At 42.9% G+C, this 72089-nt stretch overlaps 1 protein-coding gene across 3 annotated transcripts; it reads right to left on the reverse strand.

The window, feature by feature from the left end:
* Positions 1-1597: 1597 nt before the first annotated feature.
* On the reverse strand, positions 1598-58333 carry Tacc1 (transforming acidic coiled-coil containing protein 1). Of its 3 annotated transcripts, XM_045131879.1 has the most exons (14): positions 58158-58333; positions 57149-57264; positions 36183-37281; positions 32392-32452; positions 28952-29159; positions 24314-24366; positions 18683-18808; positions 16797-16873; positions 15018-15061; positions 12939-13099; positions 11258-11364; positions 8069-8189; positions 6470-6560; positions 1598-6056 (listed from the first exon to the last, which is right to left on the reverse strand). In XM_045131879.1, exons 1-13 carry the CDS (start codon positions 58316-58318, stop codon positions 6492-6494), a joined length of 2403 nt encoding a protein of 800 aa, XP_044987814.1. In that variant the 5' UTR covers positions 58319-58333; the 3' UTR covers positions 1598-6056; positions 6470-6491. The 3 variants fall into 3 exon arrangements, with proteins under 3 accessions (XP_044987814.1, XP_004669056.2, XP_004669055.2); XM_004668999.2 differs by having other exon boundaries at positions 1598-6560; positions 29039-29159; XM_004668998.2 differs by having other exon boundaries at positions 1598-6560.
* Positions 58334-72089: the final 13756 nt, after the last annotated feature.

Raw genomic sequence — 72089 nt, forward strand, 5'->3', positions numbered from 1 at the left:
CACCAATGTCTGGAGTGGAGCAGACCACCCAGCCTACGCCTGGATGTGGGTTTGGTATCTTTCTCCCTTATTGTGATGTGGGCTCACATGGACATTCTGTGGACTGGCCAAACTTACTTCACATTTACTTTTGTCAACACATCTCAAGCAGGGAGTTTAGCAGTTTTAAGAGGGAAATTGGAGTTAGCACGGCAGCACAGGCCTGTAAACACAGCAGTTGGGAGGTAAGAGTCAGGGGCATCACACCTTCCTGGGCAGCCTGGGTAAGACACTATCTGTCTTACAGTCAGTACTTTTGCAAGGGAAACTTGGAAAATCATAGGTTTCAAGTGTTTTCTGTCCAAACAAGGGCATTAGAGGGCTGCTAAGTAAAGCTGACCAAAAACAAGGGCCAGAACCAAGGCTCGGCCTTCCATGCCCAAGCTTTCCACAAGACAAAGGAATCTGTTTTTTTGTGTAGAAAACACGGGAAATTTTTTTGTTTGTTTTTTCGGGGGGGGGGAGGAGGGAGGGAAGGGTGGGGGGAGAATAAGTGTCAAGGGCCTCTAGCCGCTGCAAACAAATTCTACATGCATGGGCCACTTTGTGCATCTGGCCTTATGTGGGTACTGGGGAATCAAACCTTGGGTTATTAGGCCCTGAAAGCAAGTGCCTCAACTGCTGAGCCAGCTTTCCAGTCCAAACGTGGGGAGTTTTAACTAAGAATAAAGTGCACTAAGAAAATAAACTTCCACCTTATTTTTCCCCATCTCAGATGAGATCTGCCATTAGCTGTGCCACTTCCTTCAAGGGCTTTTTATAAGATTTCCTCCACAATTCAAGAACACTCTGGGGAGATGTTATTGGCTTCAGGCTCACAACAAGGAAGTGTCCTGATTCTCTGATATGCATAAAAGTTATAAAAATAAGTTTTGACTATCCTTTTGTCTTCTCCAGCAATTTCTTGTTTGATATCCTACCCCTTTAAGTGGAAGAGTCCACTTGGACAGCACTGAAAGGTTTTTTCCTGGTATTACCCTAGAAGAAATATAAAACAACAGCTGGGCATGGTGGTGCACACCTTTAATCCCAGCACTTGGGAGGCAGAGGTAGGAGGACTGCCTGAGTTGGAGGCCACCCAAGACTCCATAGTGAATTCCCGAGGTCAGCCTGGGCTAGAGTGAGACCCTACCTCGAAAAACCAAAAAAAAAAAAAAAAAAAAAAAAAAAAGTAAAACGCCAACTATTTTCTACGGGCTGTAATGTAACCCCGAGTCCTTCAACAATTCAGAAAGCTTAGAGTGACTTGGCATCTTAAAACTTGAGGGACGCCAGGGTGGACCAGTCCCTAAGCAAAGCCAAAAGAAGCACCCGGTTAAACACTGTTTACACAGATGCAGTCATGGTCATTTATGCGGCAAGGTCTAAATTCCAGAGTTTGTTTTGTTTTTAATTACATGCTCAAGCAAATGCATAAACCCTCACAAAATGAGTGTAGCGAAAATGTCATCTTTGCTATTTTCAGAATGAAATGTGGAACTCATGACTGCCATAAATTTTCACTCAGGAATAAAACAACTTGCCACCAAGGAAAACTATTAACGCACACACCCAGAGGTAACAGTGGTAAACAGTTTTATTCAGGCAATGAAACATGGAAAAAATATATTAGTAATCATAATAATTTCATTTGTGTGAGTATAACTTTACAAATATTTACCTGACATATAAAAAGGGAAATTACTATGTATATAAAATCTATGCATATGATTATTCCACACAACACAGACCTGCAGCAGGAGTCAATGTGGCACTGCCCCTCCAATGAGGGTTCTCGCACATTCTAGGGCACTCATGGGGATACAGTAGAAGCAGATGTGCAATACATAATTTTTGTTGGCACATTAGTACAATAGGTATCTACTAGAAAACACAGACTTGCTAACAGCAATACTGAAAAGCTGACTGTTACCTTAGAGGTTTAAAAAAATGCCTAGATCCTGTCTCAAGGGCTGTGACAGGCTGAGGTTGAGGGTACAGGTGTAGCCTACACACTTCGCTGTGTCTGGACTGGGTGTGGCTTCAGAATTCAAATTTTTATGCACTTGAAAATTATTTGTGAATCTAGAATGTCAGTTAATGATGTGATGAGGAAGAACTACTGGTTAGTATATTCAGATACCACTAGAAGGCAAGGGACACTGGCGTCTCGATAGCTGGCACTGAAACCTCAATGCAGGAAGGTTCAGGCCATACCTAACTCCATGCCTGGCCTCCTCTGAACAGTAAAAGCATTATACAGATTGCCACAGGCCAACATCGCACGCAGCATCTCCATAATAGAACTATAACCAGGATATATATGTATATATTTATATAATGGCTGTAACCATATTACAGTTAATAAAGTCATTCCTTAGGAATCTTGTTTGTCCAAGTCTGACTGCATGCAGAGGCACAGAAATGGAGTTATATTTGGATGGGAAACTATGAAAAGTGCAATCTTTAGTTTAGGCAACACAAGCTTGGGCACAAGGGAGCAGGTCTTCCTGGGAGAGTGAGGTGTATGGAGAAGTTGTATCAGTTTGTTTACTTTTACTCTCCATGTGAGAGACTCAAGGAATTAGTGGTAAAGTGCCTTCCCCAGCCTGTTTTTTCCTTCTTCAGTACTGGGTATAGAATCCAAGGACTTGGCATGCTAGGTGAGTTTGTCACCAGCTGAGTTACATCCTTAGCCCATGTAAATTGCTTTTCAAAAATAACTACAATCTGGAGGCCAGTCAAACCTTTTTGGACAGAAGTCTCCTCAAAGTAATTTATTTATTATTAAAATGTTTGAAAGATGACTTCTTAGACCTTTGGCCTGACATTCTGGGATTTCCAGAGTTTATCTGTTCTTTAATAAACAAACTATTCTGTTCTTTAAAACTCTTCACAATATATACATCTTTAAAATCCCTTGCCTGGATCATTTGATCTTTCAATACCTAGTTTCTTTTTTTCCAACAAGAAGATAAAGAAACCTGTCTGAGAGCAAGCTCACAGGGTCACGGACTACAAAAGACAACAGTAATGAACAATTTAGGAGAAGACAATCAACTGAAATGGAAGCCCAAAGGAAATCTCAGGGGGCGGGGATAGAATGCTTACTTTGCTTAAAAGGATATGCTGTCATTTCTGACTCAGTGGGCCCAAGGCCTAATTAGCTATGCTGCTCTAAACCCCTCTGTGAGCTGCAGACCCTCCCGCATAAACTCCTGCTTCTAGCCCTGTGCTACCTGTGCATGGGACTTCAATCTGCTGCATGTCAGTGCAGGGCAGCCTTTCTTTGTTTAAAGTACACAGAACCAGTGCAGAGCTGCTGGGAAATAAGCATCTGTGAACAGGTGGTGCCAAATGGGGATAGACAGAAAGAGGCACTGGCTTGGAAGGAAAGCCCAACCTGAGCTGTGGCCTCAAATGACAGGGTACCTCCCCTGAGATCCCACACCACTGGGGAAGGCTCCCAGGATGCAGAGCTTCACCATCATGTGCTTCTCTCTGTACTGCCACGTGTGGGCTGGCCCTGAGGATGCTCAAAGCCACACAAGAGACCAAGGTTCTCAGAATTTCCAGAACAGAGGGTTTGGCTAAGTCACCAGTGTTAATGAACTCCCCCAAGTAGATAAATGTTAGGAGGTCGGACTGGAACCAACTATCTAACCAATGATATGGTAAACTCGTCAGTCTGTCATGCTAAGAGGTAAACACTACCTATGTTGTGGCTGACTGGGAATACCAATGAGATCTAGTATTTCCAAACATCTCTCTGCCAGCAGTTCCCTTGTCCACCTTTGTATAAGTTACTTTTTATTTTTATTATTTACTTTGATAGCACTGGGAATTGAAACCAATGTGTGTGGGAGGCAAGTGGTCTACCACTGAGTTACATACTGGTGCTTGATTTTACATATGTCAGTCTGGCCTGGAATTCTCCATCCTCCCGCCTCTGCCTCCTGGTGCCAGGATTGTGTGTAACAACATGCCTATTCTGTAATTGCCTAACAAACACATAATTTGGCTCCTACATATGTTGAAAAAAAAACATTAAACTATATCCTTACTCTTAAGAGTTCTAAAAACTTTTTGGCTTATTTTACTTAATTCCATCCAGTATGTTCTCTTGCCATGTGAGCTGAGCAGGCCATATTTTGTCCTGCTAGAGAGTATCCATTTACCAAGCGAGAATGGTGGACATTTCCTGGGAATGATGACTGAGAAACATGACGATCAAGCATTACTCAGAAAGGGCCCTTTCGTTTCCCTGCACAGCAACCTCATTTATAGTGTAGTTTTCAAGGGCTCTTTCTCCCAGCATGTTAGGAAAGGATTGTCACAATTCTCTTTGATGCTTTCTATAGTCTTAAAATATACAGTAAGCTTCAAAAAATGACTAGGAGGCTGGAAATGGAGCTCCATGGTAAAGCATGCACCTAGCATATGTAAGAGTCTGGGGAGAACTCCCAACAATACAAAAGAAAAACAAAGATGACTATAGGTTGACAATGGAAATCACCATAAGCTTTTCATATTTAAAATGGACCAATATAAGGCAAGTAAACATGAATATAGACCAAATAAAGCAGTAAAAATAATTTCTCCAGAATGAAAAATTAATTTCTCTTGTAAAAGAAGACTTCGAGAAAACCGATTATAAATGGAGGAGACCCTTGAACTTAACATTATGTCTGTTCACATTAAGCCATGGTGACTACTTCCAAAGCACAAACGATTGTCAAGCCATTTCTCCAACCACAGATACTTTCTGTTGTTTTGGTTTTTTGTATAAAATATTAAGACAATAGGCCTCAAAATACAGCTTAGCCTAAGCACCAATTATGAGAAATGCATACTGATAAAATGTGACTTCTGGCTTGAAAAGACATTACTGACTTCCCTAGGGCTAAAGATTGTATCACATACTAAACACACTGCTAAAGAAACATTCATTTTTTAAGCTCTACAGAGGTTTTCCATGAGGCACAATTCATTGCTAGAGTTGTCTCATGCAACACTTGCACAAGTAGAGAAACAGACATCTACTCAGTGCAGTGCATCTCACCACAGAGACTTTCGGGGGGTAAGACTGAGACCAAAGAGTGCTTTAAACAATCAACGGATTTGGTTTTGCCTATAAAATGGAAGGAACTCAATGGCATTATGTGGAATATTTTCATTTGGGGGTTAAGAGGGAGTTGGGTTTTGTGTATGTCGACTGTCTCCCTGAACCACCGGCCCCAGGATTCAAGCTGTTTCTGCTGACTTGGGTGTTGTGTCTCATGAACTCCTACTACCTCTTTTGCTAAAACTTTGCTTTTAAGTATGAAAGCATCTGTCGCTCCTTTTTTTTTTTCATCTTTAGAATTATATTTCATGTTTGCATAAAAAAAGTTTCACCTTCCAACTGGATATTAGGCTGCAGTTACCTTTTAACCAAATAAAATCAATGAAACTTTTTACAAATAGTGTTTTTGCATATTTCAAATAGATAGCAAAGGCTGATTTTGTATGAACAAAGGAAGCAGAGAACACTAACTGACCCAGGGCAGATTTGCTAAACCCTAGCTCTGAGGGAGATCCACACGCAGAAAGCAAACATGTTTTCAGCAATAAGGACTATGAGTCACACCCATCCAAGCTCAGGAGTGCCCAGATACTTGAGCAATAAAAGAGCATGGCAAGAAGTCTTCCATGGACATAGTCTTTGTATTTTCAATTTCCCCTAAAGTGTTGGCTTTTAGTTGTTTTCTGTTTTAGATTTGTCTAAGCTGGCCTTAAGCACCCAGGATCAAGTGATCGTCCAGTCTAAGCCTCCCAGTAGTTGGGGCTATAAGCACATGCCACCGTAGTCACCTCCCAAGTGTTTAAACTGGCATTTGGAGCCAAGGCTCTGTTTCAAAATAGGGTTCTCCAGAGAAGTCAGTCCTGACTGCACTGCAGGGAAGTGGCGTGTGCACATACGTAAGCATGAGCAAGCCCTGCCCTGTTGTTCACAGGATGGAGTAACAGTAGCCAAATGATCTCCTTCCACAAAGTTGCTGAAAAGAAAATTAAGATTAAATGGGTTGAAAAATATCAAACAGGTGGTGGAGATGATCACAACAATAGCCACAGAATTGGAAATTTAACAAATTTGGGAAAAGTAAAGATGGTGTTGGGATGAACTGGAGACAGAAATCAAATGCAGACTCAGCAGCCTGTCCACTGTGCCGAGGCCTGGAGCCTCGGGAGCTGGCTCGTTCTTGGACCACACCCCTCTCTCTGACTCCCTAACCCTCAACCCTTCCTAACTGGCTCTGAAGCTCCTTCCAGGGTGCTGCATCAGAGGCAAAGCAGGACAGGCAGCAGTGGGCATGTGCTTTTAAAAAAGTTACTTTTCTCTGCAAAGGAGGAATTCTCTCTGGATAAGGCAAGATAATTGTGGTTATGACAGAAGCAGCCAGATTCAGACCTTCTGAGCTTATGGGAGGGGCTCAGTCAGTCTTTCCCAGCTTCGCAATCAGCTCGTCACATATTTTTGTCAGTTCTTCAATTTCCTGATTCTGAAAGACAAAGGATATGATTATGCAGGCCACGCTGTTCCAAGATAAAGACAGCTTATAGCTAGACAGACCCCATGACTGGCCAGGGCCCACCTCAGACATCCAAACTTAGTGATGCTCCACTTTTCTACATCAGGTTCCTTTAAACAAAAGGAAGCCCTATGCCTTCTCCCCAGAACAATGTGCTTGTACTTGGTTCTGTGCTGAACTTGAGCTGACGGTGAGGAAAGTCACTAGTCCTCTTGATGCTTATCCATAAGTCTCTTAGTTTCCAGATTTTCTCATCATGGGGGTACTTGCTAAAACTCAAGTATGTGGGTACCACTCAGTCTATCATAGCTTCGGGGCTGGGGACTCCAGAGTCTAAGAACCCAACGGCCAAAGCCTGAGCTAGGGCAATCCATCCCATGCTCTAACCCAGTAGACATCATAAGCATGACTGTGTAACTGGAGATCCAGTACGTAAAACATTGAAGACATAAAAAAGAGAAGCTCAAATTGGATGAGCAGTGAGAAATACAACTGCTCCTATAGAAGCAGGGTATTAAGAGGACTTCTTTCATTCCAGTGAGTATGGAGAGCAGCAAGAGGGCCTCAGGGCAGCTTCCCCTCTAATACATCCAAGATAAGATGTGATTCCAGGGGGCAAGTAGTGACAAGAATCTCCCGAGGAAATAATCATATCCAGAACTGCAAAGAATCCCAAGACTGGGGGACTCTCCATAAGATGTGCTTGTCAGTGTGAACACCCTCCAGGGGCCTCTATATGCCCCTCCATCAGCTTCCTAGCCACATGGGCTTTGAACAGGAGGCCTCTACCTTCTCACTGCTGCCCTTCAGAACAAAATCACCTTTCTGGCCTCAACACCTTGTCTTCACTTTGCTGATCTGTCACATCTGGTAAGTAACCAGTCCTGAGTTCTGTGACCACCACTATCACTCATCTGTAGCTGAGTTTCTTGGGACTGGAAGGCCTGTGACATGGGCACTCTGCATTGCAGGATGCTTGGCAGCATGTTTGCCTTCTACTCATTTGAGGTTACTTGTGTCTCCTGGTCATGACAGCCAATTAATTTCCAGAAATTGCCTAATGGCCCTAGATGTACAAACTGCCCTGAGAACTGATGATTCAAAGCAATGAAAGGGATAATGGTTTTATGTATTACATAAAAATAAATAGACGGAATGAGAGGTTGCCTCTTAACCCAAGAAATGGTTCCTTCCTCTGAACTTCCGTTAAAGCACAACTTCCCCTCTGCACCCTGCTATGGGAAATTCCCATGAAACATGTCTGGAAGGTTAATGGTGTGATGTTTGTCCCCTGAATCAGTTCACAGAGGAGATGGAGAATCTGAGTAAAAAAACAAGGTCATTTTCTACAGATCCACAATAAACTAAGTTCACCAAGCTCAATATGAGCCACTGAGGAAGGGAGCTAAATGTGTCTGTGATCAGCTAGAAGAATGCCTCTGTGACCATCTAGGGCTCTAGACAAACCCTTGCTGTACCTTCTGCTGAAGGGCCCTTTCCAGGGACTCCACCTTCATCTGCTCTTTCCGAAGTCCAGCATGGAGTGCTGCGCTCTCAGCCTTTGCCTTGGAGCGAACCTGAGCAATCTCTTCGTTGGCTCTGTTGTGGTGGGTTGTGTTTGTAGAACAGATAAAAAGTACATGGTTACCCATCAGCACAACCAGAGAGACACTAATTTCTAACTTCTAAAAGACATAGAACATCAGAACTGGCTACATGATTAGAGGAGAGGCAAGAATCAGTGACTTAGAAAATTCCATTTATATAAAACTGCTACAGAAATTTCCATGACACACACCAATGGCAGAACAATCTCAAGGGCCACAGTATTCTTCAAAACTTGCACTTCACATGAGGAAATGGAAATATATTAGTTTTTATGACAGTTTTATTTTTTGAACATCTAGTACAACAGTGGACTGGATCACTGGGCAAATCACTACATAATATTATAGCCATGGTCTACAAATTTCCTTTCTCATATAATAACCTATCAAGGCTGTTTTTCATATGAGAACATAACAGTTCAATCTAATTATTTTATTAGATGTATGACTGCAATTGTTCACTGATGACATTCAGATAGTTTTAAATGTTTGTCCATTGTGAACAGAGCTGCACTGAGCACAGGTAGTCAGGATACTGACATTCACAAGTCACAGATCTCACAAAGTGCCTTTACTAGTGAGGAACAATAGGAAATAGCATGATAGTTGATAAACAGCTTGTGAATGATGAAAAGATGCTAAAACTCACATGAAAGAGACGTGCAAGTTAAAACAGCAAATGTATTTATATGGTGTGTGTCGGGGACTGAACCCAGTGTCTTGTACCCACGAGCTAGCACTCTATCACTAAGCATCTCTTGCAGGCTAAAAACAATAAAGTTTTAAAATTGATTGACTTGGCAAAAATTAACAAGCCTAGCCTTGTCCTATGTTGGCCAACAATGCAAGCGAACAGACATGATCAAATGCTAACAGGAATGAAGACTGGCATTGTCCCTGTAGGGTTAGCATGGTTACGAGGATGATTTCAGCTGTATATGTCCCAAGATCCAGAAGGTCCACTTAGTTAAACATTCATGGAAATATTCTGTGCTCAGGGCAGCACTGTTTCCTATGGGGAAAATGGCCTTGACATGCTGTTAGTGATAAAGAAAATTTGCAAAATACAGCTCCAATACCATACACACATATACACACTCAAAGTTAAAAAAAGATGTCAGGCTGGAGAGATGACTCAGTGGTTAAGGCACTTGCCTGCAAAGCCTAAGGACCCAGGTTCAATTCCTCAGTATCCATGTAAGCCAGATGTACAAGGTGGCACATACATCTGCAGTTCATTTGCAGTGGATAAAGACCCTGGCATGCCTATTCTCTCTACTTGCCTCTGCCTCTTGCTCTCAAATAAATAAAGAACATATTTTTTATTTATTTATTTATTTATTAGAGAGCGACAGACACAGAGAGAAAGACAGATAGAGGGAGAGAGAGAGAATGGGCGCACCAGGGCTTCCAGCCTCTGCAAACGAACTCCAGACGCGTGCGCCCCCTTGTGCATCTGGCTAACGTGGGACCTGGGGAACCGAGCCTCGAACCGGGGTCCTTAGGCTTCTCAGGCAAGCACTTAACCGCTAAGCCATCTCTCCAGCCCAAAGAACATATTTTTTTAAAGGAGATGGAAAGATGGCTTAGCAGTTAAGGTGGTTGCCTGTGAAGCCTAAGGACCCAGGTTTGAGGCCCCAGGACCCACTTAAGACAGATGCACAATGTGGTGCATGTGTCTGGAGTTCAACTGCAGTGGCTGAAGGCCCTGGCACACCTATTCTCTCTATCTACTTCTTCCTCTCTCTCTCTCTACCCCCCTTTCTCACATAGGTAAATAAAAATATTTTTAAAAATCTATTTGGGCTGGAGAGATGACTTAGTGGTTAAGGCACTTTCCTGAAAAGCCAAAGGACCCAGGTTCGATTACCCCAGGACCCACGTAAGCAAGATCCACAAGGTGGGGCATGCAACTGGAGTTTGTTTGCAGTGGCTGGATATATATTTTAATAAGGTCTCAAACTATTTGGGGCACTGTTTGTAAAGAGACAAAGACCAACTAGGATATGCATGCATAATAAGAAGACACACAGGAGTTTAAATGAGGGAAACTTAAATGTTTTTACAGACACAAAATAGGTAAGTACATGTCACTTTTTAGGTAAAAAATAAGGTGAGACACCACTCCCTAGGACAAATTCCAAATTGTGCTGGATGTATGTGAAAAATTTATGCCATAAAGTGCTAGAATGAAATACTGGGATCATATTTCCCACCTTAAACAGGGAAGATTTCATATTATTGCAACAGGGGATTTAGAAGCTGTAAACTAAATAAGCAATAAATTTCACTACATTAAAAAACAAACAACAACAACAAAATCCTTGAGCTGGCATGGCAATGTGTGCCCTTAATTTCAGCACGTAGAGCAGCACTTTGGAGGCTATGGCAAAAGGACTGCAAATTCAAGGTCAACTTGGGTTATAGCAAGACCCTGACTCAAAAAAACTAAAACAAAACAAAAAAAACATTTGCAGATCAAAAACCAGCATAATTTTGGGGATATTAGCTTTGTGATAGAGCATTTCCTAGCATCTGCAAGGCACTGGATTCAATCGTATGTGGTGTGTGTGTGTGTGTGTACACAAAATAGCAACACTGATTACCTAGGGAGTAAAAAGATGTGGAGAAATAGTAGAAAGAGGACAGGAGGAAGAAGGAGATATTGTATATATACCCTTTTATAAAACCTTTTTAATGTTTTAACCATGTAGAGAATATTGTACAAAATGAAGTCTAACACAAACTTGAAGTTGCAACCATGAGTTTTTGTCTTACACACAGGAATAAAACAGAAAATGGTGGAAGTACGTTTTACTTTTTTTTTTTTTTTTTTTTTGTTTTCAAGGTAGGGTCTCACTCTAGCCCAGGCTGACCCTGGAATTTACTATGCAATCTCAGGGTGGCCTCAATCTCACAGAGATCCACTTACCCCTGCCTCCCAAGTGCTGGGATTACAGGCATGCGCCACCATGCCTGGCATGTTTTACTTTTTAGTAAGCTTTCATGTCTCTCAGCCCCCTCCTTCTGGAAAGCAGAACTTCATGTGCAAGCACTTACTTGTCTAGCTTTTCTTCAGCGTGGACCTTCAGGGCCTGGTACCGCTGCTCCTCCTGCTTAACCCTGGTCAAGTAGTCCTGAGCACATTTTTTCAAGGCTTCTTCATTCTATTCCAAAGTAAACATTAAAAACAAACAGGTCCCATTTTGTTTTTCATCTACTAGTAGTATACTGTGTATCAGAATTGCTTAGAGTGGATGTGGATGTGTGTGTGCGTGTGTGTGTGCACATGGGTGTGGAGACTAGAGGGCAGCCTCATGTGTCATTCCTCAGGCACCATCTGTCTAACTTCTTGAGACAGCCTCTCACCGGCCTGGAACTTTCCAAGTAGACTAGACTTGCTGTCCAGGAGGCCCAGGGACCTGGCTGGTTCCACCACACAGTGCTGGAATTACTAGTATGTGCCACCATGTCAGCTTCTTTTAAAATGTGGGTTCTAGAAACTGAACTCAGGTCCTCATGCTTGAAAGGCAAGCACTTTATTGACTGAGTGATCTTCTCAGCCTCTATTTTTAAAAATATTTTATTTATTTGTTTATGAGAAAGGGGGCAAATAGAGTGGGAGAGAGAGGAGAGTGGGGAGAGACAGAGGGAAAGAATGGGCACACGAGGACCTCTAGCCACTGCAAATGAACTTCAGACACATAAACCAGCTTGTGCATCTGTCTTTACATGGATACTGGGGAATTAACCCAGGACCTCAGGCTTTGCAGGCAAGTGCCTTAACTGCTAAGCCAAATCTCCAGCACTTATTTTTATTTTTTAATGGGAAAATTTAATTAATTGAGATGTCTTTAATTTATATTCTATGGTAATTTGAAGCAGGCACATGCAGTTCTCACTGAAGAAATTCTATACAATTTCTTCCAGTTTTAATTTATAAAATCATTCAGAAGATTCAGTTTCCCAATACTGTCTCTTCATGGGATGCATAATTGATAAATTGGCCAATGTCACATTCATTTGTTTGTATATAAACACATACATATAAGTATTATCTGATTATATATATATATATGTGTGTGTATATACACACACACACACACACACACACACACACATACATACATATGTATATGTATAATTTCCTGAGACATGGGCTCATTACATAGACAAGACTGGCCTTGAATTTGTAATCCTCTTCTTGCCTTGGCCTCCTGAGTACTAGAATTACAGGTCTGTACCATCACTTTAATCTTGACTTAAAAATCAAGAATTTCAAAGTCAGGCATATTGCTCAGTAGTAGGGCACATGCCTGTCATTAACACAGCCTGTGTTAAACCCGTAAACATATTTTATCAAGAGTGTGCAACTAAATGACTATTCCATTTCTTTCAGATTATGCAGCTTAGTTCTCAGTTACCTGAGATCTCTCCTACTTTCTATAATATCAAAAGAATAAATGATCAAAAAGAGTATTTCTAGAATCCTCCTGAAGTCTAAGGGCTATGGTTCTTGTGCTCTGAACCATACCCTGGCAGTGCCTGGGGCTCACTGGCTTGACAGACATGCCACCCTACAGATCAGCTGCCTGAAGAAAAATTAACTTCACTGTAATGGAAGCGCAATGGACCTCGGCCCTGAGCCCTGTGTGAGAGGAACCCAGCCCTAACAGACACATGACAATCTGTTACCAAGGAACCACACACCAGCCAGGAGATAGATGGAAGAGCACAGTACCTTCTTAAATCCTTCAAGTACACCTTTCAGGTTTTCATATCTCCTAAAGAGATCTGAGAGAGACCTTTCCACAGAGTTGAGGTCAGCTAGGGCCTGCTCCTTCTCCATGGTCAGCTGCTGGAAGCTCTTCTGAGAGGTCATACTTGTCCTCTGCTCATCTTCTGTGGATCACAAACCAAAGGGAATTGCTTATTGAGTCAACAATGCTAACAGCTACCCTCAGTAAACCAAGAGGTATGCTTACTGTGGGGACACAGTGTAGGCATAACAGAATTCCTTATCATGCACTTATATTACAGTAGAGGGAAATAACCGTTGACAAGTGATAAGGAGGAAAAATGGCAAGAGGTATGGGGACAGGATTGGTGTTCATGGTGGCTTCCCTCAGAGAAGAAAGGACCTACATGGCTCCCTAGAGAACACACAGAGGACACAGCCATGGCCAAGGCTGAGCCAGGAGGGTCTGTGTGACATGGACAGTAGTAAGCATCACTGCCAGGAGGGCCTGTGTGACATGGACAATAGCAAATATCACTTCAGTACTGATTATCTCTAAGAAGTCAATCCTTACAATAGTGACTAAAAGAGGCTTGAACTCAGCACAGGATGATCAACCACTGTCAGTTCATGAATGCACCATGGGGCCTGATGGGGATGGATGGGACATGAGAACTTGAATCAAAACAAAGGATTCTCCAAGAATGCTAGCACATGCCTATAATGCCAGCACTTGGGAGACTGACAATGCACAGAATTTAAAGCCAGTCTGGGATACCTAGCTAATTCAAGGCCAACCTGCGTTATTTCTGTGAAGTGTATATCTTGCTCTAGCCTCTCCTGTTTCTGTTTCTTATTAACTATGAGGTGAAGAACCTCATTGGCAATAGGCTTCTTCTAATATGATGCTCTTTATTAAAACTTTTTAATATTTTGTTTTCATTTATTTAAGAGATAGAGGCAGATAGAGAGAAAATGGTCACACTAGGACCTCTAGCTGCTGAAAATGAACTCCAGATGCATATGCTACCATGTGCATCTGGCTTTATGTGGGTACTGGGGAATCGAACCAGGGTCCTTTGGCTTTGCAGGCAAGAGCCTTAACTACTAAGCCATATCTGATAACTGATAAGCCATATCTCCAGTCCCCTAATATAATATTCTGCCCATATGATGGTAAGCAACTATGGACTGAGCTCTCTGAAACCATGAGCCAAATAAATCCTTCCTTCTTATATCAGGTTTTAGTCACAGTGATGAGAAAGTAATATAGAAGATGATTAAGTTATAAGGTCAGACAGGGGGTTAGCATCTTTGTAAGAGACCCCGAACCAAAGGTTACTGTGTTGAATGAAATAAGTCAGACACAGAAAGACAAACCCTAGATATTCTCAAGCAAATGTGCAAGCTAAATGGACTAGATGTATGAGGTAGCAACAGTGGTCACTGGTGGTTCAGAAAGGTAGTGGAAGGCAGACAAAGAAGGACTAAATAGTATTAGAAAATAGAAGGTTTAAATTCTAGTGTTCTACAGAAAAATAGGGTGAACTATGATTAACAAGAATTTAACATATAAGCAGCTAGGAATAACATAGAAATTTGAAAATTCCTAACACCAAAAGAAAAAAAGTTAAGGAAATGGAAGCACTCATGAAACTGATCATTGCACACTGAGTTCACGTACCAGGTCACACTTGCCCCCAAGAACACATAGAATAATCATGCCCACATGCTAATGTCCTTCAAAAAATGTAGTCACACTATTTTCCAAAACCACATACAGTCATCATCTAGATCACACTGTCCTCCATAAACATACACAATAATTATGTATAGATCACACTGTCCTCCATAACACACGTAGTCACTGTGTCCCGATCACACTATTCTCCGTAAACACACAATCATATTATGTCCAGAACACACTGTCCTCCATAAACACATAGAGCCATTATGTGCACATCATAGAAACAATATCAACTTGTTTCTCGGCCACTCCAGGTGTATGGGTTGTTGTGGCAGTCTCAACAAATGAAGACAGATTTTATGGTCCATGCTCCAAAAAGAAATGTTTATCCTTACCAATCATTTGGGCAATGGTCTTTTCATATTCAGCCACAATTTTCCTAAACAAAAAAATGGAATTTATTACCAGAAGAGAATTTTCAAACAGTGGAAGTCAGACAAGTGTGGCCCCAAACAAACTCGTTAAGACACAAAGCAAATGCACATAACCCATCTATTTGCCCTTATCTTCTTGTATTTTTCTTATATTACATAAAGTTTATTAATGCTCAAACAAGTTTATGTTCCTAGTACAAAGAAAGTTTGTGCCCTGTGGGGGGGGTTTGTTTGTGCCTAGGGCCTCGATCAAGCTAAATATGTGTACCACCCCTGGACAGTATCCCTATTCCCAAAGTTTTTTCAGATTTTATGTTTAATAAGCCTTTACTCTAGTAGCAAAAATAACATCCTTTACTTTTCCAATATACCTGTTTAATACCTCAAGACAAAAGACTAAATCTTAGAAAACTCGATTTTTTTTTTCTTTGAGGTGGGGTCTTGCTAGCCCAAACAGACTTGGAATTCACTATGCAGTCTCCGGCTGGCCTCAAACTCACAGCAATTATCCTACTTCTAGCTCCCAAGGACTAGGATTAAAGGTGTGTATCACCACACCTGGCTTGGATAAATCAACTTATACAAATTAGAGGGAATGTCTTGTAGAGCTCTTCTTAGGAGCCAATATGACTTTAGCCTTTCCTGGCCCCAATCTACCTTTTAAAGCATTCTGTCTTCTTTGATTCAGTTACACATTTTATTTTGTGGCCTAGTTCAGTAAATACTCCACTTATTTAAAGACTTCAAAGATCAGGCCTTTCAACTAACTTTGCACTTCAGGAACTGAGTCACTTTCTTTATGACCTGACTGTTCAGGTGCCTGTCCAGTAGCTGTCCCACACTGATGGTGTCCACCAAGTTGGACTCTACCCAAGTTTCTTATGGTAGCCACTGTAAACTCAGAAAAAGTGAAGCTGTCCCTTTTCCTCTAAGCCAAGAACAGGGCTTACGACCAGGAAATGCACCAAAGTCAAGTAATACTGGAGCCACAAATTGCAGTGGTCCTAGTTAGAATATTTCTTCATACTCAACCTCTGGCTGGTGTGAGATTTTTGCTTTTCTCCTTCTTGAAGCTATCTATAGTAATGTAATATCTCAAAGCTCTCTAGACTGAACAGACAAATAAAAAGATTCTATTTCATTTTATTTTAGACAGGGTCCCATTGTGTTTCCCAGGTTGGCCTGCAACTTGCTATGTAGCTCAGGCTGGCTTCGAACTTATGGTAATTCTCCTGCCTCAGCCTCCTGAATGTTGGGATTACAGGTATACATCACCACCTTTGGCTAAAAGATTTCAATTTGAAGTCAATCAACTGTGTTTCCTGTTACCATGTTTGTTATTTACTTTTTGTTTTATTTTTGACACTTCCATACAGGTATATCCTGTGATTATGTAAGTACTGTGAATTTTAATACCTCCATCATTGAATATATAATACAGCTTACTGCTCTGTCTCCAAATGGATACTTTTATACAATTTTTTGCTGATTCTTTTAAAAAGACAAGAAATATATGAGCTCTGTGTACATGTAATGTTCTGAACAACCCAAATAAAGTACAGTGTTTGAAGAAATGACTAGTCAGTACTGACTCATGCAATGACATTTCCAATCTCAAAGTACAGAGCAAAGCACAAAGCACTCAAGTTCTCAACAGGTGGGTCTGTGGTGAGCAAGTATTCCACATTAAAGCTCACAGTGCACCAAGGCATCTGACCCCCACCCCAGCACCAGTCTAACCTCATCTCCAAGACTTCTTGTCGGGTCTCTTCATATTTTTTCTTCCATTCATTTGCTTCAATCTCTTTAGTGATTATCTAGATCATAATAAAGCTTGATTTTATCTAGTTGATCCATTAAAGTTTGAATATATGACTTGAAACTGAAAACAATACATAACCAAGTCTGACAAAGATGTCCAATCAACATTAGGTACTAAAACCTCAGCATTTGTAAAGTGCAGGGCCATGAAGGACACTGGGATATGCTATTGCCAGGGTAAGGTATGAATGAGACAGATCCTCAAATTTAAGCAACACTCAAAACTTCTACAGATTTTTCTTTTTCTTTCTTTCTTTCTTTTTTTTTTGGTTTTTCTCACTGAAGCCTAGGTTGACCTGGAACTCACTATGTTGTCTCAGGGTGGCCTTGAACTCATGGCAATCCTCCTACCTAAAGGCATGAGCCACCCTGCCCAGCTAATACTTTATTTATTTATTTATTTTAGATAGATAGATAGATATGCAGAAAGTGAGTGAGAGCGCAAGAGCATGATGGGTACACCAGGCTCTCTAGCCGCTGCAAAGCCCAGACACCTGTGCCACCATGTGCATCTGGCTCACGTAGGATTTGGGGATTCAAACCTGGGTCCTTAGGCTTTATAGGCAAACACCATACCCGCTAAGCCAGCCCAGATTTTTATTTTTGAGACAGGATCTCACTATGCATCCTAGCCAGCCTAAAATTGTGATCTTCCTGCCTCAGTCTACCAATTGCTGGGATTACTGGCATGCACAATGATGCCAAGCAGAACACATTCCCTTTCTGCAGAGATTTCTGACTACTTGATAAGAATGAAGTTGGGGTACTGGTGAGATCTTCAGTGAATAAAGCATTGGCCATTCAAGCTTAAGAACCTGAGTTTGGAGCCCCAAACTTCACATTAAAGCCAGAAGCCATAGCAGGTTTCTGTAATCCCAGCACACTCACAGCAAGATGGGAGGTAGAGATAGAAGAACTTCCCAGAAGTTTGCCCACCAGCTAGCCTGGTGAATGGAGCAGTGAAAAACAAGAATGAGACTCTGCCTCAAATGAGATGGAAAGCAAGAAACAACACCTGGAAGTTGTCCTCTGACCTCCATACATGCACATGTACCTACACTCACACATGTGAACACACACATACATGCACACCAAAATTAAAATAAACAAACATTATTTTTAAAAAGAATGGAGTCAGAAAGTGGGGTGGGGACCTTGGTGAACCCTACTACGGGATCCACAGGACCCGTTCGTCAATGGAAGCAGATCCTGCTACTCACACAGAACCCACTTCCACATTTGATATGTTCTCACTACCTGGGAAGAAAACTCTAAACCCCATTCTCGACTGTTTGTCCTAGACAGGGTTTGAAATGGCATCCACTATTCTCCTGTCACCAACTCCTTATGGCACTTTCTTCTTCCTGACTGGGAGGCACCGCTTCTATCTTTGTGCTTTCAATAAGGACCTTGAGAAGTTGAACTGTTTAAAGAATAAATGGAATTAGGGAATGATTTTACATTGCTACAACCTAGAAATCAAGCCATTTCTAGGCATGAGCACGTATCTCTCCAAAATGGGTAGAGTTAGAAACAGACATTTAAAGCTTGGAGGTAAAAGGTAAAGAGGTATACAGAAGTCTCACAAATGTCACAGAGCATCAGATTTTCCCTGGATACCAGCGTGTAAGGACACCAACAGCAAGGCTGTTTTACAGAAAGCCCTTTATGTGAGTGCCATCCTCACTGCAAGGACAGGAACTTGCAGGCTGAGATAAATTGAGCCAACAGATACAATCTTCTGGTTGGCACACAGACTCACACAGAAACAGAGTGATAAGCAAACAGAATGAGAACGCCCTTACCTCTTCTCTTATCAAAGTGAGCACAGCTGTCTTGTCAGATTCATTGAGGCAGATCCCATCCAGGGGGCTCTCACCTCCGCAGGCCACAGACATGGGAGCCTTCTCCAGAGAAGATTCCAACAGGCCCTGTAGAGAGGAGTTCATTTAATATGGCTAATCTTCAGCTTCTTAGCCCACTCATCCCTGAATAACTTCCCCATTATAAAGAAAATCCCACCGGGCGTGGTGGCGCATGCCTTTAATCCCAGCACTCAGGAGGCAGAGGTAAGAGTATCTCTGTGAATTCAAGGCCGCCCTGAAATTAGTGAATTCCAGGTCAGCCTGGGCTAGAGAAAAACCCTACCTTGAAAAACCAAAAAAAAAAAAAAAAGAAAAAAAAAAAAAAGAAAGAAAATGTGCTTAAAGCAGCAGCAGCATGAGAGAAGTTTTAAGTAAACAATTAGTCATAGCACTAACTAAAGAGAAATGGCTCTAATGAGCTTAAGGGCATCAGGGTACTCTTTGGTTTGGGGAGCATAGAGCCTAGCAAATTTATTTACTTCTTGTGAAAAGGAAAAAAGCATAATTACCAACTCACCAATTAGCAAAGAGTCACAGACATAAAAGACACATGTTTCAATGGTTCATTTTTCTGGTATTTTCTGAGAATGTGTCCTATGCAAATAATTTTTCAAAGATAGGGACAGCCTTTCTTTTCACATACAGAGATGATGTGAACATGTCTTTATTTAACTACTTTGTATAGAAGTGTTTCTAAAATGTGTTATAACTTCCAGGCCTAAGGAGGCAGACATGGCAAAGGTATCTGAACTCTGCCTCTACTTTTGTACTTGGATGACTTGGGATCAGCACGAACTTTGTCTGCTGTATATGCCACCTTGCTGTAGGACAGCAGCTCTTTCAGGAACCTGCCATCATGTTCACAAAGTGGCCATATGTACATCGAAACCTGGGTCTGACCACAGGCTGTAGACACGGGCATTGGAATATCATGCTTAAACAAAACCAAACCAAAACAAAACAAACAAAAAAAGAAGTAGCAAAAAGAAAGAAAATAATTAGCTTTCTCCTGGACAGCCCTCATAATTCTGGAAAGCCCTGTAGGAGCTGCTGGAGGACAACAGTCACTAACTGCATGAGTCAGCAGCAGACTCTTGTAGACTATAAAATCAACCAGCAGCAGGTCAAGTAGTGCACACTTATGTGATAGCACATTCAGTCTCTGTGGGTAGCCAACAAACTGTTCTCTGATTGGACATGAAGCCAGCTCAGTGGGAGAGAACTCGTATCTGGTACTGGAAACCAAGTCAGAATCCCATGGTCAGGAAACTCAGACTTCAGAGAGCAGCCTCCACTGCTCTCTGGAGAAGAGTGGGAATACAAACACATACCCTCATGCTCTCAACTTTGCCTGCCCCTGAGGTGGTTTGATTTAGGTGTCCCCCATAAACTTAGGAGTTCTGAATGTTAGGTTCCCAGCAGATGGAGATTTGGGAATTAATGCCAGGGCAGGCTTATGGGTGTTATAACCCATTTCCCCTTGCCAGTGTTTGGCATACTCTCCTGTTGCTGTTGTCTACCTGATGTTGGCCAGGAGGTGATGTCCACCCTCTGCTCATGCCATTGTTTCCCCCTGCCATCATGGAGCTTCCTCTCAAGTCTATAAGTCAAAATAACCCTTTTGTTTTCCTGTAAAAGCTGCTCTTGGTGTGCTGATTTCTGCCAGCAATGTGAACTTGACTACAACATCCCCTTTAAACCAAGCTGCTCTCAGTCTTGGTTGGAGAATTTGCTTTACTTTACAAATGGCAGTGAAAATGGAGGAGAGTCACAATCCACCAATAAGACAAGAGCCAACTGCCAACATGAGATATGCCACATCTGCCAGGGCCTAGGAGACATTTCAGGGCAAGTAGTGACATGAACGGTACTCTTATGGTTAGCCTGACAATTAATTCCAGGGTGATGGTGACAGACACAGTGATCAATCAAAACCTATCAAAGCAAAAAACTGGAGGCTACAGAAAACACATTAAATAGGACAGCCAGCAGGCCAGCCATGGCCCAGGGAACACTGTGGAAGAGGGGGCAGAAAAAGTATAAGAGCCAAATAAGTGGGTAGGGATACACTGAGGCACAGTCCCACAGCTAACTCACAGGGACTGACTGAGGCCTTCATAACCCTACAGTGATTACTATAAACCCACTGAGGAGGGCCTCTAGGTAATAGGATCAGGGGAAGGGAATATGAGTAGTACATACATACATACATGCATGCATGAATTAAACTAAAAAAAACCTGAGCCTGCTCTTATTTGGTAGAGGGGGAGCAGCTCTTCTTTTGTGCTATGAAGTTTGCGGCTTCCTTCTGGCAACTCTTGACCATCTGATGTCCCAGCTTACTTCTACAGTGACCTCAAGTCCTGAGAGACATATCAGGTCAGCATTTGGTTGTTCTCTAGAACATGGACTTTACTATTTTCCTACCCCAGAAGCATTTTTCTTTTTTTTTTTTTTTGGAGGCTATTTCCTCACACCTAGAAAGTGAATTTTTGTTTTGTTTTGTTTTTGTTTTTGTTTTTCGAGGTAGAGTTTCACTTTAGCTCAGGCTGACCTGGAATTCATTATGTAATCTCAGGGTGGCCTTGAACTCATGGCGATCCTCCTACCTCTGCCTCCCGAGTGCTGGGATTAAAGGAGTGAGCCAATACACCAAGCTGAAAGTGAACGTTTTGTGTACATGTCTGATCTAATTATTGGGGAACATCTTAAATGCCAAAGTGACATGACCTGGAAATAATCTTAGCCCTACATGTGAGTATGACTAATGAGTTCGTCCATTCTGTGGTATTTACTTCAGCTAAGACTAAACAGAAATCCCAATGCCAACATAGATCAGTGGCCACATACTTAGATGCTCAAAACACATATAGTTTTAGCATATAGTTTGATGGACCTCAGCCATAGGCCAATATAGAAACTCATCTTGAGACACAGAAAGGGGAAATACCAAAGGCCCCAGCTACCACACCCATTCTCTTATCACTTGGAGAATAGCAGCTGCCCACCCCGGGTTTCCCCGGAACCTGTCTATCACTAGAGACAGAAGGCATTTGTGGAGGCAGCCTCTGGCATAGCTCCAAGTCCCCTAGTACTAATTCTCATGTGTGATCTCATTTTGGGTGCAGGCTGAACGGAGTGACTCCCTAGGATAGACAATGTCTTTGGCCTCTATGCACTGAAAATCTCTATGGAAAGGCCCATGTGCCAAAATACTGACATTGATAACTTTACCCAAATCCAGATAAGACTTGATTGACTGGGAGTAGCCCAAGTCAGATGACCCAGCAAAGCCACCAGGAATCCCAACCCACAGAAACAATGAAGCAAGAAATGTTTGTTGTTTTAAGTCACTGAATTTTGGAGCAATGTGTTACTCAGAGGTAGAGAGCTAACATATCCCTGAACACATGAACCATCTTATTAACTTCCAGTGTCTGGTTTCACATCAAGACTCTTTCTTGGGGTGCTGGAGAAATGGCTTAGTGGTTAAGGAACTTGCCTGTGAAGCCTGAGGGCCCACGTTCGACTCCCCAGATCCCACGTAAGCCACATGTACAAGGTGACACTAGTGCACAAGGTGGCACATGCATCTCCCTGGAGCTCGACTGCAGTGGTTAGAAGTCCTGGTGTGCCAATTATCAATCTCTCTCTCTCACAAAAAAGGTTATACAAAAAAATAATAATCTTTCTTGGGGGCTAGAGAGGTGGCTTAGCAGTTAAGGCACTTGCCTGCAAAGCCAAATGTCCCAGGTTTGATTCCCCAGGGCCCCTGTGAGCCAGATACACCAGGTGGTGCACATGTCTGGAGTTTGTATGCAGTGGCTGGAAGCTCTGGCACACCCATTCTCTCTCTGTTTGACTGTTTTTTTCTCTCTCTCAAATAAATAAATAACACTAGTAATATTTTTTAAAAAAGAACCTTTCTTGGACCAATGTTGTAGCTCAATGACAGAACACTTGTTCCACACCCCGCCATCTCCCTAACCACAGAACCATGGGAGAGGATGGGGAAGGGGAAAGAGAAGAGGGTAGAGAGAAACAGGGAGGGAAGAGAAAGGGGGAAAGAAAGAAGAAAAACAAAACAGAAGAGGAGAAGGGAGGTGAGAGGGTGGGGGAAAGGAGAGAAGACTTTTCTTTATCTCACATTGGGTTGACACATTTTATTTTTCTGATACTTAAGTTACATTTCACAATAAGTCTCTGGCTAAGTTATTATTATATTCTTGTCAGAGCCCCTAAGTCTAGTCAATTCTAGGAAACAGCCTGTCTCCTATGGCCATCAACATTAGCAAGAATTTTGGAAAAAGCAAGATACTAGCATGCATTCAGAAGTTCAATATTTCACTCATTTGTGAAGGGGATAATGAACAAGCCTGCTTGGTCCTCTCACTTCAGCTCTCGGGTACTGGGGTCAAAGACTGCATCATCACCACTCAGCTGACAGTCTTTGTCTTGTGGGTCGAGGTATAAGGAGTTCTATCACAACTTTAGCTACTCCATCAACCACACTGTGTCCTAAGGATCTTCAAAACTACCAAAACAGCCCAGAGTTTTCTCAAGCTCAAGTTCTGTCCTTAACATGCCACAGGATGTAGGGACTGGGGAACTAGCCCTGCAGGCTCCTCAAAGCCCCAATATAAAAATGTTCTCTACAGTTCTGTCCTGCTTTTGCATTCCAAATGCATAATTCCTTCACTCAGCAATGCCCACAGTGGCAGGTTTTGGTGGCAGCCAACAAGACAATCATGGTCACTACCTTCTCATCACACTTAAGAGTCTTATAGCGAAGGCAAGGAAAAAGAGAAATGATTCACAGAGGTAAGTTCACAGAATTGAAAGAAATTCCACAGTGGTAAGTAAATGCCAAATGTGGAGGGAAAGAGGGAACTCTTAACCACCATGCCTGGCTTTAATTTACTTTAATTATTACTTTTTTTTTTTTTAATCTTTTTGGTTTTTTGAGGTAAGGTCTCACTGTAGTTCAGGCTGACCTGGAATTCACTATGTAGTCTCAGGGTGGCCTCGAACTCAGAGTAATCCTCCTACCTCTGCCTCCCGAGTGCTTAAAGGCATGTGCCACCATGGCCACCCTTTAATTTTAATAATAGAGTTTTGTTAATCCAACCTATCCAAAATAGGACCTTACCATGTAATCAATAAAAAAGTCAGAGAGATGTACAATCCCCTTTTGCATACTAAATCTTCAAACACTAGCTGTATTTCACACATACAGGATGTTCAGATTCAGAATAGCTTCAGTTCAAGTGTTCAATAGTCACATGTGACAAGTGGCAGTTGTATAGAATGTTATGCATAAACTATGAATTCCTCAAGTGAAGAAACTACAAATATATGTATATAATATAATATGCATGTATATCTGTATATGTATATGTATGTATGTGTATGTATATACACACATACATATATATGTATGTATGTGCATGTATATGTGTGTGTGTGTGTGTGTGTGTGTATCATCACCTAATATTGGAATTTGTTTAGCAAATACTTCAGAACAAGTAAGGGAAGATATCTGAAATCCACCCTCCAAATTTAGAAACTTACAAGTCCAGCAGATCCGTCTTTCTCCATCTTCTGGCATGTCTCTTTCTCTATGCCTAAAATATAAAAAGACATTTTTGTAGTTATCCCAAGAAATTAGTGACTTCCTTTCCAGTGAGACTTGGGAGCTCAAGTCAGGCCCAGAATGCCTAAACACACCAATAGCATTTCAAGATTTTAAGAGGAGCACTGGCACTCTCTTGGTATTAGTCTGCCCATCACTCAGAAGAGCAAGCACATAGAGTCAGCCATAAGCAGTCAATCCTAGGCAGAAAGCATGGCAAGTCTGCCCTCTTGTGTCAACTGAAAGTTAGCTTGTGAATTATACCAACCATGGAATTACTTCAGAAATAGAAATTAACGCTTAATGCTATTTTAATAGTTTGAGTACATTTAAATTCCAGCCCAGAAGGATACTCTCAGTCTGATTAATGTAGCAGATAAAATAAGTCTTAAGTCTGAAGCCTGAAAAACTATGTTCATCATCCTCTCCATACCTTAACTGGGTTCCTTGTTGCCAAGTCTATTTTTCCCATTATCACTAGGTAGCATTGTTTTTAAAAACCAAGAGATGTTCTCATTAAAGAAAATTTAAAGCTACAGAAAAGCATGCAAAAATTTAAAGCTATAATATCCATATAGAAATAACTAAATACTATCTTAGTCAATAATTACTTAAAGCACAGTATGTCCAGCACACCCCTGACTTCATATCCTTTAAAATCTCTCCCAGACCTGTAAGGTGAAACTCCAAGCCCTCACTACAATGCCATTTTCCCCTATCACTAGATGCTCATAGATGGCACTGTACTGATATGAAAGGTCCCCACCAGCGCTGTGTGAGTCTGATCCTCTGAAGAATGTCTGTTGGTGCCCATCAGGACCCTCCTACACTATCTCCTGAGCACAGCCTGACTCTTATACTGGAACCACTGGTGACATTCTGGTGGTCACAGCCTCTGTTGACTACATTGGAAGAGCTCATCAGAAACAGTATGACAGCTTGTTCCAATCTGCTTCACTTTCCCAAAGCCAACTAGCCAGTTGATGGACTTTGAAAACAGCACTGTATCTAGTAGTGACCCGGTTTTCTACAAGCCCCTGTTAAGGAATTTCCTCCAGTGAGGAAGAATATGATGAAACAAACATTTACCATGGGCTTGCATCAGAGGAAATTCAAAGCCACATCTCTCATAATTCCTAACAAGTTGTTTACAACAGCCACCCTGCTACAAGGAAGGGTGTGCACAGCTCGGAGACGGGAGGGACAGGAAGAACATGCTGAAGTACTCGGCACCGTGGGAACCAAGAAAAATTCAAGACAGAGTAAAAACTGGGCAAAATTTTTATAGAAAACAGCAAAGAGGGGTTGGAGAGATGGCTTAGCGGTTAAGCGCTTGCCTGTGAAGCCTAAGGACCCTGGTTCGAGGCTCAATTCCCCAGGACCCACGTAAGCCAGATGCACAAGGGGGTGCATGCATCTGGAGTTCGTTTCCAGTGGCTGGAGGCCCTGGTGTGTCCATTCTCTCCTCTCTGCCTGTCGCTGTCAAATAAACAAGTAAAAACAACAATAACAAAAGAAAATAGGAAAGAAAAGCTTTTAAAACATACAGAAGAATACTTGGGCTGCAAGGCCACTGAGAAATCCGGCTGGAGCTGAGCTGATAACCTCCTCCATGTAGACCAGCTAACAGAAAGCTGGAAGAAGCCATGTTGCATGCAGTTCAATGGGAGAGAGATAAATCACCAGTGAAGATACTCAACAGTGGACACTGCAAGCCTTATAGTTAGCTAGCCAGGCCAAATGAGCCAACAGGGTGCAATATTGGCATGTCTGTCATGGTGGAAACCAACTGCCCTCTAACTGGACTGGAGGCCTGCTTCATGGGAGGGAATACATTCCTGACACTGAAAACCTAAAACAGGGGTAGTCACGAGCCCTAGGGGTGTAACATCTGCTGCTGTCTGGCTAAATGTATATACTATGCTCATCAAACTGCCCACTAAGCACTTCTCTTAATGTTCATACCTATATATTAATGCTACTTTCACTTTTGGTTGAGAACTTTCTCTTTTCAGAGGGCAGTGACCTTGGGATGACTCAGAAGGCATCATGGTGCTGGGATGAAGTGACAGGAGTGCTCAGCACTGCAATATCTCTATCACACCTCCCAAAGCTCAGGGTCTATTGCGGATGAGGGGGCAAAAGAATTTAAGAGCCAAAGGAAGGGTAGGACTCCTTAAAATGTGATCCTCCAGACACAAAATTGCCTGGATATCCATGACCTTACAGTGCCTGACACTACCTACACAAGACCATCATAATAGGAGGAAAAGATGACATCAAAATAAGAGTGACTGATTGAGAGGAAGAGGGGATGATGGAGAATGGAGTTTCAAAGGAGAAAGTGGGGGGGAGGGAGGGCATTACCATGGGATATTGTTTATAATCATGGAAGTTGATAATAAAAAAATAAAAAACATGCAGAAGAAAAAAATGAAGGCATTAAGCATAAAGCCTTTGGAAAAAAATCAACAATGTGTGGCACATTTATCTTATAGGTGGTGTCACACTTTCAATCTGGAATGTTCACCACAGGCCTATGTGTTCAAGGCTTGGTCCCAGAGTGGCTCTATTGGAAGGCTGTGGAAGCATTAAAAGGTACAGTGAGCAGGAGGGTCTCAGGTCACAGGAGGTGCATCAAAGAAGGCAGTGAGACTCCAGACCCTTCCTTTCCTCTCTCTGTTTCCTGGCCATGAGTGGGCAGTTTTCCTCTCCATATGTCTTGTGCCATTGGCCCATGCACACTCTCAAATGGCAATTTGTCCACTTGATCATGATTTGAGATCTCTAAACTCTGAGCCAAAATAAATTTTTCCACTTCACAGGTTTATTATCTTGGGCTATAGTAATGGAAAGGTGATTAACGCTGATGGGAAACTGAGACCAGGGGGACATGCAGGAGGTCAGGGGCAACAATTTGTTCTAAGTTTTGACATCCTACGTGTTTCCTTGGTTTGACAGCACAGCATGACTTAGGGTTTTAAATATGAAAGCCCACAAATTAAATTGTGTTCCTCATGAAGATCTGAATCTTTAAAAAAATTGTATACATACACAAATGTGAATAACTTGTCATAACAGAAGCTGCAGGCCACAGTTATGACATGGGACTTAAGACCTGGCCTTCCACCTAGAGTGATACATAGACTCCTGTGGTAAGAGGCCACAGGCCAGGTTAGTCTAGGTTCCTTGTTAGAATGTTATGGCTTTTACAGACATTGGTCAACCTCAATCGACCATTTGTTACAGGAAAATTTACAGTAGCCTAATATAGTAAAATAGCCCAATATAGTGTAACAGTCACTTCCTACTTTGGCCCTAGGTCAACACTGCAGGGTCAGGCTGCTTAGGCTAGAACCTGACCCCACCACACTAGCTACACTGCTCAGCACACCTCGCTAAACCAGGACCACTGGTCCTCTCCAATACATGCTAGGAAGATTTCTATTATCTTCCACTGAAAATAAGTAACAGGCGCTCACTCAGGAGGGGTCTTCCTGATGCTCAGAAGAAAAAAATGACATCATCCTTAAAGACAGAGACACCAAGAATGTGAACAAGTGGGCCTTGCTATGTTCCTTCTGGCTTTCACCATTCGGCCATTCCCTTCTGTCCTCAAATCACACTTCTGTGTTACTGTCCACAAAAACAGTTTTTCTGCTGGGCATAGTGGCACATACAATCCGAGCTCCTGCAAGGCAGAGACAGGAGGAACAGTTCCAGCTCAAAGCCAGCCTGGTCTACATATTGTGTGCCAGGACAGCCAACACCACAAACTGGACCCTATCTCAAACTACTATTAAAAAGAAACAGTTCTCTGTTTCTTTGTCCTTCATTTTGGAAGATTCTTTTATCTTGGGAAACTTACATTACTGTAGGCATGATGGTACACACCTGTAATCCAGCACTCAAGAGATGGTAGCAGGATAATCATGAGTTTAAGGCCAACTTGGACCACACAGATCCTATCTCAAAACAAAAACAAACAAAAAAATGGGGATGCAGCTCAGTGGCAGGGCACTTGCCTAACTGGTACATGACTCTGGGTTCAATGCCCAGTACTGCAAAACATTAGCAAACAAATTTTTAAAACCTTGTCTTTAATAAATTTGTATGAATTTCTCTTGCTAGTCCTATTTTTGTCATGGAATTTCAGCCATAAACCATGCAATGAATACCTTCCACTGCTAGCCACCTGAACTTGATTTAGCAACTTTGTTTCTCTGAAGAATATGAAAAGCATAGCCTAGTGAGGAGCAATGAGTTTCATGTAACCCACTCAGAACAGTGCCTACACAGGTCAGGCTTAACTAAGCATGCTTCATATTATAATGTCTGTTACTTAAACAATGAGCACAATAATTACAAAAAGTCAAATATATAAAACATTTAAAATTGCTACACTTTAAGACTGGCCCTCACTTATCTGTTTGTCCCTAGGACTGTGGTAAGCACTTTCCTGCATCTCTTACAGTAAAGAGCCAAGGGCAGATTAGCATCTTAATCTACCCTCCATTCTCCATCTCTCTAAGATAGTCTTGCCTGTGTGCATAAAAGGCGAAGAGATACTTCCATACCTGCTTCTGTGGATGAAAGCGCATGGTTTATGGTAGACACAGGAACATTGGAACATTCAAAGTACTCCAGGTCTTCCGCTGGCTCACCTTTCACCTCAGCCCCAGCTGATTTCTGACCACATGATGTGGACGCCAGTTTCTCCTCATCAGTAGCATGGCCGTCCCTATTAGAAATGTCTGAAGCCTGGGAAATCACTCCTCCTTCATCCTGGGAAATAGATGCAACAGAAAAGACACTACCCTTCAGGGGGTGGTATTGGAGCAAGTAGCCACAGCTCATGAAGACGTCCAGTAGGATTTGCCACAGCCCCATAAAGACGTCTAGTAGAACTTGCCACAACCCCAAAAAGACATTCAGTAAGATTTTCCACAACCCCAAAAAGACATCCAGTAGGATTTGCCACAGCCCCATGAAGACATCCAGTAGAATTTTCCACAACCCCATAAAGACATCCAGGAGGATTTGCCACAACCCTATGAAGACGTCCAGGTGGATTTGCCACAACCCCATGACGACATCCAGTAGGATTTTCCATGGCCCCATAAAGACATCCGGTAGGATTTGCCACAAATCCAAAAAGACATCCAGTAAGATTTGCCACAACCCCAAAAAGACATCCAGTAGGATTTGCCACAACCTCATAAAGGTATTCAGCAGGATTTGCCACAGCCCCCAAAAGACATCCAGTAGGATTTGCCACAACCTCATAAAGGCGTCCAGTAGGATTTTCCACAGCCCCATAAATACATCCTGTAGGATTTGCCACAGCCCCACAAAGATGTCTAGTAGGAATTGCCATGGGTCAATAAAGATGTCCAGTAGTATTTGCCATAGCCTCATACAGACATCCAGTAGGACTTGCCACAACCCCATAAAGATGTCCAGTAGGATTTGCCACAACCCCATGAAGACATCCAGCAGGATTTGCCACAACCCCATGAAGACATCCAGTAGGATTTGCCACAACCCCATGAAGACATCCAGTAGGATTTGCCACAACCCCAGAAAGACATCCAGTAGGATTTGCCACAGCCCCATGAAGACGTCCAGTAGGATTTGCCACAGCCCCATGAAGATGTCCAGTAGGATTTGCCATGGATCCAGCTACAAAATGAGGAAGAAGCTGGAATCTTTCAATCATAACATACGATCTTTACTAGAATCAGCTTATGTGATTTGAGCCTAAAACTTGACAACTTGAGCTTTTCTAGCTTAAATTTGTAAGAATGGTAAGTGATCCAAGACCACAACCTTCTCATTTATATACCACCTATTTTTTTTCAAATATCAATCTTTTGAACTTTGAGGACACATTTAAAAATTTTCAGAATAAGTACTTTTTTGTATGTGTGTGCATGTGAGAGTGTCAGCACATACACCATGACCTATGTATAAAGGTCTGAGGATAACTTTCTAGTTGGTCCTCATTCCACCGAATTTTGAGGCACTTTCTCTCTCTCAAGCTCCCTCTTCTGTTGAGATTTTGCTTTGCTACACTCATTGCAAGCTTCTGGGAACTCCTGTCTGAGCCACACACCTCACCTTCAGTGTGCTGGAATTACCGAGGCAGGCCAACCACTGCTCCCAGCTTTCTCTGTGAGGCCTGGGGAGGGTCAAACTCAGGTACTCAGGCTTGAACGGCAAGTGCTTACTTAATCCACTCAGTCATCTCCCCAGCCCCAGAATAAATTCTTTACTGATAATTATATCAGAGAATTATCATTGAATAATCACCAAGGATGTGATTAATATCTGGCATTCTCTAAATACTGAACCTGTTTAATACAATACAGTTTACTCCAATGATCTTGTGGCCCTTTTTAAAAGTGTACAAACAAGGGGCTGGAGAGATGGCTACTGGTTAAGGTATTTGCCTGCAAAGACAAAGGTTCCCGGTTCAACTCTCTAGGACCCACGTAAGACAGGTGCACAAGGGGTGCATCTGCATCTGAAGTTCATTTGCAGTGGCTGGTGGCCCTGGCATGCCATTTTCTCCCTCCAGCCCCCCGCCTCTTTCTCTGTCTCAAATAAATTATCTATCTATCTATCTATCTATCTATCTATCTATCCACACACACACATATATATCTTTAATATATATATACATATATATATATTAAAGTATATAAACAAGTTCATTTATTTTCCTTTTTTTGGTTTTTTGAGGTAGGGTTTCACTCTAGCTCAGGCTAGCCTGCAATTCACTATGTAGTCTCAGGGTGGCCTTGAACTCATAGTGATCCACCTACCTCTGCCTTCCAAGTGCTGGAATTAAAGGTGTGCACCACCATGCCTGGCACAAACCAATTCTTTAACAGAAACTTGCAGCATTCTTTTTTCTCTCTGAATTTGTATTTCTACTCCACTTCCATCAAGAAGTTGCTCCATTGAAATACCCTTGTATGACTAAATGTCTTTTTTTTTTTTAGGCCTTTGGAACATTTCTTTATTAAAGAATTAATGTTTCCTTGGTCATAAGTCTCTTAAAATGTTTACTCTGGCAAGTTATCATTACAATTATGAATTCATGGTCTATCTGCAAAATACTGCTCATTTTTACATGAGTTACCAAACAAAAAAGTAGGTTTGGTTACACTAAGTTTCAACCTTTTATAGTATAATATATAGGATTTTTTTTCTTTTTAGAAAATCAAAATTAATTTGATAGTTCTTGCTGTCTGATTTGGCAAAATTTGAGGGAGTATTTCATACTTTTGTAACAAAGAATCACTCTGTTAGCAAACATAAAAAATATATATATATATATATTTATAAAATATATTTATAATATATATATATATATATATATATATATAATTTTTTAAGTATACAAACAAGTATTTTGTTTTTTTGTTGTTGTTGTTATTTGTGTTTTTTTTTTCAAGGTAGGGTCTTGCTGTAGCCCAGGGTGACCTCGAATTCACTATGTAGTCTCAGGGTGGCCTCGAACTCATGGTGATACTCCTACTTCTGCCTCCCAAGTGTGGTGATTAAAGGTGTGCGCCACCATGCCTGGCCTGCCCCCAGCTTTTTGACATCTTAAATTACATCAAGTTTCTCACACAAATTGTATACAATATGTTAACTTTAAATTGTATTTGTTGAAAGTAATAAATTGGAAAGCCACCTGAGTAAAAAAATTATCCAATTATTCTACACAACTATTTCAGATTGTCCCTTTGTTTGATAACTTGGACAATATCACACTGTGGTAATAAACCTTTTATAGTGGTTAGAACCATTGGTTAGAATGGAACTTTTTTAGGTGAAGAAGTGGTCATGGTGAGACTTCCCTGCTCTTTAGGGGCTTTCCTGAATGAGTTCAAGATATGAAGGATCTGATGACGGGTTTCCTTAAAGCTGAGTACCCAAGGGACACAAACGCCAGTCAGGGGACCACTGTTCTAAGGCACAAGAGTGGTGTCAGGTACAAACCTACCTGAGAACAAATATCCAATGCAAGAGCCTGAGTTTCGTATTTCTTCACCTTACAGCCACTCCTAAAAAGAGAGGAAAACAGACAAGCCAGTTTGGAATCCCAGTGACAACGCTCAAAGTGTAAGATGAAGCAAAGAGCAGGGCGTGCAGACAGAAGCCACGCACAGCGTCACACAATCACACACCTGCAGAGGAGCAGGTGTGTGGAAAGAAGCCAAGTGCACAGTGCCACACAATCATACATCTGCAGGGTAGAGACGCAGACATACTACAAGCCCAAATAAGAGAGAGCGGGCTGCTTCATTCTCCACTGTTATCTGTGAGTAGCAAACACCAGTACTCTAAGCCCTACCATGTTTCCTTATACGCCATCAGTAGCCCTTTCAAGAGCCCGAGGGCAGCCTTTGCAGCTAGAGATATTCCGTACTGACCCTCACTTGCTAGGCTTTTATGTTCCAGAAAAATTATCACACGTGGCCAGATTCTTTGAAAATTCTTTATTGCACTAAAAGCCACCGAAATCTTCTAAGACAGCCAGTCTAGACCTGGGTATTTACAGAAAAGAATTGCAGTCAATATAAAGTATTTTGAGTAAATTGTTACCATTCTTGTAAGTAGAAAGGTGAAAACTAAGTACTAAGAACTGTACAACGCGTAAGACTGAGGAAAACTTGTAACACCTGGATTTTTTTTAGATGAATACTTAATGTTTTATTATAGGACTAATTCAGATTATGCTCTGTTTTAATGAACTTAAGATTTTTCAGCAAATATGCCACTCTGACCATAATTTTTTCTCCCAACTTGTTTTTCTTTGGTGGGAAAAAAATACAAATACAAGTACATAAATTACCAGAATGTGCACAGTCATTGGTTCATTTTCTTTTCCTAATACTCTGTCATTGGCCACCAAGCTTAAGTTGACTCAGTAAAATTTATCAGTAAAATTTATTACCTGCTCCAAGCCAACAACTGCATCCCACAAAAAAAAAAAAAAAATCTAATTATTTCCAGCATTAAATGGCAGAGCAGCCCTTCAGACCATGGCTGTATGATCTTGGGGCCAAGCCAACTTTTGTTTCAAAGTGCCACATGCTAAGCCAGGGAACGCAAGCATCTCAGGTGGAAGGGACACCTCCACTCCTTAGGTGCAGATGATTGCAAGGCTAAGCTGACTTATGAAGTGGCAAATGAAATGCAAAACAAATCCTCGGAAGGTCAAAATCAGGAAGAGAAGCCAACATGCAATGGAAAGACAGAGCAGTGGTGGGAGAAGAAGGGCCAGCAGCTACCAGGACCGAATCAGCAGTGGAGTACTTACAACAGAAAACAGAGAAACTTCACTTGCTCAGTAGTCCTGATGCACCAACAAAATTAGAGACAAGAAAGAGACAGACAGATGGAAAAATCATGTAAAGACTGGGGTATCTTTGATCTAGTAGATGTAAAGTTGCTTTTAATATGAGGTGAGAAACAAATTAAAAATGTCATATTCATGAACATTAGCACTGGTGAGTGAATGACATCAAGACCTCAACACTCAGAAATGCCATATATCCAAATTTACAGATGGAAAGTAAACTTCTTGATGTGTAAGGCATAGAAAGACTACTTTCCTGATGCTGAGCACACTTACACTAGCTGTATAATTCCAAGTCAAAGGCAATGCCTAAGCAAAAATACAGTTGAAAAGACATCTGGTTATCTCTACAATAACTGTCACTAAAAAGCTTAAAATAAGCCATGCACACTGTGGCACATCCCAACACTTGGGAAACTGAGGCAGAAGGAGCTAGATTTCTAGGCCAGCCTGGGCTACAGATTGGGACAATGTCCCAAAAAAGAAGCTTAAAATGATTTCCCATCATTCATGTTATTTGGTCTGCAAAATTCCAATTGTATTATATTGTCTCCATTTCTTAGAAGAATCTAGATGCTAGTTATATACATGTTTTTGATGCTCCACAAAACATCTAACTGTCCACTTAAGATGCTGCTACCACACCTAGATTTATAGTTTTTCCTGTAAGTAGGCTCACCAAGTCCTAGTTTTCACAAGAGATCTAGCACTGCTTAGGTAATAATTTATTAGTGGGATGGGATGATTGCTCAGTGGTTAAAAATGCTTGCAAAGCCTACCAGCCCCGGTTCAATTCCCCAGTACATGTAAGCCTGATGCACAATGTGATATATACATCTTGAGTTCCTTTGCAGTAGTAAGAGGCCCTGGCATGTGCCCATTTTCCCACTCTTCCCTCAAATAAATAAATAAATAAATATTTTAAAAGAAATAAATATGGGAGCTACAAAAGATTAAGAAGCTCATTCCACAAAAACAGGATAGGTGGAAAATAACACCAGGCAGGGATGGCAGGACTCAAGAAGGTGTTTCTTGGTAGTAAATATACAATACAGAACATGCTTCTTCCTCACTGGCCCAGATTTAATCTTACAAGAATGCAATGGAGTCAAGTGGTGGCTATAATCCCAGTCATCAGGAGGCTAAGGTAGGAAGTTTGCCACAAGCTTAAGGCTAGCTTGGGGTACAGAGTGAGTGCCAGATTAGCCTGAGCTAGAGTAAGATACTGCTTTAAAAAAAAAGAGAGAGAGAGAAACAAACAACCAAAAAAAGAATGTCCTGAAAAGGCAACTCTCAAAAGATTCTTTCTAACTTTGATAGACATCTTTAAAGGACAACCTGCCCAGTCCATACCCCAGGTGCTACCTAGACATAGTTTTGACCTTAAAAGTTACAAAGTAGACTGTGTGCTGATATCCAATCAGGAATATTTTTAAAAGCCATTTAATAGCTCAAAGTCAGAGAACATATTAAGAACTACTAATGGCATTTGCTTGGTCTTCAAATCAACACTTCTACTCTTTAAACTTCTGGATATTTTCCTTTCTAGCATAATTCCCATCTGATGCTTTCTTCTTTTCATCACAACAATGCTGAGAAGTGTTTCCCCAGCTAATCTAATGACAACTGCAACAATGACACTTGTGATGCTCCCCTTTCCCATCCCATCTTCCATGCCACTAATCCTTGACATCCAATCCTTTATAAGGTGTCAGGACTTGTAAACAGTGCCTTTATAGCAAAGTCAAACTGAAACCTGGCATGAATGTGGCTTGAGGATCATTCTAGGAACTCCAAAGATGTGCAAAAGCCAGGTCCGCAGGAGAAATGGAGTGGGGGAGCTACATGATAAATTTTTGAGGACTTAACTGGCCATTAGAACTCTGGATTCTTATCATCACAGAAACTCTTCTTCTTGCTCATGATCCAGAAACTACATGGAGATAAGAATCCCCAAAAGTGGGGGAAAATTAGAGCTTTCTGTTCAACAAAGCCCTTTCAAATAATTTTGAACATTAATGACACTAGACAGATAACCTGTATGCTTGGAATTTTTGTCTGAAAGAACCTGAAGATGGCGGCTACCACTGATGACTTGGATTCTACATAGCTGAGTTCCTGAAGAGGACATCAGCAAACCTCAAGTCTACCGGATTTTTTAAACATTAAAAAAGTATCCAACGTGGGAGAAATGAGCTTACCTAAATAAGTTAAGGTTTCAGAAACAAGGCATAAATCTACAAAGGAAACCTCTAGCATTCCCAATTCCACACAAGAGGGAAAAGAATGAAGAATGCAGAATAAAGTTTGAAGTGTTGTATCTGCCCCAGTGTGCCTCAAAGATAGACACAATTCACCAAAACCAAAAGTAACCAACTGCCACACTCAGATAATACACCAAACCACCACATACAACACCTGCTGTCACTCACGTTATTAAACGCGACTTTGCCTTCTTGGGTGACTCTAAGAGTTCATTAACATGACTACCAGTAGTAGAACAGAAGTCATTGCTTGTCAAAGTTGTAGCTGGTTTAAAGGGATCCATAGATTCATCAAAGTTATCTGGGTCAAAATGGTAGGAGCCCTTAGAAGAGAGGGGTGGGGAATTTTGTAGAATGGTGTGGCTCCCAAAGGGGTTAAAGTTGGGGTGATCCCACTGACTAGGATCTAGCTGAATAGAACTGTGGGAAAGAGGGACATCTTGGATTTTTGGGTCTGCAGGCTGTTCTACACCTACTGGCTTACTGATGCCATCTTTATGTATCCTGGGCATCAGTTTGTTACCAGGTTTCCTGCCAAGTTTCCTTGGGAGGGCTCTGCTGGCCTCGACATTTTCCATATCTTCTGGGAAATCAAACTCAAGTTTGAGAGATGAGTTCTTGGACTCCTGTAGTTCAACCCCTGAGTCACTGGTGTCACTGCTGAAAGCAACAGAAGCTTCTTTAAGGTCAAGGGAAGGTTTCTGGCCCCTGGTACCTCCTAGAACAGACGTATGTGTGTTCTCATCACATTCACCAGGAATCAACTGGCAAGGGAGAGGCAAACCCTCCACAGCAATTTCGGCCTCAGAGAAGTTTCCCCCTACTATCTTCTTCCTTGGGGAGACTGGTTTGGGCTTTCTTAGCTTGCTTCTGCTGGCCACAGGCTCTGGACAGGGGCTCCCAGTCTTCAGATCAGCTTTGGGGACCTCAAATGAAACCCGCATGCTGCCTCCCGCCACTGGCTGGTCCTGGGAGGTGTCTGGGGCCAAAGAGGACAAAGCATCTTCTGAGACAGCAGCTACACAGCCACAGGCTGCTCTTGTTCCAAGAGGTTCTGGGACATCTGTAGAATGCTTGGTTTCTACTGAAAATGGCCTCACTATTGAGATTTTGCTGGCATCATGATCAAGTTCTCCTCTGACATCCCTGCCTGACAGAGAACCGATGCTCACTGTTGGTGCCCCATCTTCTGAAGGTCTAGAATGAGCCTCAGAGGAATGTTTCTCAATCACTTCTGCAACCAACTGCTCCTCAGCTTCTTGGGACTCTAGAAAAGAAAGCCAATCTGTTAATGAGTGCCTTTTCAGGTACTGATAGATACATCTGAATCCCCCTATGCAAGGATTAACTTCTTTCCTCTTTACTTTCATTTATGCAGGTCTACCACTCAGAAAGGACTACACCTGTTCCTTGGGGCAGGAAAGTTGTGTGCTAATGCTGTAGCTATTTTAAGAAGGTTAAGTAAAGCAAAGGTCTTCTTGTATAGATGGTATGTATCATGTGACATTAACACTGTGAGGGTTAATACTGAGTTGGAGGGATCTTCACACACCAAGGTTTAGCTATAGGGATGCAGAGAAGCATCAGAGCCACTCACAGGCCCATCTGACAGGTCTAGTCAGAATTTTACACAAGAAATAGATCTGAATCTATGGAAGTTAAAAACACAACTTTTCCCTATACCACAGAATAGAACTAAATGAACTGTTACAAACACAAATGAAAAGCCATGCCATGGCCAGTTCATGGTCTTTTCTATACACATAATAACTAGAAGAGCCAAATTACAAAAAAAGAAAAAAAAAAGTCAAATCCAGTTGTGGTGGCACACGCCTTTAATCCCAGCACTAGAGAGGCATAGGTGGGGGGATCACTGTAAGTATGAGGCCACCCTGAGACTGCATAGTGAATTCCAGGTCAGCCTGGGCTAGAGTGAGACCCTACCTTGAAAAACCAAAAAAAGATGATAATAATAATAAAATCAAAAAGCAGACATAGATGCTGCTTTAAAGGCTGGACACTGGGATATGCATCTATAATCCTAGCATTTAGGAGGTAGAGGCAGGAGACCAGGAGTTGGAGGCCAGCCTAGGCTTCATAGTGACACTACTCAAAAACAACAAAACAACAACAACAAAACAAAACAAAACAAAACAAAAAACCCCACAAGCCAGCTGTGGTGGCCCAAGCCTTTACTCACGGCACTGGGGAGCAGAGGTAGAAGGATCGCTCTGAGTTCAAGGACAACCTGAGACTACATAGTGAATTCCAGGTCAGCCTGGGCTACAGCGAGACCCTATCTTGAAAAACAAATAAGCAAAAAACCCCACAAGGCTGGGGAGATGGCTCAGCAGGTAAAGGCACTTGATTGAAAAGTCTGCTGGCCCAGGTTCAATGCCCTAGAACCCATGTAAACCCAGATCCACAAAGGGGCATGTGTGTCTGGAGTTCATTTGCTGACAAGAGGCCCTGACATGCCCATACTCTTTCTCTCTCTCCCTCCTTGAAAATAAATATTTTCTTAAAATACAAAATCAAGATGACTTTGTAAACAAATGTCCTGTAGTTAACTAAGACACAAACCATAAAGCAATGTTCTTTTTCTTCTGGAATATTTGTCTCTAGACTAGGCCCAGTAAACCCCTTAATCACCTTTAAAAAGAAATAAAAATCTCTTTTACTTGGGGTTTTACTAGAAAAAAAGGTTATAGACAGGAAAGAAGCAGTTCTTTTCTTCCTAAGATTCCTACACTCACCAGCTTCTTTCACTGGAGTCCACTCCTCAAAGGCACCCTCCCATCTCTGCTCTACTCTTCTCCAAGATATAGATGGAGCTTCTCTTCCTCCTCTGTTTTCAATTTTTAAGAAATATTTTATTTGTTTATTTGCAAGGAGAGAGACAGAGAGAGAGAATTGGTGCACCAGGGCCTCTTGCCACTGCAAATGAACTCCAGGTACATGTGACACTTTGTGCATCTGGCTTTATGTGAGCAGTGGGGAGTCAAACCCAGGCCATTGGGCTTTCCAAGCATGAGCTTTTAACGCTAAGCCATTGCCCCAGCCCCTCCCTCCTCTTTCTAATCTTCATCAATTGCTGCTTCTGAGAGCCTGACATTCGAGAAAGTGAAGGTATATTTACCAATGCTTGGGCAGGGGACAGCCCCAGTGCTGGGAAAGAAGGACAAAGAAAAAAGGAGCACATATCTAGGAGACAAAAGGTTCTAACCCAGCACTGGCCCCCAACCATCCCTGGACATCCATGGTGGCTCTACAGATTAAAGAGGGCTGGCCAGCCACTTGTCATTCCCTCCCTGCTAACTGCAAACTCTTGCCTGGCATTTTTACTCTACATCCAAAGGGATTTGTGTGAAATAGCCTCATTCCCACACTGCTCACTTGCTGGTATCACTGTCTTTCGGCAGGCAATGGCTGGGAACTGTTTCTGCCATAGCACCAGTCCTGTCATGGGGGATGGGGAAGAAAAGAAAGCAACTTTCATCTAATTAAGCCTCCAGCCTAAGCACACAGCAGAAATCTTGCCAAAAAGCACTTGCTTCTCTGGTCATTTCTTGACCACCTCAGGGCAGGTGTCAGGTAACCTATACTCAGATACTGTGGACCCCACCTCAGCATACCCTGTCACCAACAAAATGTCCTAACAGGGTAGAAGAGTATTTTTGTTCAATTAAGCCAGTCTGAGAAGCTGTGGGAGACACAAAACAAGTAAAAATAAACTGTACATACAATTTGAGGAATAGCGGGTGAGATTGTATTTGTTCTTACACTATCAATCAGCAAATGCCCAAGCATCAGCTGGCCCACATATCTAGCTCTGCCCTAGAATAGAAACTTCTAGCCTATCTACTGTCAGAAATATACCCCGTTCCCTATCTCCTACTAATTTAGCTCAAGCCACAGCTACAGACCTTGCTTTTCAAGTGAAAGCACTGTTACATAACTAACCTACATTACATATCTTTCTATTCTCACAAAAATCTTCGACTCCCTAAAGACCTTCTTCTAAAGTGCCAAAGGGCTGTAGAAAGACGTGAGTGAGTTTGACTCACAAGCACAGCATGACCAGGAGGCTTGGAGAACACAGAACAGCTGAGGAAAGAAACTCAAAGCAAACAAAGGAAATCCAAAGATAGACGAATGTGTCTACTGCCGCCACATGTGCTGCTCTTAGTGAAGCTCCCTGTCAGTCATCAGCCTTCTGCAAACGGAAGGACAGTCTGCACAGCCCTGCTCTGCAGTGGACTCCTTTGATGCTTACTCAGGGAAACACTGTTCTCATGTAGTAAGAGTTCTTCCCTCCCACTTCAAAACACATTTAAAAGAAAGAGCATAGAATGCCAAAGTATAAAAAACTGAGATAAGCAGTTAACTCTTCTAGATACTATGCTGAAGATATTCTGGGTTAAAATTCAAGTTTATAAAATACCTTTCTGGGGCTGGAGAGATGGGTTAGTGGTTAAGCGCTTGCCTGTGAAGCCTAAGGACCCCGGTTCGAGGCTTGGTTCCCCAGGTCCCACGTTAGCCAGATGCACAAGGGGGCACATGCATCTGGAGTTCGTTGGCAGAGGCTGGAAGCCCTGGTGCGCCCATTCTCTCTCTCTCCCTCTATCTGTCTTTCTCTCTGTGTCTGTCACTCTCAAATAAATAAATAAATAAAAATTAAAAAAAAAAAACCTTTCTGAATTTTAGAAGTTAAATTTAATCATCACAAAAATGTGTGCTTATTTGTTTTGTTGTTGTTGTTTGTTTGGTTTTTAGTTTATTTATTTATTTATTTATTTGAGAGCGACAGACACAGAGAGAAAGACAGATAGAGGGAGAGAGAGAGAATGGGCGCACCAGGGCTTCCAGCCTCTGCCAACGAACTCCAGATGTGTGCACCCCCTTGTGCATCTGGCTAAACGTGGGACCTGGGGAACCGAGCCTCGATCCGGGGTCCTTAGCCTTCACAGGCAAGCGCTTAACCGCTAAGCCACCTCTCCAGCCCTGGTTTTTGGTTTTTTGAGGTAGAGCCTCACTCTAGCTTAGGCTGACATGGAATTCACTCTGTAATCTCAGGGTGGCCTAGAACTCACAATGATCTTCCTATCTCTGCCTCCAAAATGCTGGGATTAAAGGTGTGTGCCACCACGCCTGGCTTGCTTATTTGTTTTTTGAGGCAGGGTCTCACTCTATAGCCCAGGCTGACCTGCAGCTCACTTTGTTGCCCAAGCTAGCCTCAAACACATGATACTCCTCCTGTCTCAGCCTTCTAAGGTGAGGGACAGCAGTTCCAGGTAGAGGAAGAGTCCCCCTCTCAAGAAAATACACAGATGAGTGGTAAGAAGACACCCACTGTTCTCTGACCTCTGCACACACAAGCAGGGGGTGCATGCATCTGCACATGCTCATACTCTGAACATTACAAACAGCATACCACACAAATACTTGGCACACATACACACACACAAAGAATAGGCATGATTTGCCATGTAGTTGGTGCTGGAAAATCAAAGAACTAACTAGTGTCAAAAACACACCCATGGGCTGGAAAGATGGCTTAGTGTTTAAGGCACTTGCCTATGAAGCCTAAGGACCCAGGTTTGATTGCCCAGGACCCATGTAAGCCAGATGCACAAGGTGGCACATGTATCTGGAGTTCATTTGCAGTGGCTAGAGGTTCTAATGTGTCATTCTCTCTATCTATCTGCCTCTTTCTCTTTTTCTCAAATAGATAAAATATAAAAGTGTTGTTAATAAAAGATAAGACATCCATATCCTATAAGCTATAGGTTCTATTTAGAATCAGGAATAAACATATTGCCTCAATGTGACAGAAAACCCTCCTTGCTTCATAATTAATAAGGAGGGAGCAATCTTAACATAGCAAACCGGGAAAATTCTCAGATTCCACGGAACATTCACCAATTGTACCCGTGAGTCCTCCAGAAAAAGAACAAAAACAGTGTTTGCCTTCTTGCTACTAGTGGTGTGAAGAGAGCTCAATGACTAAAAACTTTATGCAGAGCTGGGCATGGTGGTATAAACCTATAATCCCAGCACCTGGGTGGCAGAGGCAGGAGAATCATAAGTCCAAGACAAGTGTGGGCTACACAGTGAGTTCTAGGCTAGCTGTCTTAGAGAAACAAACAGCAATACAGGTGAGGTTTAACAACATTAAGATAATGTTACTGAAGTTGTTAGTGATACCAAAACATCCATTGTATGCTGCAAGCGAAACAAATTTCTACAGAACACAGGACTGGCCACTTTATGATCTCCTTGAGAATGAGCTACTCATGGGCCTTTTATCATGTAATGACGCCTATACAATAAACCCTACAGATTAAATTATTCTCCCAAAACTACATAGTTGCCCTCCCCTTATCCTTAAGAAACTGGTTTCAAGACCTGAAATCTCAAGTACCTTACTTTAAATAGACTGTTATTATACATAAATACCTATGGTAGTTCTATTTATACATCAGACACATAGAGATTAACAACCATAAACTAGCCAAAGAGAAGTTCAATCATAGCAGTATGCATCTGGCTCTCCAAGGGCTCCACATCTGTGGATTCAACCAATTGCAGATCAAACATATTCAGAAAATAACTGCATTTGTAGTACACAGACTTTTTGTTGTGAAATTAATCTTTTTTTTTTTTTTTTTTTTGGTTTTTTGAGGTAGGGTTTCACTGTAGCTCAGGCTGACCTGGAATTCACTATGTCATCTCAGGCTGGCCTTGAGCTCACAGCAATCCTTCTACCTCTGCCTCCTGAGTGCTGGGATTAAAGACGCGTACTACCATGCCCGGCTGATGAAATTATATCTTAAATCATATAACAACTATTTGCATAGCAACTACACTGTATTATGTAACATGCATTCTCAAGAGAAAGTATTTGGGAGGTTATGCACAAAATACAAACAAATATATACAATGTTATGTAAAGGATGTAAGCATTCCTGGTGTTGAAACTAATCTCCTTTAAGGATACAGAGGGACAACAATACAGTAATAAAAGCTATATATCTCTCCTACCATACCTTAGGAGACATTTCAAATAACAGCTTATCTTTGCTACAATGTTGTTGAGCTTTGAAAAGAGTATGGTAAAAAACAGACTTGGTCACAAAAGACCACATAACTATGATTCCAGTTATACGAAAGGTCCAGAATAAACAAGTCTACTGAGACAGAAAAGAGATCATCATTTGCCCAGAATCATGGGATGTGTTGACAAAGAGATGGTATGTAGCTACTAACAGGTGTAATGAGTATAGGGTTCCTTTTAGGAATGATAAAATGTTCAAAAAAATTAGGTTGGAGTAATAGTTACAAACCTCATTGAAAAATTAAAGACCATTTAGCAGGGTATAGCAGTATACACCTATAATTCTACCTACTTGGGAGGCTGAGGTAAAAAGATCATGAGTTTGAGGATAGTGTGAGACCCTGTCTCAAAATAAAAATAAAAAGGGGGTGGGCATAGCTTGTCTAGCATACCCAAAGCTTCGGATTCAAATCCCCAACATCACACACACACATACACACAAAAAAGACCATTTAGTTGCACACACTTTTTAGTCAAGTAAACTGCACAGCACGTGAACTCTATCTTAGTAAAAGCATAACAACAAAATGGAAGCTCAGATGCTACAGGAAAGGATTAGGACTACATCACAGGTTTACACTTCAGAAGATATTTGAATTAGTCTCATATGTGTCACTTGTAGGGACACACACTTTAGAGAAGTGTTACATCTCACCACTACTTCAGCAACTTTAGATTTTAAATTATTCTTGAGGAATGTGTTAGATACATTCTATTTACAGAAAAGAGGTAGAAAAAATGACATCCTCCTTTCTTCTAAAATGGAAATAACCAAGCACAAGAAATATCCTAGAAATATGACAACTGTCCAGTCCCAAAGACTTTCATTTTTGTTTTTCTATCCTATTTGGAGAGTAGAAAGGAGATTTATTTTACTCTTTTGTGACAGAGTCTCACTAGGCCCAGGCTCCAAGCTGGATTCAAACTCACAGCTATCCTCCTTCCTCTGCCTCCCAAGTGCTGGGATTGAAGGATGTAACACCAAGTTTAGCTTCCCTTGTCTTTTAATGCTAAAACATCTTTGGGATCCAAGCAAAGTGGCTCATGCCTATAATCCCAGCACACAGGAGGCTGAGACAGGACTGCAAAAGTATAAGGAAGCCTGGGCTATAGTGTAAGGCTCTGCCTCAAAAAAATACATATGCACACACGTGTATGCCAAGGTTAAGCTCTGGGAAATGAGCCAGCTAATCCCCTCTGAGCTCTGTGATCCACAAGTTTCCCATTCTTACTCCTCTTTGCACTACCCAAACAGAAGCCCAGTGGCACAAGGGGGTGCACACGTCTAGAGTTCTTTTGCGGTGGCTGGAGGCCATGGTGCGCCCATTCTCTCTCCTCCTCCTCTTTCTCTGTCAAATAAATAAAGAAGAACAAAGTATTTTTAAAAAATTATAAATCCACTTGATTAACTGGGACGAAAAAACAACTTGTGCTAAGACTGAAGAAATCACTTCAAATTTCCAAAACAGTACTTTATGCCATTTCATTGAGAAAAAGATCCAAATGAACTGGAGTGTAATTCAGTGGTAAAGAATGTGCTTAGTTATATGTGAGTCCCTGGGTTCTTCCCTAAACACAATCAATCAGATAAAAAGAGACCTAAACCTTATCCTCTGGAGGCCAAAATGATAAGGTAAGGTGCCTGTAAACAAGGAAGTGCCTGCCTACCAGGAAGCCAAAGCCCTTTCCAGAAGGATCTAAGACCAACAGGGGGCTCTTTCACCCACAACGTGTCTGTCAGCTCTGGAACCACCTGGATTTGTTTGAGGCCACATTTTAGGCCGAGTAGAAATCTAGCTCAGACTGAAGGCAGAAGGCCCTGAGCAGAACTTCATCCTCAGACTCCACCAGCAGGAGGAGCAAGGGCAGAACGAACGGCGCCACGACTGGGACTCCACAGCAGAGATCTGAACTTGCATAACTCCAATCTGTCGCTGCCGAGCAGCAATCTCCTCAGAAATAATTGCTGGAGAATTCAAAATACCAACTGCCTTTCTCAAAAAGTAGCAACCACCCACACAGCTGGGAAGCTGAGACGGGTAAAAACAGAGAAATGAATGTTTAGCAAGCAATGCTTCCAGGCAAAGTGATGGTGGCCATACACGGAGACATGCCACAACAATGGCAGTCCTGGCTGGGGACTTCACCAGTGGCCCTGAGCTCCAGGAAAACAGGCAACGAGAAGGTTCCCGGGAGGCAGTGAGGGGGCCTCAAACAAGGAAGCAGTGTGTGGGGGGAGGGAGGGGAGAGCTGGTGGACTAGGAAATTACACCCTTTGGTAGGAGTGTTGTTAAAAAGTAGAAGAGGGAATATGGCTCAGTAGATAAAGCACTTGCCACACAAGTGTTAGCACCCGAGTTCAGATTCCCAGACCCCACATAAAAAAGCTGTGGCAAAATAAATAAAATATTGTCAGGCGTGGTGGCATATGTCTTTAATCCCAGTATTTGGTAGGCAGAGGTAGGAGGAGCGCCATGAGTTCAAGGCCACCCTGAGACTACATAGTGAATTCCAGGTCAGCCTGGGCTAGGGCTAATCCCTACCTCGCAACCCCCCCCCCCCAAAAAATAAAAAAGTAGAAGAGTCTTGTGGTTGGTCACCAGCTCTAGAATGCCTCCCACTGAGTCTCACCCCTGGTAGTCACACCACTGGCCTGACCTGTCCCCAAATGGATACTGTAGAAATAACACTGTAACTTCTGAAACGTCTAACTTGCTGGCATGTAGATCACTCCCACAGGAGATGAGGAGAGCCAAGTGCCTTACATTGATGACACTGACCACATGACACCTGAGGCCTCCCACCAGCCAGCACGACCTGGCCAAACAAATGAGTAAGCCTCACTAGAAGGTCCCCCAACCTTCGTCAAGTCTGCAAATGACTATAGTCCTGGCCAAAAAATTCCTTCACTGCATGCTTACAAATGACCTAAGCCAGATCACCCAGCTGAGCTAACTCCAAATTCTCCACCATAAATGCTTATTGTTTTAAGCTAAATGTTGGAGTTATTTGTCATACGGTAACAGACTTCCCCCACAGGACTCCTTGGGTGAGGCCTTAGTGCAACTCCCAGCACCACTGGCAAAACCAAAAATAAAACAACCCAGCACTTTCTACCACAAAGTAGGTGCAGCGTTCACACACCTGCTCTCCTCACCCAAACATGACTCAATCAGAGAAAGCAGCAAATGCTATTACTGAACCCGTCCCTCTACCTTTATTTATCACTGAGGAGCGGAAGTGAGGCATTAAGGAAGCCACGTGCTTGCAACGCACTGCAGCTTACTGTGATGCCTTTTGCTTCTACTGTATGTACCTGATAGGGCTGTGGACCTTGAACACTGTCCTTTTTGTCAGACACTGATTCCTGAACTCAGTCCTCTCCATAAGACACTGAGCTTGCTTGCACACCTGAAGACACAGTCCCCACTAGCTTCTTAAACAGTCACTTAGGCAGATGCTTTTCCCATCACACACCCTGTTCTGACCACAGTTTAAGAACATTTACAGCTGGGCATGGTGGCACATGCCTTTAATCCCAGCACTTAGGAGCAGAGGTAGGAGGACTGCTGTGAGTTCAAGGCCAGCCTGAGACTACATAATGAATTCTAGGTCAGCAGGTCAGCAGCCTGGGCTATAATAAGGCCCTACCTTGAACCCCCCCCCCCAAAAAAAAAAAAGACCATTTATTTCCTCTAAGCCTCCTGGGTTGACAGTGAAGAGAGGAGATTCAGATTTCCTGGAGAGAAAACACGGATGTTTCAGAGAGCTCTAGATTTGCATGTTTTGGCAGTGTTGGGGATTGAACTCAGGACCTACTACATGCTCAGCAGGTGCTCTACTACTGAGTTATAGCACTAGCCTTTTTTTTTTCTGGGTTTTTCTTTTTATATTTTATTTTTATTTATTTGACAGAGAAAGAGGGAGAGAGAGAGAGGGAAAATGGGCGCGCCAGGGCTTCCATCCACTGCAAACGAACTCCAGATGCATGAGCCCCCTTGTGCATCTGGCTAACGTGGGTCCTGCTAAGCCATACCTGCAACCCATGGGATTTTCTTTTTAGAGACAGGATCCCACCATGCAGCTCAGGCTGGCCTCAAACTTGTAATCCTCCTGCATCAGGTGTGGTTCCAGCACTCAAAAGGCTAAAGTAGGAGGATCATGAGTTCAAGGACATCCTGGCCTACATACTAACTCTGTCTCAAAAAAAAAAAAAAAAAGAGGAGGAAGGAATGAAGGGAAGGAGAACTTGGGGCCTGAGAGTATGCGGAGTATCACTCACCTTCCCTAGCACATGTGAGTCTCTGGGTTGGGAATACAGCTCTGGAAGGAAGAGGAGGAGGAAGAAGAAGAAAGGAGAAACTTGGGACTGGACAGATGGCTTAGCAGTTAAGGCATTTGACTATAAAGCCAAAGGACCCAGGTTCTATTCCCCAGGACCCAACGTGGTGCATGCGTCTGCAGTTCATTTGCAGTGGCTGGAGGCCCTGGTGTGCCTATTCTTTCTCTCTCCTTCCCCCTACTCACTCTGCCTCTTTCTCCCTCTAATAAATAAATAAATAAAAATAAAATAGTTCTTTAAAGGAGAAGCTTGGACTACCAGGTAAGGATCTGCATGTGCCCAACAGAAAGTCAAGACATGTTTTCATGTGTGAATTAAAGGAGATAATATATCATTACTACTTCCTTTGCAGCTTGGCCCAGCAGCAAATATAATTATGCATGTGACTTGATAAAAACTAGGCCAGGGTCAGGGAGATGCCTCAGTGGGTAAAGCACTTGATATTGCAAGTGTGAAGAACTGAGTTCACATCCCCATAAAGATGGACATGGCAGCACACCTCTGTAATCCCAGCACTCCTGTGGCTAGATGGGAGGTAGAGAAAGGAGAATCCTCAGATGCTCATTTGTCAGCCAGCCTGGTGTTCACACCAGCAAAGAACAAGAAACCCTGCCTCAAACAAGGTGGAGGGTGAGGACCAACACGCACAAACACACACACACACACACACACACACACACACACACATATACACACACACAGATCCAAAAAAGAAAAAAAAAAAAAAGACCTAGGCTATTACATGCAAAGGGTAGGGTGAGATCTTCAACTCAAGGCAGGAAGGTCTTTCTAATACCTACTTTTACAGTCATTAGCCAAAATCAATAAACCTAGGTTATCAATACCTCTTGTAATGACTGCTTGGAGACAACCATGAACTTCCATAACTACTCTGGGCTTCTATTATGACTGAGAAGCCATATCCCAAGTTATGCCCTATGGGCAAAATTTACTGCTCATAGAGAAAGATACTATGGCTACTTTTTAGTTTAATATACTTTGATATATACTTTGTTGTTTTGAGACAAAGTATCATGTATCCCAGGCTGGTTTTGAAATATCTTATTTTTATTTATTTATCTGGTGGATGGGCAGGTAGAGAGGCAGAATGGACACACCAGGGCCTCCAGCCACTGAAAACAAACTCGAGAAGCATGCACCCCTTTGTGCATCTGGCTTACATGGGTCCTGGAGAATTGAGCATGACTCCTTTGGCTTTGCAGGCAAGCACCTTAACCGCTATGGCATCTCTCAAGTCCCCAGGCTTGTTTTGAACTCACTGTGTAGCCAAGGATGATCTTGAACTCCTGCTTCTCCTGCCTCTGCCTCCTGAGTGCTAGGAATACAGGTGAGCACCACTAGACCTGGCATGAACTTGCTATTTCACCTCCTTTCTTTTCTTTTCTTTTCTTTTCTTTTCTTTTCTTTTCTTTTCTTTTCTTTTCTTTTTTTTTTGTCAGGCATCTAAAACAAGTCTCACTGGGGGTCAGTTTTGGTGGGATTGTATTGTCTTGATCACCTCCTTTCTTTGCACTGCTGGGACTACTCTAACTTGAAGGGACTCTGGAATACATCCATTTTTTATGTGGGTGATTAAACAGTGGAATTGTAATTTTAGAAGAAATGCTGACTGTTCCCCAACCCCATAGATAGAAAATGACTCAGCCACCAGAAATTAGCCAAGAATGCTAATTTGTTTCACTTGGTGCTCAGGTAAGACTAAACCAGGAGAGTGCAATTCTGCAATGAGTTGAATCATTACAATTTCTTCAGAAGGTCTTGATTTTAGTACTCATATGATCTGAAGGTTATGAAAGTTTTTACTTTGTCCAGGCAGAACTTTGAACCCTGCCCTGGGGGTTTTATTCAAACACTGTTGATTCTCTGTGGTTCTGCTTTCTGCGCTTTCTGCAGGCAAGAATTCCTTCTCTTGGGTGGAGCACTGCATAGATTAGAGGTACTTTCTACAAGGCTCATCTATCTTGTGATAAGTAAAATAACAAAGAAAACATGGATGAGTCCATCTACCAGTTGGAATCATTAGCTTGTGACTTAAAAGTACCGTGCTGCATACACCTTTAATCCCACCCCTTGGGAGGCAGAGTCAGGAGGAACACTATGAGTTCAAGGACAGCCTGAGACTACATAGTGAATCCCAGGTCGGCCTGGGTTAGAGAGAGAGATCCCCACCTCAGGGGGAAATACAAGTATCATACAGATAAAAATAGAATTGCATCATACTGCTAAGGTTTTTGAGGCTTAAATGTCTTCAAATAGAATCACATAATATAAAAAATTAAATTAGCTGGGCTGGAGAGATGGCTTAGCGGCTAAATGCTTGCCTGTGATGCCTAAGGATCCCAGTTCGAGGCTCGATTCCCCAGGACCCACATCAGCCAGATGCACAAGGGGGCGCATGCATCTGGAGTTTGTTTGCAGTGGCTGGAGGCCCTGGGGCGCTCATTCTCTCTCTCTCTCTCCCTCTTTCTCTGTCTGTCACTCTCAACTAAATAAATAAAAATAACAACAACAAAAAAAATTTTTAAAAATTCTGTGAAACAGCTAATCACACCATAATAGTAATAATAAATAAATAAATAAATAAAAGCTTTAACTTGGGACACCGTTGACAGAAACACACAGGGAAGATTTGTTGGTCTGTGTAACATAAAGGGTTCTTATTAGTCACATTATCTCTAGAAAATTCTAATAAAGCAATCTCTTGGTGGAAGCAAGGAAAGTATATTCTACTGAATCCTTCCAAAAACATGCTTGCAGATTTGAGTGGAATACTTCAATGTGTATCTGCAGAAAAATATTTGCATAAGTTTGTTTATACATATGCTATAAAGCATAAGAAAAAGTCTAGGGCTTGGATTTTTAAAAAGGTCTATTTTCTAAGTTTTTATGTATCAGTATAATCCAAAGCATTTCAATATACTATATCAACCACTTTGAGAGAGCTATATTCTTGGATAATATATTCTCAAACATCCAATGTTGTATTAAAACTACTTAATGAGGGCCGGACATGGTGGTGCATGCCTTTAATCCTAGTACTTGGGAAGCAAAGGTAGGAGTTCGAGGCCACCCTGAGATTACACAGTGAACTCCAGGTCAGCCTGGGCTAGAGTGAGAGCCTACCTCGAAAAACCAAAAAAACCAAGACAACCTTAATGAGGGGCTGGAGAGATGGCTTAGCACTTAAAGCGTTTGCTTTAACCACTTAGCCAAAGGACTTCAGTTCGATTCCCCAGGACCCACGTAAGCCAGATGCACAAGGGGGTGCATGCATTTGGAGTTCGTTTGCAGTGGCTGGAGGCACTGGCACACATATCCCCCCCCCCCGTTTCAAATAAATAAATAAACTTAAAAAAATACTTAATGAGAACAAATGAAAAGTCTATGTAGGTACATGTATTGAATGATTATAAAAAAATTTCTTCAATCTTCCCTAATTTCTTTTTCATGTTTTTAAAAACTTCTTACCTATTTCAGTCATTTAAAAATTAGGTCCACTGACAGACCAATTACATCATTTCCATTTTTGTAAAGGAGACTAACAGCCCAATAGTCTGTCCCCTTAGCGAAGCCTTCTCTGATCACACAGACCTACACCGGGGACCCCCAGTTCCCTGCTCTCCCATGCTCAGGTACAGCTGCTACTAGCTTGTCTTTATTTTTAAAGTCATTATTCCAAGTTACCCCAACTTTATATTTTTGCTGAACTTAGCATAACTATGGATATGGCATAAGAAACCTTTTCTGACCTCAGAGAAAATATTCTAGGTTTTTGCTAGATACTTGGTGTCTGTGCTCATTGCTCAACAGATGAGTATGGTTATATTTCCAGACAGTTTTAAGGGAGCTGACATGTGAATTTCAGTTAGTACAACTTTTTAATCATTTAAAAATATAACATCTAGCTGGGCATGGTGTCACACATCTTTAATCCCAGCACTTGGGAGGCAGAGGTGGGAGAATCACCATGAGTTTGAGGCCACCCTGAGATTACACAGTGAATTCCAGGGCAGCCTGGGCTATAGCAAGACCCTACCTTGAAAAACAAACAAGAAAAAAAAAATATAACATCCAGGTCTGGGGAGACAGCTCAGTAGCTTGCTCAGTAGTTAAAGGCACTTGCTTGCAAAGCCTGATGGCCCAGAGTTGAATCCCTAGTGCTCACATAAAGGCAGATGCACAAAGTGGCACATGTGTCTGGAGTTTGTTTTCAACAGCAGGAGGCCCTGAAACCCCCATAATCACTCTCTCTCTCAAATAAAGAAATAAATATTAAGTATACTTAATCCATTCTTCCTCCTGGAGAACCCCCCCCCCAAAAAAAAAAGAAAGAAAGAAAGATAGAAAGACAAAAATTTGGCCTTTGGGCATGGTTTGTTGATCCAACCCAGACAACCAAAATGTGTCAACTAATAACTACATTTTCCACAAAACTTCCAGCAGCAAATGGTAGATTCCATTCACCCTGTTCTATCCCAGAGGGCTGCATTATGTTTTTGAAATACCTAGCATATCAAGCTGGAGAGGTTTAACTAGTTACTCAAGAATAATGTGAACTTCTGCAGTAATTAGGACTCTTGCTTTCAGAGGAAGGGAACAATCTGAGGCTAAAGGGGTAAACACAAGGAATGGGGGCCCCAAATGACAAAGTAAACCACTACAGCTTTCATAAGCTGAAACAGCTGAACAAATCCACAGCTCCCCATTCTATGCGTGAGGAGGAGGTGGGGAGGAGGGGAAAGAGCTGCAACCTTGGGAGTGGACAGAGAGCAGACGCCAGACTGCCAGCCCAAGCTTGAAAGCCACTGGTTTGGTGTCTTCAAGAAATTCCTCTGGCTAGAGTTTTATTGTACTAGCTATTCAGAAACTAGTTTCTTTCTGTGATTTAAAAAAAAAAAATTCACAGCCTGATCCTGTTTATTTCCTGGCATAGGACTAGGAAAAGAGTCATTTCAGAATTTACTTATGCTCTTAAAATGGCTCCAATGAAAAGAAAAATGATATTTTCCCTGTAACTGAAGGAATTAGGAAGTGGGTACCAGAACAAGGGTAAGACAGGCAGAACACAGAAAATATACACTTGAGGACCACTGTGCACCAGGAAGCCAGGATCATTACAAGTGTCAGTGCTAACACCTAACTGACAAATCATTCCTACAGAAGATACAGTCTTTTTTGGGGGCAGGGGAGTTCTGAGGTAGGGTCTCACTCGAGCTCAGGGTGACATGGAATTCACTATATATTCTCAGGGTGGCCTCGAACTCACAGCAATCCTCCTACCTCTGCCTCCCAAGTGCTGGAATTAAAGGCGTGTACCACTGCACCCGCTTCAGAAGACATAGTCTTAAGTAGTCTGTATCTGCTGGAATCACAGAAATTCAAGACTACAAGGAACACATACACACACACTCAATGATTTTTTTTTTTTTTTTTTTTTTTCGTTTTCTGAGGTAGGGTCTCACTCTAGCCCAGGCTGACCTGGAATTCACTATGTAGTCTCAGGGTGGCCTCGAACTCATGGCAATACTCCTACCTCTGCCTCCAGAGTGCTGAAATGACTTGAAATGAAATGACTTGAGAATTTTGAGGCTGGGGAGATAGCTCAGCAGGAAAAATGGCAAGAGCTCCAGACTCAAGAGAGACCCCATCTCAGGGAAATAAAGTCTTTCTCTGGCCTCCACATGCATCTGCACACACAAGTGCATATGCCACACATACAACAAATACTCAAAATAAACCCTTCAGAAATAAGATATTTCAGGAGGGGCTGGAGAGATGATTTGGCAGTTAAGGCACTTGCCTGCAATGCCTAACAACAACCTGGGTTTGATTCTCTAGTACCCACATAAAGCAAGATGTACAAAGTGGTGCATACATCTGAAGTTCATTTGCAGTGGCTAGAGGCCCTGGCACATCTATTCTCTCTCTCTCTTTCTGTGCAAATAAGTAAAAGATTTTTTAAAAGATTTTTTTTTTTTTTGCTCAGGCCTGGGGTTTGCCTTGCAAGCATAAGGACCTGAGTTTGATCCTAAAACCATATGAAAGTACTAGATGTGGTAGCACACATTTGCAATCCCAACACTGGGGAGACAGAAACAGGCAGATCCACAGAGCTCTCTGGTTAGCTTGTCTAGACTAAATGGTGAACTCCAGGCCAATGAGAGACCCTCTCTCAATAATAAATAAATAAATAAATAAATAAATAAATAAAATGGCCACCATACACACATGAACACACACACACATCCACTTTTATGTGCACACACACACACATATAAAAAATTTCAGTGAAATCATTTGTAGCAGGATGTGTGCATTAGCTGTATTATTACATTTACTTTGTATGTGTGACAAGATAATTCAGACTGGACCAGCAATAAATGTTATAAAGAAGTGTGCCACCTTTTAGCCTTTTAACAGGCTAGTGAGCAATTATCCCATTGTTTAAAGACCTTAAATTGAGAGATTTCATAACCTGTAGAATTATTTCCTAGACTTATACCTCCCCTTAAATTACAGTATGCAAACCATGAACTACTCTGTAGAACTTTTCTGATCCAAGAATCTCTAAAAAGAAAACATTTAGGGAAAGTTTCTGTTTGCAAAGAATGGAAAGAGAATGTGAGAGTCACTGGAACAGGAAGGTGCAAACAATAGGTTCTCTGTGGCTTTGGGGGCGCAGTCCATCCAGACGCTATTCATCTGGCAAAGAGTCTGGTAGGATGAATCAGTCGAGCAGCTGAGAGAATGTTAAGGAAGGGCTGCCCAAGCTAAGGGAAATTCAAAGAGGCTTTCAAACAGCTACTTAACATGGGTCTAAGAGCTTTATTTAAATCTGATGAGAAAGCCCACAAAATGGTTCTTCCAAGCTTTGAAATCCCCCTTCAGATCTGTCAATCTTGAGAGAAGAAAAGGAACAAGAGGCATTTCCATCACTGAGAGTTCCGATATGTAAACTGTGAGTTCCCAGCAGCTCCCGCCCCTCCCCAAACCAATGATAAACATAGCTCAAAGCCAGTAGAAGGTGTGACTAGAGTCTCAGCAGGATAGACATAGCATGTAGCTCTCAAGTTCAAGCAAAAACAGACTGCTAAAAGTTGATGTCATTTTACCAATAATTCTAGCTCCTCCACAAAGTCTAATGACTTGACTTCTCCAGGCAACCTCTGAAGATGTTACTAAGCAGTAAGGTACATGAATGGTGAATCCAAGGAAATCATAATCAGTTTCAAAATTAGGTAACCAGTTAACAGAAAGCTGCTTCTATCTGCCACTGTACAGTAACATGTTATGACAGCAGAAAAGAGAAGTCACAAACAAAAGACACCCATCACAAGGGGCTGGAGAGATTGCTCAACAATTAAGGGTACTTGCTTGCAAAACCTGTCAACCCAGGCTTGATTCCCTACCCAGGTCTGGCCCTACATGGAACCAGACACAAAAAGTGGCACATGAATCTGATGATCGTTTGTAGTGGCAAGAGATCCTTGTGCACACATGCATACACATAAAAATACTGACATGTCCCTACTTTGAGAAACAAACAAACAAACAAAATTATATATATATATATATATATATATATATATATATATATATATATATATATATATATATGTATATGTATTTTAAATCCACCCTGGAGTCCACAAAATGGCCAAAAAAACATGCAGAAAGGAAGCTAAGCCCAGCCATTGGGAAGCTGAGGCATGAAGATCAATATGAGTTCAAGGCAAGCCTGGACTACATAGAAGATGCTGTCACTAAAACAAAAACAAAACAGCAAAAAGTAGAAAAATCAAAGCCTTGTCATGTATACCTCAAGAAGAAATACTGCAGTCTTAATTCTTGCTGCCTAGAAATGTGCCTTTATTTGGAAACAGTATTTCTGCAGATGTAGTGAAGTGCAGAGAGGTCATACTGGGTCACAGTAGGTGCTGAACTCAATGATTGGTGTCCACATAGGATGTGAAGACAAAGACTCTCAGGAAATCCCACTTTGTGAGGAGACTGAGCAGCATTCAGTGGTCACAACCCAAAGAACACCAAGGGTTGACAACCACAGGCAAGAGAGGAAACTTTCTGGAGTCTTCATAGGGAATATGGGCCTGTCACACCCTGGTATCAGACTTTTAGTCTGATTTCAGTTCCCTAAACTGTGGAGAGAATAAACTCCTTGTTTTAAGCCACTCAGTTTATATCATTTCATTACAGCAGCCCCAGGAAGTCACTAGCCCTGCAGTGGCTTCTACTGCATTCAGAAAGCTTAATCACCATTACTGACTTCAGCTCCTCCACCTGCCTGCCTCGCACTCCACTTCAGCCGTGCAGGCCTGTCTGCGTACCTGTCCTCAAACATGCATGAATCTTCACCCCCACCCCAAGGCCTCACCAGTCATAGGCTGCTCCTTTTCCTTTTCCCCAAAATCTCCAAGCCTTGCTTCCTCAATTTCTTTCAGGTCTGTGTTCAGTTTACCCTACTGGCCATGTTCCCTCTAACTACTAGCCCTATACCATATTCCCCATTTTCCCCTCTTCCCCTCTCCCTACTTTTCTATTCGTCATAGTACATAACACAAGCACATATATATACACACACACACACACACACACACACTCTCTCTCTCTCTCTCTCTCTCTCTCTCTCTCTCTCTCACACACACACACACACACATACTGAGAGCCTATCTCAGAAACAAACAAATAAAAAAGCTGGGTGTGGTGGCACACACCTTTAATCCCAGGTAGAGGGAGGGGGATCACCATGAGTTGGAGGCCACCCTGAGATTACATAGTGAATTCCAGGTCAGCCTGGACTACAGCAAGACCCTACCTCAAAAAACAAAACCATGCCGGGCGTGGTGGCGCACGCCTTTAATCCCAGCACTCAGGAGGCAGAGGTAGGAGGATCGCCGTGAGTTCAAGGCCACCCTGAGACTACAGAGTTAATTCCAGGTCAGCCTGGACCAGAGTGAGACCCTACCTCGAAAAACCAAAAAAAAAAAAAAAACAAAAAAAAAAAACAAAAAACAAAACCACCACCAACAACAACAAAAAAAACCTGAGTGACAAAGAAAAGGTCTCTATTAATTAAGTACGTAGGCCAGCGGAGATAAGGAGCTGGCACAGGCTGGGCCCAGAGGGGACAGGAGAGAACATGTGTGCAGGGTTTTCCTAGATTGAAGGGTTTACCACCAGCTCTGCGTAGAAGGGGAAAGACAAATAATTCTGAAACTGCCACTTAAGATTCGTAACCAAAAACAAAAAATCAACTCTTATAATTTTTGTGTCTAGCCACACCCTGGTAGAAAACAAGTTAACCAGAGGAAACTGTGACACTAGATCTAAACTTAACTCCATCTCTGCATTACTGCATACACTTTGGTTTACAGGGGCAGGGAGGGGCCCCACAGGAACTCTGATGCTGACAATCTCACACTGCAAAGACACAAAACTCTATTCAGGGAATAAGGCAAGCTTTGGATGACCATCACATGGTAAAAAGTCTGGAGCTTTAAGATTGGCTCTTTCTCAGCAAGAAGGTATCTCAATCCCTATCAAGTGCTCCTAAATTAACATTTCCATTTTATAATGTACACTTTAAAAACAACTATAAAACTAAAGAGGCAGAAAATTTAAAAAGTTTTTATTTACCTTGGGTTTTGGCCCCAGATTCTGCAAATCCTAGAGATGACTCACAGGTTTCCTTGAGAGATGATCTAACTGGAGTATCAGCTTCAGGAGTCTCAAAATTACCTTCAGAATCCGAGCTGCCAAGGGGGAAAAATGAGGGATTACCACTTTCAACGGTATTTCTGACACCCTTTAAAATACACACGTCCGCAAAGGTGGAAGTGTCTGTCTCTCTCTATCTATAGCCAGCACACAGGGCCTGGCCAGAGGGAAGCCCTCTCGGGTTTCTTGGCCTCCCTGACACGTCCTCCATCCTCTGGAGCTCTGTGCCAGCAACATTCGTGTTTGACATCATCTTTGCTTTTCACACCCGGGGAGAAAAAAAAGAAGAAAGAAAAAAGCCCTTTGCATCTCATAAGACCTCTTCCAGCGGCTTAAAATTAATACTGCCACCAGCCAAAATGAAGTCAATGCTAATAGCTACGTTTTTTTCCCCCCACCCTCGGTAGGCCTTTCTACCTGTCAGTGAGTCAGTGGCTGGAGGCTAAGGATGCTGTCACCTGCCTCCTGCGATCACACGTGTGACAGCTTAGAAGACCATCATGTCTCGCCCGCTGCCGGGAGCCCGGTCACCACGGGATCCTCCTGGCCACGCCGGCTCGAGCGGACCCGGCAGAGGCCCGGGGCGCCGGCGGTGCAGCCCTCGTCCCCCGGGGCGTCGCCGACTCCCCCGGCCCGTGCGCCTCGGGAAAGTGACCGGGGCGAGCGGGAAGGCGGGGACCGCATTTTCCGGGCTGGGCTCGCCGAGCTCGCGGCCCAGGGCACGGAGGGCGGAAAGCGCCCGCGCAGACAGCTCGCCCCGAACTTGCGGGGGCACCGCGGGGAGCCGGCGGGGCGCGGCGCGGCGCGGCGCGGCCGTGGGCGCGGAGTCACGCGGGGAGGGGGGCGGCCACACACTCGCACGGAACGACCGCGGGCGGACAGACGGACGGCGCGCGTCCGCGCCTCGGCGGGGATGCTGTGTACTTGCCTGAAGCTCAAGGATCTGGTCTCGGCCGGTGAGTCCTCCTCCTCCCGGCCGCCCTCCGCGCCTCCGGCCTCGTCCTCGCCGGCGCCCGCGCCGCGCACGGCGGACCACGTCCACTTCGCCCACTGCACGGGGGACAGGATCTGCCAAGGGCTGAACGCCATGAGCGCGGCTCCGGCTCCGAGGTCCGGGATCCCGGGCGGGCGCGGGGCCGGGGGGTGGGGGGTGGTGCGGGGACTGCCTTTCCCTTCAAGATGGAGGGAGCCGCTCTGACAGGCGCCCGGCCGCGTCGCCGGCGTCGGCGCGGATGTGGCTGAGCGGGCGGCCGGCTCGGGCGGAGCGTCCTCTGCGCAGCAGCGCCGCCTGTCGGTGGATGGCAGGGCCGGGGCTCGGGCGGAGCGTCCTCCCCCGCAGCAGCGCCGCCTGCCGGTAGGTCGAGGAGCCGCAGCGCGGGCGGAGCGTCCTCCGTGGCCCACTGGGGTCCCGCCTGCTTCCGCCCCGGGCCGGACCACTCGGCCGCGCGGGAGGGTGCGCCGAGCTGCGGTTCCCCCCCCTGCACGCCGCGTAGTGGTTGGTCCCGGCCTGCGGACCCCGGCGCCCTGCGCGCGCCTCTCCTGAGCGCGTGCGCACTGCGCCCGCTAAGGGCCTCGCGCTTGTATTGGCGAAGGACCTTGGGCTGCACGGGAGTTAAGACCCTTACTTCTGAAAAAGAAGTCTGTAGGCGGCTTTATCCTCCTCCAAAATACTTTGAACGCAGACGAGCAAAGCCTGCCCGTGGTCATCCCTAGTTCTTACAGGATTTGGAAGTCCTCCAGCCCAGGACAGGACCCCAGACCTCCCTCGTGGGCGCCCTGGAGGTCAGGTCGGGTAGAGGAGGCGTCTGAGAAGGTTCCTCTTCTTTGCTTTCCTAGCTTTCTTTACGGAATTTCCAAGTCTGGTTTCTCGTGTCGTCCCTTGCTTTCTGTAGAAGGCCTGGTGATTGCAGCCTTTGAGTGAAAACATCTTTGTATCTTAAGGCAAAAGAAAATTGGAGCTTTTTGTTTCTCTCTCCATCTTCCTTTGTGGGGCTCCATGCAGGGACTGCACGCAAACACTTGGTCCAGGTGAACCTGATGTGCGGCTTAAGCGTCTTCAGCCCTCTGTGAGCTATTGTACTGCTGTCGTTTCTCACACTTGCACAGAGATCTACGAAGTGGCTGCGCCTTCAAAATTTGGGGGCACAATTATGCTGAAACTTGCTAGATGCTGAAGGGGTCTGCCCTGAAGGGGTTGGCACCACATTATGACCAAGGAATATTCTATAACAAAGGCAGAAGCAAAACTACAAGGATTAGCAGGCATCCTACCATAATGGAAAGGAAGGGGGATGTTTTAGAATTCATTCCAGCTTCGTGCCAGAGATAAACACATCTGTCATGAATGTCCTGAGTCTACAAAGAAATGAAGTAGGCAGATGTCATTTTAGTATCTTTGAATTTATGTTCACCAAGAAATGAACTTTCAGATTAAAAGTCCCTTGGGTGCCTTCATTTGGCATATATCTTATTACCTGAAAATAACAATACCCAGGTCCTACTCATGCTTCCCTTCTGAATAGTTCTAGAGTCTTTTCTCCACATCCTGGTTGTGACTAACACATGGTTTCTGCTCAAGGCTTTCTCACCTGGCTCACCTCTGCCTGACCTACTATTTCCCTTTATCCCAATCCCCTACAATTCTTAGCCACCATCCTCAGAGACCTGGATCGAACCTTTAGTATGCCCTAAAATTACCTAGGAGAGCATAAGATGCATATCCACTAGATGGTAAGCTATTGTTGAAGATAGCACACAATTTGATTTCAGGACATACAGAAATAAAGTTGGAACAGATCTGGAATCTCTTTCTGCTGGCTAGCTTTTATTGTGCCAGAAGGTGCTATAGAGGCTGCTAAGAGATAAATCTATCAGTGGTCTCATGCAGCTGTGGACCCTGCACACTACAGCATCAACCTACTAGGCAAGATGTATAGTGGCATGTCTGTTATGGGAGTCACCAACCCCTGTGGATTGAGACCAGCTCCACAATAGAGTATTCATACCTGGTACTATAAACCTGCCCCCAAGCCCATGGCTGGGGAGGTAATAGGCCAGTCTTCACCAAATCTTGGACTCAGAGAGAACAGTGAAGTAAGTAACTTACTCCATAGCCTGAATTGTGTTTATCTTCCACAAGCAGAATGAGGCAGACGGAGCCATAGAAAAGAATGAGCAGTTGACAATGGTATCCTAACCCAGGTACATCATGATTTTGTTGCTGTGACCTCAGCTTTGCTGAGCAGAATATCTGCAAGTACATAACAGAGGAGCCAAAGGAAACCTGTTTGTTTTGGAAATGACCTTAAGTCCAGCAAGGGTCCCGTCTTTGCTGTGTGCCCTGCCCAGAAACTGTGGGTCAGTATACCGTGAAAATCTAAAATGCACCTCCCTCTGGCCGGAGAAAGCTTCGCATGAGTGGTGCTCTGGGTTCAATCCCACTAACGAAAACAGCTGCATGAGTAACAAATCAGATGAAGCTCCCTTGAAGGACCCCACAACAGTGGTCAGGTCATGCATGCAGTTTGGGTTAAACTGCTATTGAGGTCTGTAAAATGGATGTCTGGTAAAGATTAAGTAAATTACACGAAGCAAACTCTGGTTGCCAAAGATTCTACTTGACCTAATCCTTGACCTGGGCTTCAATGAGCCTCACTGTGCCTCAACCTGAACTTCAGTCTTTGTACTGGAATACAGTTTTATCAAAAATCCTGCTGGGTCAGTTTAGTGAGAATCCCCACCCTTTGTTCTCTTACCCTCAGCCAACCTTCTGCAAGAATCTTGTCAAGTAGGTTTCGCCAGTATCATCCCTTACTTTTGAAGATTCCTCTTAGTAATTTTACCCCGACTCAGATCCCTTGCTATAAGTCCCCACATGTCCTTGTATTTGGAGTTGAGCTCTCCCTCCACTTCTGCAAAAACCCCAGTACAGAAATCTCTTCTTAAACAAAGACTTGTTTAATGGGAGTCATGACAGACCTTTTTTTTAACCAGGCAAAGTAGTCTTTAGGAGCATGGCTACTGTGCAAATGTCTGTGGGAACAGGGTAGGAGAAGAACAGAGGCAAGGTGGAATCTCAGGTGAGGGATCCCCTGCACGCACCTGTTCTTAGGTTAGACCTTGCTCCCGGAGAAAGGCAAGCTGATGCAGTGCATACCCCTCTACGGAAGGGGGAGCGGACCTGGAGGCAGACATGGCTAGGGACAGCCCTGCCAAGTTCCTACTGCTCAGTGCTGCCATTGAACCATTTTCCATGCAATACCCAAACACAGTTTTTATAAGAAATCTCCCAATATCATAAATGTTCTTCCTTGTGTAAACTCTTGTAAACCTGACAGAGATGCAGGACAGGCCAAAGCCCCGGACCTGAGTGAGCAAAGAGAAGTAGCTTCAAGGCAAGCAAGTAATGACTGCATTCAGAAAAACTGTAGACCATTCTGGCAACATCTTGGAGGCTGGCATGGAAGGAATCAACACTGGAAGGCCTATAAATGTGTGTTTTTTCTGTCCCTTCCTAGTGAAGAAAGACAGTTTCTCTCACAGCTAGAAACAAGAATTAGTGTTCTCATTCACTTACTCCGTGTATTTCACTTACTCAGTAAGTATAAGGGCTGTAAGTGGTCTGGAGAGATGGTTAAGTAGTTAAAGACATTTATTTACAAAGCCTGATAGCTTGAGTTCAATTCCCCAGTACCCATGTAAAGCCAGATACACAAAATGACACATGCATCTGAAATTTGTTTGCAGTGACAAGAGGCTCTGGGGCGCTCTTCTCACTCCTTGCAAATAAATGAAAATAATTTTTTAAAGTAAAAAGAAATGTAGGTGGGATGCAGCAATGGCTTAATGGTTAAGGCACTTGCCCACAAAGCCTAAGAACCTAAGTACAATTCCCCAGTACACACAAACGCCAGATGCACATGGTGGCACATGTGCTGCAGTTTGTTTGCAGTGGCTAGAGGCCCTGGCACACCCGTTCTCTCTATCTGCCTCTTTCTCTCCCTTCCTCTCTCATAAATAAATAATGTTTTCAAGAAATGCAAGTGATCCAAGCACATCATGAACACAGCTACAGTGGAAGGAGAAGAAAATCCCCCTGCTTTGAAAACAACAGTCTTGGCCAGGTAGGAAACAAGAAGACATGCATGCAGGAGACGACACTGCGGAAGTGAAGGGGGCTGGGGGAGAGGGCAGGGCCAGCGGGCACAGGCGTCTGCACACCGAGTCTTGTTTTCTAGCAACCTAAAAATTTATCATCTGGGTTGATTTTTTCACAATTTTTTTATGAGAAGGATAGACTTGGCATGCCAGGGCCCCAGCCACGGCAATCAAACTCCAGACACATCCACAACCTTGTGTGCATGCATCACTTTGTGTGTGTCTGGCTTATCTGAGACCTGGAGAGTCAAACGTGGGTTCTTAGGCTTCATAGGCAAGCACTTTAACCACTAAGCCATCTCTCCAACCTCATTTGGGGTTTTTGAGACATGTTCTCACATTGTGACTCAGGATGACCTTGAGCTCAAAGGCAATCTTCTTGGCTCAGCCACCTGAATGCTGAGATGGCAGAAATGAGCTGCTGCACCTTGCTGTAGTGTCAGACCTTCATGAGGAGAATATTGGTCGACCTTGAATTCAAGGCGATCTTCCTGGCTCAGCTGCCTGCATGCTGAGATGACAGAAAAGTGCCACCTTCCTCACTAGCCACAGTGTAAGCCCTTGATGAGCAAAATACAGGACTAATGCAACTAAAGTTAAATGCCAGACCAATGACGTAAGCAAACTTGCTGGACAGCTCTGACGCTCTTAGGAAAGGTCTGGGCTCCTGCATACTTAAGTGGCAACTAGAAATGATACTTCCACGCCTCGATGGGGCCTCCAAGACTGTCTCCAATCTCCACTGGATATGCTTCCCCTAAAGTGGGGAATCCCTTGAGCGGGATCTACAACAACCTGACCACTGACCATTCCCTCCCCACTGAGCAAGCCTAACACTCCACCACTGGCTTATTTCTTCTTGTCCATTCAAGCCCAGAGGGTATGTAAGATATAATAATAGGATCTTCTGTGGAGAAGGCTCTCCTAACTGTGAGTGACGGAGGGTTTCTTTCATCTGGTCCTTGCAATCCACCTCTCAGGGAGCAGGAAAAGGTTTCTCTGTCCCATCTGGGAATAAGCCAAGCGATGCAGAAAAGGCAAGCTGCCTTCACGAAGTCGCACGGCAGATGAGTGGCAGGGCGGAACTCAGGACCCTGGACTCACAGCTTTCACTGTGCTTTGCTGTGTAGGTTGGAAGAAAGCAGGATGTCCTCCCAGCCACACCACACTTAACTCTCCCAGCAGCTGTTCTCAACCTGCTTCCTCTTTTCCTGTACCAAGGAATATACACCAAGGAACATATACAAGGTTGCCAAGCCACAGTTAGGAATACCTTGCTTGGCTAGGAAGAACTGGATTACCAACAGGAGGCTTGTGGCTACCCTACCTGCTTTTTTTTTTTTTAATTTTTTATTTATTTATTTGAGAGCGACAGACACAGAGAGAAAGACAGATAGAGGGAGAGAGAGAGAATGGGCGCACCAGGGCTTCCAGCCACTGCAAACGAACTCCAGACGTGTGCGTCCCCTTGTGCATCTGGCTAACGTGTGACCTGGGGAACCGAGCCTCGAACCGGGGTCCTTAGGCTTCACAGGCAAGCGCTTAACCGCTAAGCCATCTCTCCAGCCCCCCTACCTGCTTTTCTACCCTAGCATGGGACAGGCAGGCAAGATTGTGTTGATGTCTGTACTAGTCAACATTGCTGGGGGATGGATAGATTTCTCAGTGGTTAAGGCACTTGCCTGCAAAGCCTAATGACCTGGTTTCAATTCGCCAGTACCCAGATAAAGCCAGATGCAGAAAGTGGCTATGCATCTGGAGTTCATTTATAGTAGCGGGAAGCCCTGGCACACCCATTCTCTCTGCCTCTCTTCTCTCCATTTCTCTCTGATTGTGAATAAATAAATAAATAAGGGTCAGGCATGGTGGCACATGCCTTTAATCCCAGCAGTCAGGAGGCAGAAGTGGGAGGATCACCATAATTTCAAGGCCAACCCGAGACTACCTAGTAAATCCCAGGTCAGCCTGGGCTAGAGTGAGACCCTACCTTAAAAACCAAAAACTAGGGCTGGAGAGATGGCTTAGCGGTTAAGCGCTCGCCTGTGAAGCCTAAGGACCCCGGTTCGAGGCTCGGTTCCCCAGGTCCCACGTTAGCCAGATGCACAAGGGGGCGCACGCGTCTGGAGTTCGTTTGCAGAGGCTGGAAGCCCTGGCACGCCCATTCTCTCTCTCTCTCCCTCTACCTGTCTTTCTCTCTGTCTCTGTCGCTCTCAAATAAATAAATAAAATATTAAAAAAAAACCCAAAAACTAATTAAATAAATAAATATATTTTAAAACAAGCTGAGCTTGGGCTGGGGTGATGGCTTAATGGTTAAGGTATTTGCCAAAAGACCTTGGTTCACTTCCCCAGGACCCATGTAAGCCAGATGCACATGGTGGCACATGTGTCTGGAGTTCATTTGCAGTGGCCAGCCTGAGACTACAGAGTGAATTCCAGGTCAGGCCTGGGCTACAGCAAGACCCTACCTTGTAAAACCAAATGTGTGTGTGTGTGTGTGTGTTTTAATTTAAAAAAAAAATTCTTTTTTTATTGCACTGGGCACCAGGATAATGGGTCTTCCAAATGCAAAGGCATCATACACAGACCTCAGACAAGAAAACTGTGTGCTGTGTGAAGTCCCTTGAAGGTTGTTGTGGATTTAAATTTCTAATAATAAAATGCTAATAATAATAAAATCTTTAAAGGGAGAAGTCTGCTGCTTCCCCTATCCTGGTTTTGGGAAGCGTGGAATCTAAGGCTTGAGTTACAAAGGCATTTAGGAAAATAGAGAACATACCTTTTCCTTCATCTATTTTGTTCCCTCTCCTCTAGCCCACCCCCAACATAAAATAAATCTTCCAAACTGCACATCCTCAAAAATTAGAAGAACAAAGGTCATGTGGCGCAGATTTTCTGGGGTCATTCTGAGAGCACATATTCTACTAACTCTCCTTGTGTTACTCCAGAGTCTCCAGGAGACCACATGTCCCCACTGTTGACTCATGAGACTGTGTCACTCAGAAGTGAAAAGTAGAGCAGTCAGGGGAGACGCTGGAAAGGGCAGCACAGGGTCACTAGCACTGTCCAGTGGGTCCACCCAGAAGGAAGAATGAAACCACAAAAGGCTTGCCAAAATTACTGTGACAGCCATCCTCTTAACCTTGTCCTGGGGATGTGATTACAGTAACTCAAGTGTTTATGAACAACAATCTTCCTGCTTTTTGTTTTGTTTGCTTTGTTTTTCAAGGTAGGGTCTAGTTCTAGCCCAGGGTGACCTGGAATTCACTATGTAATCTCAGGGTGAGCTGAAACTCAACAGTGATCCTCCTACCTCTGCCTCCCAAGTGCTGGGATTCAAGACATGCACCACTATGCCCAACTTTCTTCTTGCATTTCTAAGAGACTTTTTAAACAGGAAACTATGAAGCAATCTCCGTAACCTGATATGGTACCTCCCATGAATTCCAGTGTCTCCTTACAAGCAACATTAAGCTACAAAAATTTGGTCCTGAAACTACATATGCATGAAAACAAAAGAAAATACATCATCAACGGGCATAGTAATGCATGCCTTTATTCCCAGCATTTGGGAGGCAGAGGTAGGAGGACTGCTGTGAGTTTGAGGCCATCCTGAGACTACATAGTAAATTCCAGGTCAGCATGTGCTACGTGAGACTCTATCTCGAAAGAATTAAAAAAAAAAAAAAAAAAAAGACAAGGGATATGTGGGAGAGGACTTGGAAAAATAAAATATTTTAAAAATTAGAATTAAAGCAGGGCATGGTGGTGCACACTTTTAACTCCAGCACTCAGGAGGCAGAAGTAAGAGATCACTGTGAGTTTGAGGCCAGCCTGGACTACAGAATGAGTTCCACATCATTCTAGGCTAGAGTAAAACCTCAGGAAAAAAAAAAAAAAATCAATGTATTCCTGTTTATAGTACAAAGAGAGGAGAAACCTATACTTTTTGTGCGTTAAACAATTGTTTAGTTCAACTATTAACACATCACTTACTTTCCTCACTAGTAAACATAAACTAAATGACTAACAGAATTAATGGAAAGTTAATAATGTTCCTACTCACTGAAACAAAATATTATAATGATGGCAATATATGAAGATCATTTGATTTCAGCCAAAATTCTTAGGATTTTCCCCCAGAATTTGTCATTATATTTTCAAAAATACAACATATTTTAGATGGCTCAGCAGTTAAAGGCACTTGCTTGGAAAGCCTGCCAGCCCATGTTCAATTTCCCAGTACCCACATAAAGCCAGATTCATAAGGTGGTGCATGCATCTGGAGTTTATTTGCAGCAGCAAAAGCCCTGGTGTACTCATTCTTTCTCTCTTTACAAATAAAAATATTTTAAAAAGCAACAATCAAGAGTTAATAAAGGCCAGGTATGGTGGTATACTTCTTTAATCCCAGCACTTGGGAGGCAGAGATGAAAGAATTTCCATGAGTTTGAGGCCACCCTGAGACTATGTAGTGAATTCCAGGTGAGCCTGGGCTAGAGTGAGACCCTCCCTCGAAAAACCTAAAAAAAAAAAAAAAAAAAAAAAAAAAAAGATATTATGACACATTCATGAAAAATGGGTTAATCTTTGTTCTGTAAATCAGCAGAAAGTTCAGAAAAGGACACTGTAAGATAAAGGCATTTATTATATGATAAAGATGCCCCAACACAGAAAGAAAAAAAAGATTATTTAATAAATGATTGGAGAATAATTGGTTGGCAGTGGAAAAGAGGATCAAGCTAAACCCTTTACTCAAAGCATACACCAAGAGAAATTCCAGATGGATTAGATGGCTAAATAATAAGAATCAAGCAGTAGGAGAAAACAGTCTAAAAGCAACAGAATCTGTCATGGCTCTGTAAGAAGGATGCCTGTCCAATTCAGAAGTAATTAATGAAACCAGACATAAAATAAAAATTGCAGATTTATTTGGCTACATATAAAAAGTAAAGCTTATAAATGTGTGCCTTCAAATTAAAAGGCCAACAGCAGGCTGGAGACAACAGAGGTTAGTCCTGTCATTGCCATATGGATTTGTGGCAACTAGTAAACGCATCCAGACTCCAACAGAGAAGTGAACAGTCACAAGTGTAGGGTGTTAAGATATTGTCAAGCGCTTTACATGAACTATCTCGTCTTACACCCTAGTCCCAAACTACCTACCCCACAGTCTCATTGGAAGGCCTTATGCTCCTCATGGCTGGTTGGTTGGAGCACTAGAGTGAATCTAGGGCCTTGCACATAATTATGGCTTTGAAAAAGCAAGAAGGAAAAGAAAAAGGAAACAGGGTTGGAGAGATGCGTCAGCAGTTAGGTACTTGCTTGCAAAACCTAACAACCCTAGTTCAATTCCCGAGTACCTCTGTTAAGCCAGATGTGCAAAGTGACATGTATACCTGGAGTTTGTTTGCAATGGCTAGAGGTCCTGGCGCATCATTCTCTTTCTGTCTCTCTATCCATCTATCTCTCTCTCCTTGTAAATAAATTTTAAAAAATAAAGAAAAGAAACAGCAAAAGGAAACGGGTTAAGTTGGCTCCATTTTCAACCTTGGGAGCAGGAACTGATCTGGGCTTAGCAAGGAAGGGCTCCAAAGCCCTGAGCACCCTCAAGTGGATGGATATATCTGTGGCTGTCTCTGTCTTCCTCTGTCCCATGTGCCGTCAAGCTGATTTACTGAAGGAGGGGCTCACATGACCTTTCTCTTGAGGAAAATTAACAAGTTGGAAACTCAGTAAAAGATCTCCTATCATTGGAGAAAAGACAGCCTCTTCAGCAAATGGTGTTGGGAAAACTGGATATATATCTGTAGAAGGATGAAAATAGACTCTTCTCTCTCTCCATGCACAAGAATTAAGTCCAAATGGATTAAAGACCTTAACATCAGACCTGAAACTCTGAAACTGCTAGAGGAAAAAGTAGGGGAAACCCTTCAACATGTTGGTCTTGGCAAAGACTTTCTGAATACAACCCCATTTGCTCAGGCAATAAAACCACAGATTAATCACTGGGACCTCATGAAATTACAAAGATTTTGCACTGCAAAGGACACAGTGAAAAAAGCAAAGAGACAACCTACAGAATGGGAAAAAATCTTCGCCAGCTATATAACTGATAGAGGATTAATATCTAGGATATACAAAGAACTCAAAAAGTTAAATAATAAGGAATCAAACAAGCCAATCAAAAAATGGGCTATGGAGCTAAATAGAGCATTCTCAAAGGAAGAAATACGAATGGCATATAAGCATCTAAAAAAATGTTCCACGTCACTAGCCATCAGGGAAATGCAGATTAAAACTACATTGAGATACCATCTCACTCCTGTCAGATTGGCCACCATCATGAAAACAAATGATCATAAATGTTGGCGGGGATGTGGAAAAAGAGGAATCCTTCTACACTGCTGGTGGGAATGCAATCTGATCCAGCCATTGTGGAAATCAGTGTGGAGGTTCCTAAAACAGCTAAAGATTGATCTACCATATGACCTAGCTATAGAACTCCTAGGCATATATCCAAAGGACTCATCTCATTTCCTTAGAAATACGTGCTCAACCATGTTTATTGCTGCTCAATTTATAATAGCTGGGAAATGGAACCAGCCTAAATGTCCCTCAACTGATGAGTGGATAATGAAGATGTGGCACATTTATACAATGGAGTTCTACTCAGCGGTAAAGAAAAATGAAGTTATGAAATTTGCAGAAAAATGGATGGACCTGGAAAGGATTATACTAAGTGAGGTAACCCAGGCCCAGAAAGCCAAGCGCCACATGTTCTCTCTCATATGTGGATACTAACTACAGATGATTGGGCTTCTGTGTGAGAATGAAAATACTTAGTAGCAGAGGCCAGTAAGTTAAAAAGGAGACATAAAGGGAAGAGAAAGGAAGGGAGGAGGGTACTTAATAGGTTGATATTGTATATATGTAAGTACAATGATTGTTATGGGGAGGTAATATGATGGAGAATGGAATTTCAAAGGGGAAAGTGTCGGGGGTGGGGAGGGAGGGAATTACCATGGGATTTTTTTTTTATAATCATGGAAAATGCTAATAAAAAATAAAAATTAAAAAAAAAGATCTCCTACTCAGACCATGAAATATATCTCCTCACTTTCTTCCTTCTGTGCCAACTGCACATGCATGTGTGTGTGTGCGTGCGCGCGCACACACACACACAATTTTAAGTATTATGATTAAAAAGAAAACCTATAGAGCTGGAGAGATGGCTATGTGGTTAAGTGCACTTCCTGAGCAAGCATGAGACCTTACTAGGCCTGGTATTACCAGAGTTCGAATCTCTAGATCCCACATAAATAGCTGGGGATGGCCATATGCTCCTGTAACTTTAGACCCGCAGGGGAGCACACACCCGAGAATCATCATAGCCCCTATGTGGTGGTTTGATTCAGGTGTCCCCCATAAACTTGGGTGTTCTGAATGCTAGGTTCCCAGCTGGTGGAGATTTGGGAATTAATGCCTCCTGGAGGCAGCATATTGTTGGGGGTGGGCTTATGGGTTTTATAATCAGCTTCCTCTTGCTGGTGTTTGACACACTCTCCTATAGCTGTTGTCCACCTGATGTTGGCAAGGAGGTAGTGTCCACCATCTGCTCATGCCATCATTTTCCCCTGCCATCTTGGAGCTTCCCCTTGAGTCCATAAGCCAAAATAAACCCTTTTCCCACAAGCTGCTCTTGGTCAGGTGTTTCCTGTCAGCAATGTGAACCTGACTGCCAAAGTAAAGTTGGTGCTGTCTCTCTATCCAAGTGCGGTTACTGCTGCTAGAAGCCTGATTGTGGGGACTTTGGCCTTTTGGAACTGATTTTCAGGAAAAAGGTGGAAGAATTTGAAGTCTTGGCTTAAGAGGCACCTTGCAGCACAGTAAGTATAGCTTGATGGACTATTCTGGTCAGAGTTGAAAGACCTGAATGCAGTAAGAATGATGGACTGTGAGGTTTGGCTTATGAGGGTGAGAAAGAGCTTTGCCTGGACTGGGCTAGAAGCAGTTTGTGTGATTGGCTTGCTGTTATGCCTGTGTCCTAAGAACTTGTGAAGGGTTGCATTGCATAGAAATAAACTGCTGTGTGCAGAAGGATATGGGGCAGAAAGAAATATGTGGGCTGAAATTTCTGCCTGTTCAGCTGCAATTGTATGAGAAATTATAACTATTGGGATTGGACCAGCTGACCTGCATTGGGATAACAGAAAAAATGCAGTCTTTTGAAGGGATCTGAATGCTGAAGGAGTGTCCTATTCTTCAAAGTTTGCTTTGTTCCCCCCTGGATTAACAAGTTGGCAGCCAACCTGGCATTATGGAGTATAGCAAATGCAGGAAAGAGAGGATCATTGAATTTGCAACATGGTTTTGTATTTTGGAAATGGCCCTGGGTAGTGTGAAGCAGGCTTGTTGGATTACATGCACGAAGACCCTGTGGAGCCATGAGGATAAATTGTGGGTTACAGTGGAAACCCAGTGAGATATCAGGACTATGGGATGGCTGCCAAGGAGAGCTGCCAGCACCAAATGAAGTTTTCCAGGACTATGAATAGCCTAGCCAGTGAGGAAGAATTGGAACTCCAGAGATTTGTCACTGGTTAGAATTATTGGACTTGGAGACTTGTCACTGACTAGAGTTGCTCAACTTGGAGCTACAGAGTTTGATGTTTGCCCTGTTTAAATCTTGTGTTGGTTGAGTATTTCTTTGCTATGCCCAATGCCATCTTTTTCAGTGTGAATGTTTATTCTGTGCCATTATAGGTTTTTTGGTATTACAACTCAGTTAAAAGACCTTGGACTATGGGGATGTTTGAACATCATTGGGATTGATAAAAACTATGGTGACTTTTAAGGTTGGACTGAATGCATTGTATGCATTCATTGCATGTAACAGCATGTATGGTTATCAGATTATGGGGGCCAGGGTTGGAATGTGGTGGTTTGAGTCAGGTGTCCCCCATAAACTTAGGTGTTCTGAATGCTAGGTCCCCAGTTGATGGGAATTTGGAATTAAAGGCTCCTGGAGGCAGTGTATTGTTGGGGACAGGATTATGAGTGTTATAATCAGCTTCCTCTTGCTAGTGTTTGGCACACTGTCCAGTAGCTATTGTCCACCTGATGTTGATGAGGAGGTGACATCATCTGCTCATACCATTGTTTTTCCTTGCCACCATGGAACCTCCCCTTGAATCCGTAAGCCAAAATAAGCCCTTTTACCCACAAGCTGCTCTTGGTCAGGTGATTTCTGCCAGCAATGAAAACCTGACTACAACATCATCAAAGCAAAAATCGGAGGATGCCAAGAGCTCAATACTAAAGGAGACTTACAATATGCCTTCCAATGAATATTGCAGAAGAGGGAGGTAGAAAGGATGTAAGAGTTACAGAGTGAGAAGGTATACTCTGAGGCACTGTCCTCCATACAGAGACTGACCAGTGCATTCATGACCTCACAGTAATTATTAATAACTGCACTGAGGAGACCCCTCAGGAAAATGGGGACAAAGGAGAGGCAACATAATAGTATAACCTAACGAGAATATGACCATACAATATGAATATGTTTGTACAATAAAGTTTTCAATTAAATAAAAAGAATAATACCAGATGGGGGCTGGAGAGATGGCTTTAGCAGGTAAGGCACTTGCCTCTGAAGCCTAAAGACCCATGTTTGACTCTCCAGATCTCACGTAAGCCA

The sequence above is a fragment of the Jaculus jaculus genome, chromosome 12 (genome assembly GCF_020740685.1).
Source record: "Jaculus jaculus isolate mJacJac1 chromosome 12, mJacJac1.mat.Y.cur, whole genome shotgun sequence".
NCBI classification, from domain to species: Eukaryota; Metazoa; Chordata; class Mammalia; order Rodentia; family Dipodidae; genus Jaculus; species Jaculus jaculus.

Coding starts and splice junctions, on each gene's coding strand:
- Tacc1 (XM_045131879.1), bottom strand. CDS start 58,318: ATGGCGTTCAGCCCTTGGCAGATCCTGTCCCCCGTGCAGTGGGCGAAG. Junction 16,874..18,682: donor TCACTTTGATAAGAGAAGAG/GTAAGGGCGTTC, acceptor ATTATGATCTAG/ATAATCACTAAAGAGATTGA. Junction 13,100..15,017: donor GACCATTGCCCAAATGATTG/GTAAGGATAAAC, acceptor TGTGATCCACAG/AAGATGAGCAGAGGACAAGT.